At 36.2% G+C, this 72,089-nt stretch overlaps 1 protein-coding gene across 1 annotated transcript; it reads left to right on the top strand.

Moving 5' to 3' along the window:
- Positions 1–31,915: 31,915 nt before the first annotated feature.
- Positions 31,916–52,101, top strand: LOC149567503 (DNAJ heat shock N-terminal domain-containing protein). Its single transcript, XM_089820713.1, has 3 exons — positions 31,916–33,951; positions 51,244–51,302; positions 51,485–52,101. The coding sequence occupies exons 1-3, from the start codon at positions 32,074–32,076 to the stop codon at positions 51,540–51,542; spliced, it is 1,995 nt and encodes a 664-aa protein (XP_089676839.1). The 5' UTR covers positions 31,916–32,073; the 3' UTR covers positions 51,543–52,101.
- Positions 52,102–72,089: the final 19,988 nt, after the last annotated feature.

The raw sequence follows: 72,089 nt of genomic DNA, 5'->3' as shown, positions 1-72,089 counted from the left end.
ATTGGAACCAAGTGGGTGTACAAAAACAAATTGGATGAGTATGGTGAAGTAACAAGGAATAAGGCAAGGTTAGTCTACAAAGCATATGCATAAGAAGAGGGAATTGACTATGGATAGACATTTTCCCCAGTTGCAAGATTGGAAGGAGTAAGAACTTTGCTTGCTTGTTCTCCCTATAAAGGATTCAAAGTTTATCAAATGGATGTTAAGTTAGCATTTCTGAATGGTATATTGGAAGAGGAGGTTTACATTGAACAACTTAAAGGCTTTGTTGATCCTAACAATAAGAACATGGTGTGTAGATTGCACAAAGCTTTATATGGTTTAAAGCAAGCTCCTGGAGCATTGTATGAAAGACTTCATAACTATCTTGTGAAGATTGGTTTTGAGAAGATTGATGGCAACAACAATTTGTACTTGAAGACAGAACGAGGTAAAGGAATTTTACTATCTAAAATATTTGTTGATGATATCATATTTGGAGGAAAAATGCATTGTGGAAGACCTTTACAAATGAAATGATGAAAAAATTTGAGATGTCAATGTTTGGAGAAATAAAGTTCTTTGTTGGATAACATGTTTATCAAATAAAATATGGTATTTACATCACTCGGTCCAAGTATGTAAAGGAAATCTTGAAAACTTTTGGTATGGAAGATTCAAGACCAATTAGTACTCCTATGGTGATAGGACATAAACTATCCAAAACTAATGATTAAGCTGGAGTAAATCAAACATTGTATAGGTCTATGATTAACAAATTGCAATATGTAGTTCATAGTGTTGGAAATATTCAAGACCAAGCTAAGTTACTAAGAGGGGAGGGGTGAATCACTAACTTCTAAAACTTTAGCAATTTCAACCTTCAATCCAACCATTCAATTAGCATTTATCTATTATATAAATTCTAATCTAATTGCATGCATAAGAAACTAGAAGCATTCATAACACTAAGACACAAAGATTTGGTGACCCAAAAACCTTCCAAATATAAAGTAAAACTAGGGTGGGATGATACCCACAACTTTAGTACTATAGTATAAAGTTAGCCTGTTAAATCTTACATTGACCACTTCTGATGATCTACCTTGTTAGGAGCAATAAAGACTACTAGGTCCACCTTGTGAAAGGATTTTCAAACATACAATCAAGTATGCACTTGGTAAAGAGATTTACAAAAGACTATTAGGTCTACCTTGTGAAAGGATTTGACTGATCCACATGTTACGATGAAGCAGTAGATGATCTTTGATTTTCAACTTGGCTTGTTGAATGAGATTCCTTTGTGTACAGATCACCTTTATGTGATAGATATGTCTTTGTTGCTCCTTATGTTGTTATGGCCTTTACAATTCATTCCTTTTACTTTTCTCTGATGTAATTTGTATTCACATCTTCATATTCTCACATTCATTACATACATCCATGCATATGATACAATGCATTTACATATATATCAATCCAATTATACAAATTACAAAGTTGTTCATCACACAAGTTACCACAAATGTTACAAAGTTAGCCCACATGAAGACATTCGAGTTCTGAAGACTGACTCAGTGAGCTTCTGATACTCAGTATCCACTATCAATACTCAACATTGTCATGCACTCAGTAGACATAGAAGCTTGGTCCATACTAATCACTTCTAAGTAGTCCTGAACTCAGTTTACAATGGTGACTCGGTAGACATTGTGAAACTCATCATATAAACCGAGTCTCTTGATTTACACTATATGACTCGATAAACATTCTCACCTTGAGCTCAGTATAAACAGAGTCTCTTGGTTAACATTAGAAAGCTTGGTTAACATTGGACTCTCATCACATACATTGTGAACTCGGTGAACACTACACCACTCAATAACCACTAATAAACTCAGCATCAATTGAAATGCACAATTTACACTGCTAGTCTTTACATTAATTGAATCTTCTCGATAACCACTGGGATGTGTCTAAAGGACTCAGTAGCAACTGTAGAACTCGGTGAACAACTAAAATACATTGAAAAAATTGTGAATTGTACACTGATCTCAATAACTATATAGAATCTAAATAAGTGTGTGTCACTGATAACAAACTTGACTGATATGTCAACACATAATAGACCTAACATTGCACTAGGTGTTGGGATTTTTGCAAGATTTTTTGCAAATCCTAAAAAGAATCACTTAATGGTTGTTAAAAGGATTATGAGATTCTTGAAAGGTATAGAAGACTATGGTCTATACTACAAGAAAAATGATAAGTTTGAGTTGAGGGCTTATATAGATGTTGATTGGGTTGGAAACATTGATGATAGAAAAAGTACAAGTGGAGGAGCATTTTTCTTTGGAAAAAGATTGGTTACTTGGACCAACAAGAAACATACTTGTATTTCACAATCTATTGTTAGAGCTGAATATATGGTTGTTGTTGTAAATTGTAAAATGTAGTATAGATCAAATAGTTACTCAAAGGAATGAAGGAAGAAATTTTCAAACGTGTGGTCATTTACTGTGATAATACAAGTGCTATAAACATATCTAAGAACCTTGTGATGCATACAAAGACAAAGCACATTGCAATCAAGTATCTTTACTTGAGAGATTTGGTTCAAGACAAAGAAGTGGCATTGGAATATGTGAGTACAAAGGAATAGATAGCTAATATATTCACAAAAGCTTTCCCTAAGGATGCACATGAATATCTTAGAGGTAAACTTGCGGTGATACCCATATCCAAAGTTACTTAAGAAGCAAGAGTAGTGCCCTACATCAACTAAGTTGAATGGAATATTTTACAACTTGATGCAGTGGATCTTACTTTAGGACCTACCTAAAGTAAGGAAGGAGTTGAAATAGAAGATTTATAGTCACATGCAAGGTGACAGAAGGAGAACCTAAATTGCTAATATCTACATAAGAAGATGTCAATTCTTTGGCATTATTGTCAAAAAGGGAGAATATATAGTGAGAGAGTTTACTACAAGTATGAGGGATTTAGTACCATAAAAGAGAGAAATCTAAAATAGTAAAAATGTGAAAGAGAAAGAGGAAGATAAAATACTAAATATCCAAAGAAGAGAGAGATTGTAGCCTATACAAAAGAAGGATAGATACTGATAGAGCGAGAGATTTCAATGCAAGGTATTAAGTTTCTTTTTAGTATTGTTGTTGGTATTGGTTTGCCATTAATGCCAAAGAGGGAGATTGTTGAAGAAGATTGTTGAAGTACAAAAATGAGGAAGATTGATGAAACCTATCATGGAAAAATTATTATTTTTTCACTGATGTCAATCCTGCTACTTGTTGGTGAGACAATTTCTAATTTGGTATGAATGTTATCATTTGATTGATTGATAAGAGAATTTGAAAAGAAAGGATAACAAGAGTACCTAGAGAAAGGTGGAGTTATATGGTGTATAAAAGAAGCACTAAGACTATAATGTCCCCATTTTTGGCAAGTATATGTAGTTGATGGAGTTAGCTCATCATAACAACCCTCATGAGGTGATAGGGTGTTTTGGGGGTCTCAGTTATGGACTTATTATTTTTAGTAAGTCTATTTTTGGCAGTGTAGTGGGTGGCTTTGGCAGTTGGTCATCACTTGTAGTAAATAAGGTTAGTAATTTCATGAGCTCTTATTTATTCATTAATTATTAAATTGAATTATTATAATAATATTTATGTTATTATAATAATGGCATTAAGAGATATTTCTAAAAAGTGTGTTGGAAAGTTTCAAGTGTTGAGTTCTTTTGGGAAACTTCCACAATGCCTGAAGTGGAGTTTTTTAGGAAACTTTTGCCTACAAAGGATTATAAATAGGAGCTCATTTCATTGGGAAAAGCATGCTTGAAAATTTATATGCTTTTTTTGCCTTTGTGGCTTTTTCTGAGTTACAATATTTTTTGGCCTGTGCTAAAGTATAAGGGTTGAGCCTGAGATTCTAAGAAGTTCTTAGCAATTGTGTTGAAGTATAAAATTGGCCAACATCTTCTAGCATAAATTATGTGGCTAAGGAGAATAATCTTGATTGTCATATTTTCTTAATTGATTGATTGGTTGAGGGTTTCTGTAAAGTTTTGTGGATTGCTCTAAGTTTTGTTGGAATTTATTGCTGAGGAGATTTGTTGAAGAAATTTTATAGAAATTGATTGGTCTACACCTTCCATACAAAGGCTGGTGTTTGGACATCCATTGGCTTCTTTAACTCATATATGGTCCATATGTCATCAATTGGAAGTTAGGTGAATACAATATAGGGCCTATGATCCCTATTCTAGCTGTGATTCAATACCCAGGCCAAGGATTTCCATTTGAGGATGGGTGTTTCACATTCCCACCCACAATCTGAATTTTGAGGATGTCAATGCAATTATAGACCTAGAAGGTTTATTATTAAGGCCTGTGTTGAAGTTTAAAGGTTGTGGAAACAATTCTAAAAGGGTTCTGATTTTTCATAAGCCATGCATTTTGCATTTTGGTGTCCTGCATTTCACTTTGGCAGTTAGATCAGATTGCAATTAAATTAGGTTCACTATGAATATATTTATATATCAATATTAGTTTTCTATCTTAGTTCAACCATCATCAATGATGTAAGTAATAACTATATTTGGTTTCTTGAAAAGTGTGACAATTACAATAGAGTTAGTCTCAACATTGAAACTCGTGCTTTCATAGATACTACACCAGTCAAGATTTCAGCTAGTAATTAATTTTAATATTTACATTTGAATGTATTCAATTTGCAAAAAATTATATATGCCCAAACTCAAAATCAAGTACATTCCAAGTATTGATCAATTATGTGCCAATGGTTTGACAAAATGCCAAACATCTTATTTGTGAGGAATAATTGGTGAAAATTAGAGAAAATTGTTGTTTGATGAAGCTATAATTGGTTGAGGTTATTATAGATACTGATAGAGGGAGATATTTCAATACAAGGTATTAAGTTTCTTTTTGGTATTGTTGTTGGTATTGGTTTTCCATCAATGACAAAGAGAGAGATTATTGACATATAAAAATGAGGAAGATTGATGAAACCTATCATGGAACAATCATTATTTTGTCATTGATGTCAAACCTACTACTTGTTGGTGAGACAATTTATAATTTGGTCTAAATGTTATCAGTTGATTGATTAATGAAGAGGATTTGAAAAGAAAGGATAACAAGAGTACCTAGAGAAAGGTTGAGTTATATGGTGTATAAAAGAAGCACTAAGACCAAGTAAGACTTTGATGAAATAGTGTATTTCTTATCCACTTAAGGCTATAATGAAAGGATACTTGAGAAAAGACAAGAAGAAGGCTAAGTAAAGAAATGTGTCTACCAAGCCTGACAAAGAAAACAACGAAAGTCAAGAAAATTAGTGCAGGCTGAGCAAAAAGTTAGTTGAAGATGAGTGAAGTAAGCTTAAGGGGCTTTCTAATGAATGGTTCATAAGGCACAACACTTGGTGAAGGTTTTGCAAATGGGGTTGCAAGCGTTGGGTTTAACTATGGAGGAAACTCTGTAGTTAAGCGTGCTAAGGCTGGAGTAGTACTGGGATGGGTGACCTCCCGGGAAGTCCCGGTGCTTCACCCCTGTGAGCATCACCTAGATCCAATGAGTGCTAAGTGTTCCATTTATTCTCATGAGAGATGGATTCATGTTGAATCACTACTCATGAAACATGGGTCATCGAGTTTGACTCAAAATCACACAGTTAAATCCTGATATTCATATCACAAGTTTAGTATGTGTCGAGCAAAGATAAATTTAGTAGGTGTCGAGTGAAGAATGTTTAGTGTGTGTCAAGCATCAGTGAAGACTTAGTGTATGCCAAGAAATTTAGTGTTGACCGAGCATCAAAAGATAATGATTGTCGAGAAAGCAACATGTTATTGTCAAGTGCCAGTAAAATGAGTTTGATCAAAGATTTGATGAATTTGAGCCGAAAAACTTGATTCTTTGAATTGTGTGAAGTATGTGGAAGATAAGTATGATGAGCTAGTGGCACAAAATTAAGGATAAACTATTTGAAGACAAATTTGAAGAGGATTGTAAAGGAAGTTTCTAGAAGGGAATAAAATGGAAAAGAGGGTAGATTCAATGAATATGACCTAACCCTAAGATGGATGATTTTGGTTAAGTAGAAAAGATCTAAATTCTCTATTTAAGGAGATAATAGGCCTGAAGCAAAGTGTCATAGTGCAAACCAAAGATAGACAAGAAGCCTTGAGGGGTTGCTTCGGGGTCACATTTAAAAATGTGCATTGTAACCTTTAACAAGGTTGGCTCCTCACATAGCTCACTTTAGAAGAGTGAAAATTGGTAGCATGTTACTAGTGGGTTTTCTCAAATTGGGTTTCCATGTAAAATCTTTGTGTCAAATTGTATGAATGCTTTTGTGGTATTTCATGTTTACATTTTTGCAAAATTCATTTGACCCAGGACAGTAATGTACTATGGTTTGAGGTATTGGATGATCAATGCATGAACAAGTATTTGTTAAGTATTGAAAAGCTTTATCTGTACATTTGGAACTTGGATAATTGATTCACCCCCCTCTTAGTTATTCTAAAACATTCCAACAACATATTCTTATTGGGTAGGTTTTTGAACGATCAAAGAGTAGAGGGATCTTAAAGTTTGTCAAGAATTAGGAGGAGCTTTGCAAGTGGTTGTTTTGAGGATGTATTTTTGGCCCCTTGAAACTTTAAACCTAACTTTTTGGCATCTTCGAAACAATATTTTTGGACTTATTTATGTTTTATGGATTTCATTTATTTTTGTTCCCCTAATGTTCCTTTTTGTGTTTTGTTGACCTATCTATGCTATTGTGTGCCCTTGTTTTTTTCTTCATTTGTGTGTGCCTTAAATTTTCTTTAGTGAATGTCATCTAGTGTTCGACCTTTCTAGTTCTCCCATACATTTAATCCTTTATAGCACTTAAAGAGACTATGAAACTATAAAAAAAATGGGGAACAGGAAGGTATTAATGTCAACTTGGTTGTAGAAAATATTTCTAACATTCCTACAATAGAGAAACTTTCCTATAAAATAATTATTGTTGATATTTCTATCCCAGTATGCCCACCTATGGCTTCCTTCAATGGAAAAATCTCTAGAGATACAAATTTGGAACCAAGATGATAGTGGGTGCCAAAACCAATGGATGTGGACTAGCAGTCGAGTGCAATTTTGAAGATGCAAGTCCCAGAGGAGGAGAAGAGGGCAAGGCTCACCCTACTAGTTTGAAAACTCTCTCCCTCTCTTCAAATAATGATGCAGTAAGAGAAATAAAGAATGAGTATTCTAGATTGGAAAGTGTTGCTACTTTCTTTGTGTTTATGGATTACAATTTTCTTCTTGTACATAAATTTTTAGATGATTGGATGAATAATGTGCAGGGGTGTAAATTAGGAATTCATGCAAGTTTTAGTTGAATGATTCAAAGGGGATTGTTTGTTATATTTATTAAAAAACCATGCTATGCAGGAAAAGACCCCCAAGAAGAGATTTTGGGATGTAGGATAGGCCTTGTTTAGGGCCTTCCCATGGAAGCCTAAAGGATATTTTGAGAAAGTCTTGGCTAGGTCCTCCCCCAACCGATTGAAGGTCAAAAATCTCCAACCTGAATTCTAGCTTTTTATCACACATCTTCTTAAACCTATTAGATTGTTTTTACAAGTTGAAGAGACTAGAGCGACTCTCCCTCATTTCAATGCAAGAGTTTTTATTTCTCTTCAACCAAAAATTGGTATACCTAATCGAATTCAAGTGAAGTTGGAAGTGAATTATTCACTTGGGGAATTTTTCTACTTGGAAATCTTGCAACCTATTTTCATTGCAAGCTTAATGACCATAATAAAAAAAGATTAACCAACCCTTAAAGATATTCAAAAATATTTTATTGTTAATATCAAGACAAAAAAATCTCATGTTGAGTCAACTTTACAACCACCTAAGGTTAATGCATGCCTTGGTAATCAAGATTTTTCTAGGGTGTCTCCTTCAAAGAACACACTTGAAGTTTTGATGTTTATTTCTCTTGTCAACCCCCCTCTATGAAGAAGAGTATGATGTTATCCAAGAATGGTCTACTTATGTTTGTAATCCCTATACCCCTTCTTGTTGTTCCCTTGAGACCCGTCTAGACTGATAGCTCCTATGCCCAAGAAGAACACTCAACAAAATGCCCTTGAAACCATTAATGCTAGGGATGAGAGTATTAACAATGCTAATGTAGCATGTCTAGAACAAGTTGAGTCCCCACTTGAATCCTCCCCTATTGCAAATATATTGAAGGTTTTATCCTTCCTAGTGAGGAGGGTGGGAAGTTCCAATATGTGGTTAAGAGGAAAGGAAAACCTCAAACAAATCTTCTATTTCCAAAGGAGAGACAAATACAGTTAAACACAAGACCCTACAAGTGCCTGAATATTTTAACAGGTTGTATAAAAATCATAAACCCACCTCTTAATGATGAAAATCAATATTCATAGTTAGCATATAAGGGGCATGGAAATGTTCGATAGGAAATATCTAGTGAGAAAATGGTGTAATTCCCTTAAGAATAAGTATATTATTTGTCTATAAGAGATCAAAGTGGTTGATATGCAAGTTGCTTAATTATTAGACTTGTCTGGGATAAGGATAAGATCTTATAATCGAACCATGATAAGGGAATATGGTGTATTCCCACTCTTGTTGGGCCCAATCTTAGTCAGTTTATTATTTGTAATGTCTCTTCCCCTTGTCACAAAGTTCTGTGGGTTTTACTAAAGATTCAAGATGATAAAGTGGGTATCTATAATGTCTATGCCTCCAATGATTAAAGGGAGAGGGATGGACTTTGGGAATAACTCTATGTTCATCTTTCTAAGGCACAATAGGTTTTCACCAATGACTTAAACATGGTGGAACATCCTGCAGATAAATGTGGGGGGAATTCTCACACTTGGAAAGAGAATGGGTTTTTTTAAGGTCCATATTCTAAAGAAATATTAATCTTATTGATCCCCTAGAAGGTAAGAAGGAATCTTAGAATATTTGGTTCATTTGGTGTAGCAATCAACCAGGGAAGAAAAGGGTGTATTCCAGACTTGACAAGGTGTATTTCAATTCTTCCTTTTTCTTTGTCCTTGTGGAATCCCTTATAGTGGTGCTCCCAGCCTCTATCTCCAATTAGTATCCTATCTCTCTATTCTTTTCTCTTTCTTTTGGTAATTCTTTCAATCTTCTAACTAGACCTAGTACCTCTTTTAAGCTTAATGTTTCTCTCCTTGAGGATGAAGATACTTTAGAATCCATTAGATGTACCACTTATTTATCCAAGTTTTGTAGTAGAAATTGTACCTCTTAGGAGAAATGAATCAATTTGATTTAGGCTTGGAAGAAAGTGTTTCAAATTGTGGGGAACAAGTATGCTCTGGAAAGGGCAATGAATGAGTATGCATTATTTTCTAAATTAAAATAATTGAATGACATCTCTAGGAAAAAGGATTTGATAGTGAATTAGAAAGTGTGTTGATTAGAACCATAAATGATCTCAAGAAAATTTAGATATATAAGATGCAAGGTCATAAGAGGGCTAGAATTAATTGGCTTAGTGAGGGAGATAAAGGATCCAAATATTTCTTCTATTTTATTAGGGCCAAACAAGCCAAGGAGAGGATTGAAGATATTTAGGATGATAGTTGTAATACCTCTCCTTTGCTATCATCGTAGAATTAGTTGTTAAAGTTCTACATGACTTTTCTATAGATGTGTTAGCCCTTATTTGAATTATGAAATGCAATAATTTTATATGTTGAGTAATTGATTAGGTCAGGTTGTAACAATTTTCTACTTATAGTGATGATGCTTTAATTGCTCTTAGTAAATGAAGTTACTTTATGATGATGTCATATGGTGTGTCTTAGAAAGATATGTATTATGTCCTCATGATGATTGGATATTCATGTAAGAATATGATGTTATTTATATTTAGGATTTAATATTATAGTTACCCCATACTTTTGTGTATATGGTGTGTGTGTGTGTGTGTGTGTGTGTTTTACATTTATGTTTGATGTGTCTGATATGGTTGAGGGAGGGAGTTGAGGGAGGGAGTTGTAGTCACCTGGTAGTTGGAATCTACATGATGTACCTCTACCTTCTATTGCTTATTTATCTTAGATACATATGCACATGTGCATGATCATCTTTTATACATATTTGCAAGTACCAAGCATCGACTTCCTTCAATTTTCAAGATGAGCATGCCCTATCAGACAATATAGCATTATTATGAAATTTGTGCAACACACACAATCTCAACAATCTCCCACTTTTTAAATACATTGCATAGGGTCAATCTGTAGCCAAATAAATTAACAAGGAAATAATCCCTCCAAGAACATCCACCATCATGGATAAAAGTACCTCATACTTGCATGTGTATGTTGTGTGTGTATATTTTACATTTATGTTTAATGTGTTTGATATGGTTAAGGGAGGGAGTCATAATCACCTATTAGTTGGGATCTACACAATATACACTACCCACAATACATGTTTAGCTTAGGTATATATGCACATGTACATGATCATCTTTTATACAGATTTGTAGGTACTGAGCATTGACTTCCGTAAATTGTAGGTATAGAAGTTGAGTAAAACATGAGTTTGACTGAGTGACAAGTTACTAGGTCAACGAAGATGTTAAGCACTACCGAGTAGAAGATTAAGGAACTTAAGTATCAACTGAACAAGATAGTACTAGCCGAGTGATGGTAATGACCAAGCAAGATGAAGGTAAACTGAAGTAATGACCAAGGATAGTAATGGCTGAGAAAGCTAGTGTAAGTTGAACGAGATAGATCAGTAGTGACCAAGCTACCTAGTGATGACCAAGTTGAAGAACATAGTGATGACTAAGTGTCAACATCTTAGTAATTTGTGAAAGAATTAAGATTGGAGTTGATATAGTTGAATTTGCGAAATAATCAAAATGTGTTGAAGATAAGGATTGATAAGCTGACGTATTTAATGCATGAATTGAGTTTGTTAAGAAAACTAAGGAAAAGATACAATGATGAGTTTCCAAAAATTTCAAGGAAGAAGAAGGAACAAATGATGGACACCTTCAATGAATCTGATCAAACCATAAGATCTATGGTTTTGTTTAAATGAAAAAAGATCAAATTTGTCTATTTAAGGAGGCATATGAGATGTTTTACAATGGTTGTTGGACTGGCAAATTTGTAAAGAATAAAGTTATAGAGGAATAGTGATAAGTTGGTGAAAAGGGGATTGCTTGAAGAGTTACCAAGAAGATCAAAGATCAGGGATCAGAGATGGAGAATGTGATGAAGTTCACTCCATGAATTAGGAATGAGCCAAATGAAGATCTCAACATGCAAAGTGAGTTGTATTTTATTAGATCAACCTACCTATTACTTTACAACCATTGTGGTAGTAAAATTCTTTAATCAAGGCTGACCTAATGGTCATATTATAAATCCTTTAATCAAGGTGACATTTTGATAGGATATTTTAAAGACCTTTAACAAGGCCACTCCTAAAAAGGATTACACCTAACAATGTGTTTTATAACCTTTAACAAGGTTGCCTCTTAACTAAGCTGACTTTAGAAGAGTGAAAAAGTGGTAGCATGTTACTTGGTGGTTTTTCCCAAATTGGGGTTCCATGTTAAATCCTGGTGTCATACATGTGCAAATGTTGTTTTCATGTTTCATGTTATTTATTGTTATACGTTTCTGCAATTCAACTAACACCAATCAAAAAGCTAAGTGTTGATATGAATAAGTTGGATTACTAATGATTTTCTATTTTGGCCTAGTGGATTTATGAGTTCGAATGAGTTATTTGTAGTTAAAAGTTGAGTTGGTACATCTGGACCTAAGGATAATTAATTCCACATCCCCCTATTATTCAAATAATTCTAACACATTATAGGTATGGAATGCTTCACATAGCCATGTATCAACTATGGACCAAGCAAATCCTATACCATTAATTATAATGTTGATAATGAAGTGCATTCTTTCTTGGAAAGTTGTCACTGTTGTTCTTGTGGGGAGACCATTTCTTTGATTATTATTGAAAGGATAATGACTTATTGATGCTTATATATTAAACACTACAATACATATCTGTAGTGTCTGCCCCTAGTTTACATTTTTCCTATCATTGTTGAACATTTTTAGGCCAGTTTTATGTTTGATGATTAGTAGTATTATTTTGAGATTATCAGATATTGTTTCAGATTCAATTGATATATGATGAGATTACTCGGTACTCTATACTTCATGTGTGCATGATGATTATTATAGCATTTTCAATTATTGATGATGATTAGTTAGATGGATTATCATATGTTTTTTCTTATGGATACTTACCCCATACTGCATGTGTATGGTGTGCATGTTTGTTTTCTTTATGTATGGTGTTTCTAATGTGGTTAACGAAGGGAGTCGTAGTCACCTGCTAGTTGGGATCTACACGATGCACCACTTCCTACCATTGTCTATTTAGCTTAGAATATTATGTTTGTACATGCATGAATTTTATGCAAGTTGCGGGTACCGAGTATCAACTTCCCTAAATTGCCAGGATGAGTGTACCCTATCACATTATCTCAATGGTAAGAGAGGGTAGATAAATTCTTAAGTCCAAATCCTAAACCTTTAAGCCATTTGTCCCAAAAAAAAGGACAAGTATCTGAGTTGACTACCCTCCGAATGCATCGAATGACGTTAATTCGTGATTATAACCCTTTAGTTTGATTTTGTATGTGTTTTTCTATGATGGGTTTTCGTATTTTACTTTATGAGTCTTTGGTAAATTTTCTATTAATTAAGTCTAATTAAAATATTAAATTGATAATTTAATTTAATGGAAAATTATTATGATATTTTAATATTTAATTATATTTAATTAATTTGGAAATTAATTAAGTAAAAAAAGAACTAAATTTGAAGATAAAAGTTATAAGAATAAATTTAGAATATGATAATATTAATTTAATTTAATAATAATATATATTTAGAGTTCATTTTCAATAAATGCTAAATAATATTATTATTTAAGTTAAATATTTTATCAATTAAACATTAGAAAATAAATTAAGAAGTGGAAAAGAAATTAATTTATTAAAAGTTTCATGATTGCATGATGTGTGCATGAGATTAAATTTAATAAATTAATTTAAAAAGAAGTCAAGTGAAAATTAAATAAAGTTATTTAATAATTCAATAAACGTGCATGGGGAAGAGAAAAAGAAAAGAAAAACAAAAGTTAATTTAGAGTTGTAGTCTGGTGAGCAAGGAGTTCTCTCGGGTGAATGCACAATTAGTGCCCGATTTTAGGGAGAGAAATCCATATCACAACTTGGGGGTTCATTTTTGAAGGACCGCGAATTTTGGAGAAAGAAGAAATTTTCAGAAGGGAGAAGGTTTCGAGAGGAGGAATTTTTCTCTACAATTTTCTGGCCATAGCGAATTAGCATCAATGTCTAGGTAGACGCTTGTGATTTTTGCATATTTTAAATATGCTCTTTTATTTCCTGTCTTCATCATGTTTGTTAAATTGTTGTCTGGATAATTCTTGTGACGAATATATCATGTTAAGAGTTTCTGGTACTTTTGTTAATTCTTCTATACATGGGATGTCTTTAATTAATCAATATAATCTTTCTTTCAATAGATTTTAGAATGGAAATTAATTCGAGAGGGGTTTGAATTTAAATGAAAAATCTTCTTTAAAAAATAAAATGGTGGGTATGTGGTATTTCTCCATCAGATTAATTCTGGGTTTTGATTAAAAAAATTACGTTTTAAATAAATTTGTTTTATTAAATTTTGTTATTTACAAAATTATAATAAAATAAATTAATATTTATTAAAAAGGGGAAAACATTTAAATAAAATACATTTTATTAAAAAATAATAATTAAAAATTATTATAAAAAAGGGGGAGGGAATTACACCGTACCCCCTCTGTCACCACCTCTGCGGCCATTACTTGTCATCGCAGGTATTGCGATGACAGAGGTACTCTATACCCTGTTGCCATAGGCCCTACGACAGTAGGGTACTGCTCATAGAGGTTGTGACCCTTTATATAAGCTGACAAGCTTAAAACATGTTTCAATGTTTTTTTTAAAAAAGTTTTAAATTTATTAAAAATAATTAATTTGATTTTAAATATTATTTATTATAAATTTTTTAAATATTTTTTTTATTAATAAAATTTATTAAAAGTTTTAGTTTATAATAATTAATTAAATGGTATTGAAATAGTTATTAATTAATTTAAAATAAATTTATAATAATTAATTAAATGTTATTTAAATATATATTAGTTTATTTAAAATAAAATAAAATTTAATTTATTATGAGCTTTAGTTAGTAAGATAGGAGATTTTTTAAATTTGTTGAAGATTATTTAAATTCTGACTTTGATAGAATTACTATTATTTTATCGGAAATCAATGAGAATCTTACCTTAGGAAACTCAAACAAATATAATATTTACCCTTAGTAAATTTTAGAAAAATTTGATTCAAGTATTATGGGGGTAAAACTTTATTTTTATTCAAACAAATATACGGGTTAACTATAGGGTAAAAGGAGAATCTTCTTACTTGAAAACATACTTGAAATAAAAACTAAAAACCTTATATTTAACTTAACCATGTGCTTTCAAGACAAACCAAAAATATGCAAACTTAAGTCTTGTTTTCTGTGTGATATGTTTGGAGTTTGGGGTTGGGTAGATTGTTGATCAGTTCTATGACATCTACCAAAGATTTGGGAGTTTTGTGAGTGTGAAAGTATGCTAACTAGATCTTGATTATGTTTACAGAACCATGATAATGTGTTGATATGCTCAATGTTGAGTGTGTTTATATTGTTGATTATTGTTTTCAGTGCCTTTATGGGATGATGAGATTTATGCTATGAGATATCTGACTTAAACCATTTCTGAGTCGTTGATCAGTATTATTGGGATACTTTCTGGTTGCTCATTGAGAACCGATGGGTATTGTGATTTATCTTTTGATGCTTTCTAGTCACTTGTTTAGGACTAAGGTCATTTTACTATGATTATTTGATTTGTAATTTCTTGAGCTTAGGGTAGGTTATCTATATGTAATGTCGGGAAGTGGCTTGCAATGGGGGTGGGGGCCCTAAGTGGCTACCAAGGTAACCCATTGTAAGTTGTTTAATAAGTGAAAATACTACACTAAATGAGAGTAAAATGAACCTAATAAGTGTCTTTGTATGTTCTCACCCATGCCTCAAGTACTAGTACAGACTAGGATGGGAGTAGAGAGAATGCTTGGTTGTGACTTTACATCCATAGTATGCCTTGTCAGTACAAGAGGATACTAGTGGCCACATAGGGATACTAGGGGGTTGGGGTCCTGAGAGACTGCCAGGATAACTCTAGTGTGATTTGTGCGATGACACTTGCCAACTTACATAGTAGGTTTCCTATGTGTATTGTGTGCCTCTGGGTATAGATGTCGACCAATCTTGGAACCCTTGAGTTAGAATACTTTTAGGATTTTCTAGACTTAGACAATACTTTTGATATTTGGTTTGATATCATGTTTGGGACTTGAGACTATCTCCTTAGCGTGGTGGGAGTGGGCCATTTAGGTTCCATGCACTTGGGTGGCAGTGCTTTTTTACTCTTACCATTGAGATCCGTTCGTGGTCACCATGGTTGGAGCATTCTTTGTCTGCATTTCCTTTCATTCTATCTACATATCATTATGATGGATGGTTATATTTTATGATGGATGTTTGTACCTTTTATGATGGATGGTTATATCATGTATGTTGGATGAATTCATTTATTTTCTTCCACTTTGTATCATGGATCTGAGGAGGATGATGTATTTCTATTTCTATATATGTATATTCTTTTAGCCTTTCATACCCTGTGACATGTACAATGCATGATTGAGCATTCCGAATTTCATTTGTCGAGAGGCATTCAGAATAAATGTATATTATTTAAATGGACATTGGACTTTTTAATTATTCTTTCATATGGATGTGGTATTGGATGGACTTAGTATTAATTAAATTTAAATGTGATTCAACGTCATGGGATCCTTAAGGAATGTAACTTGTTATGTATGCTTTTAGTTGATTGTATGTTATTGCTTCCACTACTATGTGTTTGATGTGTATGTTATTCTTCTTATTTAAAAAAAAATGTTGGGAAACTTAGTAGAACTTTAGGTTATTTCTTTTGGATCCCTTGGTGGGGTGTTTCATTTGGTATCAGAGCCCAAGTTTCTACATTGGGAGCTCTAGGTATATTGGAATGCCACAAGTATTATCTAGTTGAACAAAAATGAAAACTTTAGACTGTTGTGTATATCCTTTTCAAACTGAAACTTGAACTAGTTGAACTGAAATAGAACTTAAACTTTTAGTTGTATATTTTTCATACTTCAACACTTAGACTTCAAAACTAAAATTATACGTAAACCTAAATATAGGAAAACTAGAAATTGAAACTTATTCTAGTTTCAAAACCATGTGTCTTTTATATAAATGCTTACAGTAGTATGCTTTATGGTTGTTTTAATATCTTGCATCTTGGATATTATTGTAGGATGGTATCTGGGATGAGATCTTATGTTAGATGCCATAGCCTTGGCCATGGTAGAGGATGAGGCAGAGCTATTAATGTATATGAGTATGTCCATGAAGGCCCCATTCAGGAAGAGAATAGGGAAGAGCATATCAATGAGCATCAGGAAGAGAGCCATAGAGAGCAGCATGTTGACTCTGAGGAGGTGGATTTGATGTAAATGATGCGGACCATCATTGGTCACCTACCTCATGTTCATGATTAGAATAGAGCACATTAGGTAGGACATGAGCATAGACCTAGGTCTAGGAACCCTTAGAGGGATCATCATAGATCCATAGTATCTGCTTAAATGAAGGACCTTATGAGGTCCAAGGTTAAGCCCTTTAATGGGAATGTTTTAGGATATGTAGCCGAGCAGTAGCTTATTGCTCTTGATAGGGTTTTTGCTATGGAGGACTTTGACAATAATGTTAAAGCAAGGCTTTCTATTACTAACCTGGAAAACTTTGGAGCCACTTGGTGGACTTTAGAGGAAAAGAAGCTGGGCATAGACATGAATAGTGTTACATGGGAGATATTATTGGAGAACTTTCATGAGTGATTCCTACCGCAGGAATGGAAGTAGCATAGAGCAGATGAGTTCCATAACCTAAGAAAATACATTATGATCATTGTAGAGTATGAACATGCAAGTTTTATGAGCTCATGCCCTTTTTGGGATTTAGTGGCAACCTAGCACAATTGGCACAACATTTCATCAAAGGCTTGAACAACCATATAGTTGGGGGTGTTAAGGTGTTTGAGCCTGAAACCCTCAAAGATGTGGTACATCAAGCCATCCTTGTAGAGCAGAGTGTCAACCTTGGACATGGGGGTTTTGTGGGAGTGCCTACAACATCAAGATCTAAGGGCAACCACAACTCAAGTGGAAACAGGAAGCCTCCTTTTCCTAAGGGAAATCAAAACCAGCAGTAGCCTTAGCAATCACAATAGCAGAAGGGATCATACCCTTAGGCACAAAGTGGTGATGGTAGTTCTAACTCTAAAAATAATCACAATGCATAGTGCAATAAGTGAAACTAGTACACTCAGCCTGCATAGAGTAGCCAATCTTTTGCTAGTAGGAATAGCCAACAGTGGTCGAATGCACCACCTATAGGGAGAGGATCTGGCAGAGGTGCAGGATGTTATACATGTGGGTAGATTGGACACATTGTAGCTCACTATCCATAGTGAACACCTCAGTATTCAGGTCCTAAGCTAACAACATCTGAGCCCATAGTCAAAGATGCAAGTAGAGCTCATAGGGTTTTTGCAGCAGTAGATCACCATCAAGGGATCGTGGTTGAGACTATGGGAGCTATCTGAGGTACACCTCTCTCTATATTGTTTGATTTAGGTGCCACAGATTCTTTTATTTCACCATCATTAGTTGCTAAGTGTAAGCTGGAAGCGGTTAAGCAAGATTAGGGTTGGCAAGTGGAACTAGCCTCAGGTGCTAAGGTTTACATAGATTCCATAGTTCATAAGTGTGAGCTTGGCATAGGAGGGTTTGTGACATCAGTTGACCTTCAGGTTATTCCTCTTAGCTCCTATGATGTGGTCTTAGGTATGGATTGGCTTGGCTCTCATAAAGCTAGTATAGACTGCAAGAAAAAGACCATTGTGTGTTAGGATGACCAAGGGAAGAATGTGGAGATTATGGGGATACTGAGACCTATATCTCTACGGATGATATTCACTATGCAATTAAAGTGAAGCTTTCGTAAGGGATGTCAAGTATTTGTTGTTATGGTAAGTGAGCTAGATGAAGATCCTGCGAGAAAGACTTTGGACCACCCTATTCTACAAGAGTATGCAGATGTCTTTCCGAGTGAGATTCTAGGCATGCCCCCAAAGAGAGATATTGATTTCAACATTGACCTCACTCCAAGAGCAGAGACTATCTCTAGAGCTCCTTATCATATGACCACTCAGGAGTTGAGTGAGTTGCACCTACAGCTAGAGGAACTTTTGGCCAAGGGTAGTATCTGACCTAGTGTATCACCATGGGGAGCTCCAGTGCTCTTTGTGAAGAAGAAGGATGGTTCTTTGTGCCTTTGTATTGATTATAGATAGTTGAACAAGGTGACAATAAAGAACAGGTATCCTCTACCAAGGATAAAAAAATTATTTGATTAGATCAAGGGAGCTATAGTGTTCTCCAAGATTGACCTTAAGTCAGGATACCATGAAATTTGCATCAAGGAAGCTGACATTCATAAGACCACCTTCTGAACCCGCTATGGGCACTATGAGTTCACAGTGGTAGCTTTTGGGCTGATGAATTAATTTGATGAATGGATCTAGACTAATTGCAATATTGAATGCTTAAATAAAATCAAATTAGCAGAACTCTTAATACATTCATACATAAATAAATTAAGCATCAAAACTTAAGGTGATAAAGAGAATTGAGAGAGAAGAAGATAGAAAGTGCACACAAAGTTTGATTTCAGAGTTCAACACAAACATGACTACATCTCCAGGGCTCCAATAGAGTACGACCGATCCAATTAATCTCCAAAATCAGTTACAAAAATGCACCAACCATTCCTTCGAGCACTTTGACATCAACAAAACTCTGATGTACAAGAATGGCTCAAAAATCTCCTTACAAGACCTCTCTATTCCTTCGAAAACTTCACCAAGACCAATTTCTCTCAAAAAAAATTTACTTCTAGTAGTTAGCCAAAACATTCTTCAAAAAAAAATTCCTCTATCTCACACCCCCCATTCTACCCTTTTTATACAAAAAAATTACTCGAATTGGTTCATATCCAATTGATTTTCAAAATCTCCCAATATCCCCTTTACATAGAAAATATGATTTGAAAATTCCCCCTTATTTACATAGGAATATTCTCCTGTTAAAATAATCCATCCAATTTTACATAAAATATTCACGAATGGCCTCTTGTAATTTTATTCCATAATTCGTTTCGAGATTGATTAAGAGATATGAATAATTCACCTTTGAATATAAACGGGCTTGATTTTGTTAAGGATTTAATCATTAATTATAGGGGGTGAATTGGTTGGGAATTTATTTTTTTCTTTAAAAATAATGTTTACATTCCCCTTAAAAAGAGGATCTCCCAACCACATGTATTTTTAAATATTAAAGGGGTTTTATCCCATTTAAATAGGGGTAAATTTGTTTTGTTTTAAATTAAGACCCCACTTACTTTTTCTCACGTAGGCCTTAAATTAAGGTTTTTAAATGGGAGAAGTGGTAGGCTTTTATATTTTATATTTTTATTTTTTTGAATTGCCACAATGATGTCATGATGATGTCATCACTATTATATTTTGCCTTCAAAATTCAAACGGCCATAACTTCTTCATATGAGCTCCATTTTTTATGAAACCATCACCATTGGGAAGCTCTTGACAAAATATTTGATTTGAAATCCATTATGGACCACTTTTGAGATGGTCTGATTTCACCTCTTATTTAGCCCTTTCGTCTGCCTGTTGACCAAAACTTTGACCGAGTGTAACTTCTCCATTCAGACTCTATTTTTGTCTGTTCAAATTGTGTTGGAATTAGGACACTGAGATCTTTCTCATGGTGCAGGTTTTGGAGAGAAATGAGACACTTCAATTTTCACTAAAAATATCCACCGGATCAGGCCTCCCTACTGAAGACCTTTTGGACCTCCAAAAGTGACATTTACTCTGACATAAAGTGAGGACTTGGCCTCCTCACTTGTCCTGTATCATCTGTACATCTAAATACTTGGCTCACAAGCACAATGAAGATTGCAACAACATTGTTGATCATAAACATTATTCTATCACTTCCATAAGCATCTACATCAATTGTCATAGCCACTAACCAACAAACATTGACTAGCATCAAGCTAAACAATAATGCAGAAATGAAAGAGAATAAATCAACAAGATATCGATCCTTCATAATAGGAACATTTTTACCCAAGGAACCATCAGTGCTTTTAGTCATCATTCCCTCATGTTGTACTGTGGGTGCATCCTGCAACATCTGACCCTGGTTAGCTACTCCAAGTTCAAGTGTAGAACCACCTGTACTGACAGACATAAGAGTTAACTCTTTACTTGCATTAATTACCCCCTTTAACTGCCCTGTGTTTGCAAAAGAATGATTAGTCTTAATCCTGTGAGAATGTACAATATACTGAATGCCATCTTTAAACAAGTGATAATGATTCTTTTCCCTGTAGAAAATTGCTTTTTGATCATAAAGATAAGGGCTACCAAGCACTATCCCACAGATATCTAGTGGAACAACATCAAACTATACTTCATCCACAAACTTACTAGTGATTGCGAATCTTAAGGTGCATTGTCTTGTTACTTACAACTTATCATTTTCACAAATCTAGCCTAGTGGATAAGGTTTCTTATGTAATGTAGTATCACAAGTTTCTTACAATACTTTCAAAAATCAAGTTCACTTGAGAACCACTATCTATGAGTGCATCAATCTTAGTGTTCTTAGCAACAACCCTTAAATGAAACAACTCATTCCTTTTCTTATCTTCAGGGAAATCATTAACTTTAGATGAAGAAGAGCAACTATGAATAGAAACACCAGAGATAGGAGCTTTACCTTTTACACCTATGGCTGTTATCTTAGTCTCATCATCTGAATCTAAACCAAGATCCATAACAACATTTGTGGCTTTCTCCTTACCTTTTTGTTTCTGATTCTATCTTTGAGCCCACTTAGGCTTCAATTCGGGATGCAACTTCCAATAATGTTCTTCATCATGACCCTTCCTGTCACAATGAGTGAAAGAAAGTTTCTCATCCTTCTTAACTGTAGTTGCCTTCTTTCCTTTCTCTATCTCTACATTCTTAGAAGATTTCTTTACATCATTATCAAACTTATCAATAAAAGATCCTTTACCCCTTGATTGTAAGTGCGTAGCTTGAACTGACACTTCATCCAAATTACAAGGGTTTAATACCAAAATAGAATGTCTAAGGTAGGAATGTAGACCTCCTATGTACTTCAACGAAGTATCCTAGGTGTACAAAGGAACATTCAAAGCAATAGCCCTTTTCCTAAATTCATGGGTGTACTCTTGGACAGTTTGACCTTTCCCTTGCCTAAACATTTGCCAATCCATCATTAACTGTTGCATATGTCCTAGGGGATAAAACTGCTTCTTAAGAGCATTAACAAACTCTGCCCAAGTTAAACTGACTCTAACATGCCGTGAAACTTCTACCTTAGTCTTACTCTCCCACCAGGTTAAAGCTATACCTCCTAATCAAAGAGTAGCTAATTGAATCCTATCAACATCATCTAATAGGTTTTGGACTCTATAGTAGACTTCTACTTGCCAAATCCAATCATCCAATTTTTCAGCATTAAGCTCACCAACTTAGGCAAGTCAAATTTTACATCCAGTTTGATCTTAGGCTTATACCCATTCTTGAAAGGATTAGAAGAAGTAGAATGAGGAGAAGATGGAGAAGAAGGAGAAGAGGGAGGAGAAGAAGAAGAGGGTGGATTTGGTTTCTTGTCACCATCTCCATGATGTTTCCCTTTCTTGTCTTTACGTTATTTTCACTCTTGTCTCTCTCGAAAAAGAATGTCCACCTTAGCCTTCATCTCGAGGAATGCTCTTCGAAATTCTTGCTCATTGATCTCATTAGGAACCTCCATTCCAGAAATAGACATCTTCGAAAATGTTCTACACTTCCCAATCTTAGGATTAAATTCTTCAAGCTTGCTTTCACCCTTCTGAATCTTGGATCTTGTTAGCATTCAAAAAAAACAATTGCAATAATTGTCAACTGGGCTCTGATACCACTTGATATGATGAACAGATCTAGACTAATTGCAATATTGAATGTTTAAATAAAATCAAATTAGCAGAAGTCTTAATACATTCATACATAAATAAATTAAGCATCAAAACTTAAGGTGATAAACAAAATTGAGAGAGAAGAAGATAGAAAGTGCAAACAAAGTTTGATTTTGGAGTTCGCCACAAACGTGACTATGTCTGCGGGTCGGCTCCAATAGAGTATGACCGATCCAATTAATCTCCAAAATCAGTTACAAAAATGCACCAACCATTCCTTCGAGCACTTTGACAGCAACAAAACTCTGACGTACAAAAATGGCTCAAAAATCTCCTTACAAGACCTCTCTATTCCTTCGAAAACTTCACCAAGACCAATTTCTCTCAAAAAAAAATTGCTTCTAGTAGTTAGACAAAATATTCTTCAAAAAAAAATCCTCTATCTCACACCGCCCATTCTACCCTTTTTATACAAAAAAATTACTCAAATTGGTTCATAACCAATTGATTTTCAAAATCTCCCAATATCCCCTTTACATAGAAAATATGATTTGAAAATTCCCCCTTATTTACATAGGAATATTCTCCTGTTAAAATAATCCATCCAATTTTATATAAAATCTTCATGAATGGCCTCTTGTAATTTTATTCCATAATCCGTTTCGGGATTGATTAAGAGATATGAATAATTCACCTTTGAATATAAACGGGCTTGATTTTGTTAAGGATTTAATCCTTAATTATTGGGGGTGAATTGGTTGGGAATTTGTTTTTTTCTTAAAAAATAATGTTTACATTCCTCCTAAAAAGAGGATCTCCCAACCACATGTATTTTTAAATATTAAAGGGGTTTTATCCCATTTAAATAGGGGTAAATTTGTTTTGTTTTAAATTTAGACCCCACCTACTTTTTCTTACGTAGGCCTTAAATTAAGGTTTTTAAATGGGAGGAGTGGTAGGCTTTTATATTTTATATTTTTATTTTTTTGAATTGCCACAATGATGTCATCACTATTATATTTTGCCTCCAAAATTCAAATGGCCATAACTTCTTCATATGAGCTCCATTTTTTATGAAACCACCGCCATTGGGAAGCTCTCGACAAAATCTTTGATTTGAAATCCATTATGGACCACTTCTGAGATGGTTTGATTTCACCTCTTATTTAGCCCTCTGGTTTGCCTATTGACCAGAACTTTGACTGAGCGTAACTTCTCCATTCGAACTCTGTTTTTGTTTGTTCAAGTTGCATTGGAATCAGGACACTGAGATCTTTCTCATGGTGCAGATTTTGGAGAGAAATGAGACACTTCAATTTTCACTAAAAATATCCACCGGATCATGAATGCTCCATTAGTTTTCATGTGTTTGATGAATGGAGTGTTCTGTTCCTATCTTGATAGATTTGTACTTATGTTCATTGATGATATACTGATATATTCTAAGTCCCAAAAGGAGCATGAGGAACATCTACATTTGGTTTTGTAGTGCTTGAGAGATAATCAACTTTATGCCAATGTGGCGAAGTGTGATTTCTTTCAATCAGAGATACAGTACTTAGGGAGCATCATATCAAGTGAGGGTATCTCTATGGACCCCACGAAGATGTAGGCAATAGTAGATTGGCCTACACCTACTACTGTGTTAGAAATTCGTAGTTTTTAATGGGTCTAGCTAGTTATTATCACAGATTCGTCCAAAACTTCTCTAGAATAGCACATCCTATCACTTCCCTTTAGAGGAAAGGAAATAAGTTTTTATGGATGGAGAAATGCAAGTAAGCAGTTCGAAAGCTCAAGGAGCTTTTGACCAGTGCACTGATCTTAGCAGTACCTAATCCAACAAGTGATTTCATGGTGTTTATAGATGCTTCCCTTGAGGGAATTGGGGTAGTATTGATCTAGGGTGGATAGGTGATTGCCTTCGAATCACGCAAACTCAAGGATCACAAGCTAGATTATCCTACACATGATCTTGAGTTAGCATTATTAGTTCATGCCTTGATGAGATGGAGACATTTCTTGCTGGGGCACAGATTTGAACTTCATAGTGATCATCATAGTCTCTAGTACGTTTTCACACAGCCTAATCTGAATAATTGACAAAGGCGATGGATGGAGTTTCTATGTGAGTATGACTTCGAGGTGAAGTACATTTAGGGGAAAGAGAACATGGTAGTAGATGCTTTGAGTTGTAGGAGACATGTGATATCATCTATGACTCTTAGTGTAGATTTGAGGAGCCAAATACTCAGGCACTCCCTACCAATACTTGGTATCAGGAGGTGTGCAGAGAGATAGATTTAGGGATATTGTTGGAGGGTAAGTTTTTAGACTATGTTCTTGAGTTAGATGGCCTTTTGAGACATTCAGGAAGGATATATGCATTGCTACTAGATGAGCTCTGTACATTGATCCTATTAGAGGCCCATTGTTCACCTTACTCAACACATCCATGTGTCAAGAAGATGCATGCAGACTTGCGACACTTATTCTATTGGATAGGGATGAAGCGTGACATCATTGATTTTGTGGCTAGGTGCCTTGAGTGTCAGAGAGTTAAAGCAAAATGCCAGCATCTAGCTAGACTTTTATAGCCAAATCTCATTCCTTCATAGAAGTGGGACATCATCTCTATGGAGTTCATAGTAGGATTACCTATGTCTGCTCGTCGTCATGATGCTATCATGGTCATTATTAATTGGTTGACTAAGGCGGGAAATTTTTCACTGATAAGGTATTCCTACCTTGTAGCTTCTATAGCTAATGTCTTCACACGCAACATCATGAGACTACATGGTATTCCTCGAAAGATCATTTTAGATAGGGATTCTATATTCACTTCTGCATTTTGGACATCATTGCAGCATGATCTTGGAGTGCAGTTGAATTTTAGTTTAGCATATCACCCAAAGATAGATGGCTAGATAGAGAGAGTGAATAAGGTTTTCAAAGATATGTTGAGGATGTATGTGATGGATAGGCAGACTCATTGGGAGGACTATCTCTACCTAGTGGAGTTTTCTTACAACAATAGATACCATAGTTTTGTTGGCATGGCACCTTTCCAGGCTTTATATGGTCATCCTTGTCATACAAATTTGAGTTGGGATAGCCTTGAGGATCACATTCTATTGGGTCTTGAGATGCTTCAAGATATGGAGCAACAGGTAGTGCATATATGAGAGCACTTGAATACGACACAAGATAGATAAAAAAAGTATGTCGATGCACATAGGACAAATAAATAGTCTGTTGTGGGAGAGAAGGTTTTCTTAAGAGTGTGTCTGTAGAAGAGTTTGATCCATTATGGAAAGGGTTCGAAGCTAGCACCTTGCTTTATGGGACCATTTGAGATACTTGAGAGGATTGGTCTAGTTGCCTATCATCTTGCTTTACTGCCCAACCTATCTCACATTCATGATGTTTTCCATGTTTCAATAATTAGGTAGTATATTCCTAATGTGGTACATGATTTTGATTAGAATGCGTTGCAGGTGGAGGACAGGTAGCTGGTTTTCGAGTTGGTTCTCATTCTGGAGCAGCAGGAGTTGACCCTCAGGGGTCAAACCATAGAGCAGGTAAGGGTCCAATGGGACTCCACTAATGACTCTTCAGCTACATGGGAGGATGCATCTAGATTATGGGATTTATATCCCTACTTGTTTATAGGCTTCCATGAGTAAGCCTAATTCTAGGGGGGTTGGATGTAGTGCCTACCCCTAGTTTACATTTTTCCTCATTTACATTTTTACTATTATTCTCGAAGACTTTTAGGCCAGTTTTATGTTTGATGATTAGTAGTATTATTTTGAGATTATTAGATATTGTTTTAGATTCAGTTGATATATGATGAGATTACTTGGTACTCTATACTTCATGTGTGCATGATGATTATTATAGTATTTTCAGTTACTAATAATGATTAGTTAGATAGATTATCATATGTGTTTTCTTATGGATACTTACCCTATACTACATGTGTATAGTGTGCGTGTTTGTTTTATTTATATATGGTGTTTCTAATGTGGTTAAGGAAGGGAGTCGTAGTCACCTGCTAGTCAAGATCTACATGATGCACTACTTCCTGCCATTGCTTGTTTAGCTTAGAATATTGTGTTTGTATATGCATGGATTTTATGCAGGTTGTAGGTACTGGGTATTGACTTCCATGAATTGCCAGGATGAGTGTACCCTATCACATTATCTCAATGATAAGAGAGGGGAGATAAATTCTTAAGTCCAAATCCTAAACCTTTAAGCCATTTGTCCAAAAAAAATTAAGACAAGTATCTAAGTTGACTACCCTCTAAATGCATTGGATGATGTTAATTCGTGATTATAACCCTTCAATTTAATTTTGTATGTATTTTTCTACGATGGGTTTCCATATTTTACTTTATGAATCTTTAGTAAATTTTCTATTAATTAAGTCTAATTAAAAGATTAAATTAATGATTTAATTTAATGAAAAATTATTATGATATTTTAATATTTAATTAATTTGAAAATTAATTAAATAAAAAAAGGAACTAAATTTGAAGGTAAAAGTTATAAGAATAAATTTAGAACGTGATAATATTTATTTAATTTAATAATAATAATATATATTTAAAGTTCATTTTTAATAAATGGTAAATAATATTATTATTTAAGTTAATAAATATTTTATCAATTAAATGTTCAAAAATAAATTAAGAAGTGTAAAAGAAATTAATTTATTAAAAGTTTCATGATTGGATGATGCATGCATGGGATTAAATTTAATAAATTAATTTAAAGAGAAGTCAAGTGAAAATTAAATAAAGTTATTTAATAATTCAATAAACATGCATGAGGAAGAGAAAAAGAAATGATAAAGAAAAGTTAATTTAGAGTTGAAGTCTGGTGAGCAAGGAGTTGTCTCGGGTGAATGCACAATTAGTGCACGATTTTAGGGAAAGAACTCCATATCACAACTTGGGGGTTCATTTTCGAAGGACCGCAAATTTTGGAGAAAGAAGAAATTTTCAGAAGGGGGAATGTTCTGAGAGGAGGAATTTTTCTATACAGTTTTCTAAGCGTAGCAAATTAGCATCAGTGTCTGGGTAGACGCTTGTGATTTTCACATTTTTAAAATACTCACTTTTCTTTCTTGTCTTCATCGTGTTTGTTAAATGGTTGTCTAGATAATTCTTGTGATGAATGTATCATGTTAAGAGTTTCTGGTACTTATGTTAATTCTTCTGTACATGGGCTGTCTTTAATTGATCAATATAATCTTTCTTTCAATATATTTGAGAAAGGAAATTAAACCAAGAAGGGTTTGAATTTAAATGGAAAATCTTTTTAAAAATTAAAAATAAAATTGGTGGGTACGTTGCATTTCTCCATCAAACTAATTTTGGGTTTTGATTAAATAAAAAGTTTTTATTAAATTCTTTTATTTACAAAATTATAATAAAATAAATTAATATTTATTAAAAAGGGGAAAACATTTAAATAAAATGCCTTTTATAAAAAATATTTTTAAAATATATTATAAAAAAGGGGGAGGGAATTACCTCGTACCCCCTTGTTGCCACCTCTGTGACCAGTACTTGTCGTCATAGGTACTGCAATGACAGAGGTACTCTGTACCTTGTTGCCGTAGGCCCTACGACAGCAGGGTACTACGCACAAAGGTCGCGACCCTTTATATAAGCCAACAGGCTTAAAATGTGTTTCAATAATTTTTTAAAAAGTTTTAAATTTATTAAAATTAATATGTTTAAGGATTTTAAATATTATTTATTATAAATTTTTTAATATTATTTTTATTAATAAAATTTATTAAAAGTTTTAATTTATAATAATTAATTAAATGTTATTTTAATAGATATTAGTTTATTTAAAATAGGCAAAAGCCTACAATGCAATGGTAACTTGCAATCCTCTTATGTGGGAGGTCTTGGGTTCAAATCTACCTTCGCTTAACATATAATAATAATTAATTCGAACAAATAATAATAAAAAATCTAGGCTTTGGCCGTTTATCTAAAATAAAATAAAATTTAATTTATTATGAGCATTAGTTAGTAAGATAGGAGATTTTTTTAAATTTGTTGAAGATTATTTAAATTCTGACTCTAATAGAATTATTATTATTTTATCAAAAATCAATGAGAATCTTACCTTAGCAAACTCAAACAAATATAATATTTACCCTTGGTAAATTTTAGAAAAAAATTGATTCAAGTATTATGGGGGTAAAATCTTATTTTTATTCAAACAAATATACGAGTTAACTATAGGATAAAAGGAGAATCTTCTTACTTGAAACGAAAACTAAAAACCTTATATTTAACTTAACCATTTGCTTTTAAGACAAACCAAAAACATGCAAACTCACGACTTATTTTTTGTGTGATGTCTATGTTTGGGGTTTGGGGTTGACTAGATTGTTGACCAGTTATAAGACGTCTACCAGAGGCTTGGGAGTTCTGTGAGTGTGAAAGTATGCTGACTCGATCTTGATTATGTTTTCTGAACCATGGTAATGTGTTGATATGCTCTATGTTGAGTATGTTTCTATTGCTGATTACTATTTTTAGAGCCTTTGTGGGATGGCGAGATTTATGCTATGAGATATCTGACTTAACCATTTTTGAGTCATTGATTAGTATTATTGGGATACTTTCGGTTGCTCGTTGAGAACTGATGGGCATTGTGATTTATCTTTTGATGCTTTCTAGCCACTTGTTTAGGATTGAGGTGATTTTATTATGATCTTTTGATTTGTGATTTTATGAGCTTAGGGTAGGTTATCTATATGTAATGTTGGGAAGTGGCTTGCAATGGGGGTAGGGGCCCTAAGTGGCTGCTAGGGTAACCCATTGTAAGTTGTTTAATAAGTGAAAACACTACACTAAATGAGAGTAAAATGAACCTAATAAGAGTCTTTATATGTTGTTGCCCATGCCTTGAGTGCTAGTACAATCTAGGATGGGAGCAGAGAGAATGCTTGGTTGCGACCTTGCATCTGTAGTATGCCTTGTTAGTACGAGAGGATACTAGTGGCCGCATAGAGATCACTAGGGGGCTGGGGTCCTGAGAGACTGCCAGGGTAACTCTAGCGTGATTCATGCGATGACACTTGCCCGCTTACATAGTAGGTTTCCTACATGTCTTGTGTGCCTCTGGGTATAGATGTCAACCTATCTTGGAACCCTTGAGTTAGAATACTTTTAGGATTTCCCAGACTTAGAGAGTACTTTTGATATTTGGTTTGATATCCTGTTTGGGACTTGAGACTATCTTCTTAGCATGGTGGGAGTGGGTCATTTAAGTTCCACTCAGTTGGGTGGTAGTGCTTTTTTACTCTCACTATTGAGATCCATTTGTAGTCACTATGGTTAGAGCATTCTTTGTCTGTATTTCCTTTCATTCTATCTATGTATGATTATGATGGGTGGTTATATTTTATGGTGGATGTTTGTACCTTTTATGATGGATGGTTATATCATGTATGGTAGATGACTTAATTTATTTTCTTGTACTTTGTATCATAGGTCCAAGGAGGATGATGTATTTCTATTTCTATTTATGTATATTCTTTTAGCCTTTCATACCTTGTGACATGTACAGTGGATGATTGAGCATTCCAAATTTTATTTGCCAAGAAGCATTCAGAACAAATGCATATTATTTAAATGGACATTGGACTTTTTAATTATTCTTTCATATGGATGTGGTATTGGATGGACTTAGTATTAATTAAATTTAAATGTGATTCAATGTCATGGGATCCTTAAGGAATGTAACATGTTATGTATGCTTTTAGTTGATTGTATGTTATTGCTTCCATTACTATGTGTTTGATGTGTATGTTATTCTTCTTGTTTAAAATAAAAAAAAAAGTTCGCAAACTTAGTAAAACTTTAGGTTAATTCTTTTGGATCCCTTGGTGGGGTGTTACAATATTCATGTAAGAACAAATAATGGTGATTGTCCATTTCGTTCCAACCTCATGAGCGTGGACATTACGCTTGTTATAATGTGTAAATTTTCCCATTCCTATAATTCCTTTAACAATTATTAGCATTGATGTTTATAAAACACTAACATGTAGATGTAAATAACTAGCTCATATGGCTTTTGTTGTTTAATCAACAAGCCATTTTGGGTGTGATGATTTAGAACACAGTGGGCCTACATTTTTTTTGGTGATCAAAGTGTATAAAAGTAGTAGATGTTATTTGACGTATTGGATTGAAGTGGTGCCCTGAGAAATCATAATTCCCACTTGATTCTTCTATTGTAAATGGATTGTTATCCATAAGTCTTATAAATATATTTTGTTATATGTCTCTTTAATTGACATGTTTTAGTGCTCTCTAGACTATTTAGTCATAATATTGACAAAGTTTTAAATTGTCCCATCTAACAAATAGTTTTTATTTTCTATTAAATTATAAAATGGTAAAACTCCTTTATCTTGTAATCTCATCCAACTAGTGCCAGGAGGAACAAAATAAATATTTTTAAGAGGTTCAACATGGATGAAAATTATTCAATTCATAGGCATCAAGACCTCTATCAACGATTCTTTACCATTGAATTCACATATGGATCATTATTTTATTTGGAAGACTAGATATGGATGATACCTCATGATATCACGTGAAACAAAGTGCACAATCACACACTTACAATTAATCCTCCATACAAATAAGTTATACTCTTATATTTTACACTCTCTACTCCATTATATCTTTCTACCAATTGAACTCATGTACAACATAAACATATACATAACTTTACAAAAATGTTCATTAATTGACTTTTCAAATCTCTTTAACACACCCATTAACACCAAAATGCTACTTTTAGAGTTAAATTCATTCCTCTAATATAACTATCTAAACACCTCTATCTTACTAGCACTTGACTTGCCTAATTATTATTAATTTTCAATTTAAATAAAATGTAATTAAAAAATGAAAGTTATTTTAAAATAGAATAAGAAATATTTTTTATTTAGATATATCTAATTTATTACATATAAATAAAATGATTGTAAAAAAATTGTCACCTTTATTTTTAAATATATTATTATTAAATTAAATTATTGACTTTTCAAATCTCTTTAGCATATTCATTTACACCAAAATGCTATTCTTAGAATTAAATTCATTCTTCTAATATAAATATTTAAATACCTCTATCTTTCTAACACTTGACTTGCCTAAATTAAACACCTCTATCTTACTAACACTTGACTTACCTAAATTATAATTAATTTTCAATTTAAGTAAAATGCAATTAATTAATTTTTATTCTAAATAGAATAAGAAATATTATTTATTTATGTATATCTAATTTACTATATATAAATAAAATGATTGTGTTAAAAAATCCTCACCAATTTTTTAAAATATTGTTAAATTAAATTATTATATTTATTATTAAATATTATTATTTGTCAAATGAACAACCTTGAAGACACTTCCCTCCCCCCTTGGAACTATTTTTGAGAAAAATCGGTTTCTTCTCTGTTTTCTAAGTCTGGCACTGTGCATTGTGAGCGATTCGAGCAAAAATTTAAGGTGGTTGCCAAGTAAAGTCCCTTATTTCTCTTCCTCACGTGAGAAGAGGCAACGGTTTAACCAGGGATGGCAACAGACGCTTCACAAAGATGTCTCTACGAAATCCTCGGAATTGAGCGCAGCTGCTCTTCGGAGGAAATTCGGGCGGCGTACAGGAAACTTGCGCTGAAACTCCACCCGGACAAGCACAAGGGAGATGAAGCTGCGACGGCAAGGTTTCAGGAGCTGCAGCGCGCCTACGAAGTGCTCTCTGATCCACGAGAGCGATCCTGGTACGATAACCACCGATCTCAAATCCTTTTCTCCTCCTCCTCCCACTCCTCCTCCAATACAAGCTTCTCCGATTTCGATATCAATCTCTGGCCCTATTTCAGTACTTGTGCTTATTCGGGATTTGGGGATACCGGCAAGGGCTTCTTTAGGGTTTATGGACAACTGTTTGAGAAATTGTTCCAGCAAGAGATTGCGTTTGCGCATGCAATGGGGGCTCCTGCGGTACCCGAGGCCCCCCTCATGGGAAATCTTGACAACCCTTATGCTCAAGTATCCGCCTTTTATAGTTATTGGCTAGGTTTTTGCACTGTCAAGGACTTCTCTTGGGTTGATGAGTACAGGGCTTCCGCAGGGCCAAACCGCAAGGTCAGGCGGCTCATGGAAGAAGAAAACAAGAAACTCAGGAAGAAGGCCAAGAGGGAGTATAATGAAACCGTGCGCGAGCTTGCTGAATTTGTGAAGAAGAGGGACAAGAGGGTTCTTGATAGACAACTTCAGAAGAAGAAAGAGCAGGACGAGAAGCGTGCACTAGCCATCCTTCGGCGGAAGCAGTTGGAGAAGGATAAGTTGGATAAGGTTGCGAGGTATCAAGAGCAGGAGTGGACTACCATTGGTGAGAGTGACAATGAGGCTGATGAAGAGGATTGGGGTGATGTTAAGAAGGCCTCTGGCAATCAGGAATTATACTGCATTGTGTGCAATAAGAGATTTAAGTCTGACAAGCAGTGGAAGAATCACGAACAATCAAAAAAGCATAAGGATAGACTTGTGGAATTGAGGGATTCTTTTGTGGAGGAAGATAATTTGGTTGATGAAATTGGAATTAGGGCGGAAGCCGATGCCCTTGGTCTGGACACTAGCTCTGACGGTCAAACTGAGAAAGAATTTAGTGCCAAAGCACAAGTAGATGACCTTCGAATCAAAATGGATAATTTAGAGGTGGACAGACATAATTCAGGGGATTCCGAAGAAGATGACCGAAGTAACATAGGGGAGCGCAGGCTCTCTTTTGGCAGTGAACATAACGCTGATCTACGTGATGCCAGTGATATTTCGAGCTACCATAGCTTTGTTGAGGAGGAAATTGCAAACGGTAGTGATGTAGAGGATGGAATAGATGGTTATCAATTGGATGACGAAGATGGTGTTCTAGCAGCAATGCTAAAAACACATAGGAACAAACAGAAATCCAATAAGGTGCATTCCAGTCCAGTACAGATAGAAAAGCATGAGAGCAATTGCAATTATAATGAAAATGCTGAAGAAACTGATGTCAGACAACCTACTGGATTTGAACCAAACAGTTCAAATTTTGCTCAAAGAGATACAGATGATGGAACTGAAAATGATGTGGGAGGTTCTCCAATGCCGCCTCAGCAACAAGGATCAAAAAAGACTACAAGACGAAAGAAGAAACAGGGTGTAGCTAGCATAAGGAATCCTATAACAGGTACCACAGACAGTGTAGAGTCAAGGTCAGAGGATAAGGAGCTTTATCAACAACAGGAAGTTGAAAGGGTGCCTAATATTGATGCAAATAGGCAGGCATATGTACTTGAAGAGAATAAGAAGGCCAATCCTAAAAGTTCTGCAAAGCAGTCTGCTGAACATAAATCAGCAACATCAACTGCATCAGATAAGAAAGGAAGTTCAAAGGGCAAGAAAGGAAAGGTAAAAGTTTCTCAGTGCTTCCCACCTTTCTGTAGAAAATTAATAATTTATTTGGAATCTAGATACACAATGTTTTGTAAGTGTTCTGATTTTGCCTTCTCTTCCTTTCATAATGATTTATGGTAATTAGATATGAAAGTACTTTGCACACTTATTTTAAAAAATAGAGAAGCTGGCATCGGTCTATGCTTTGTGCATGTTATGCATGTCCGGGTAGATGGGAAAAGTAGTATTCTCTATATTTCATATCTGAAGAACATGTTTTTTGTATCTTCAATCATAAGTCTGTCTTCTGCGCTATGCCAGTCATAGGCTAATGAACTTTTTTTTGGATAGTTTTCAAGAGAGACAGGCCAAGATGCCTTCATCATATGATTGAATTAAGATTTGTTTGTAAGTGAGAACTGAAATGATGCAGAGCAAATTCTCTCTGATATTTCCTCCAAACAGTTGCCAAGCTGTTCATAGCTTCAGGGAAAACAAATAAATTTCCACATAAAGAGATATTTTTTGAGTTGCTACTTATATTATTAGACTATTTTAGTATCCTAATTTCTTGCTATATTTAGCTCGTTCTTCTAGAAGCTTAGTTAATGTTCATCTATGCTTACTTTTAGTTTTCATTAGTGTTTGTAAAACTCTATTAAATTGTATGTATTGTTAATAAAATTATATCATCTTAAAAAGTTTCATAGTATCAAAGCAGGAGCCAGTCTGGGTACTTCTCCCTTACGGGAGGGTTTTAATCAGAGTTCCAGGACTCTTCGCGAGTTGTGCGAGTAGTCTGAGTCGTCGAGCTGAGCAGACCTTGCATCTTAGTTCATGTCAAGGAATATATATGTATATGTATTTATGTATATGATTATAAAATTATATAGTTTGAAGGGTTTTTTCATTTTGCTGAGTCATTGCTGAGTTATAGCTGATTAACAAGTTGAGTCGGCCTTGCTAAGTTTGAGCCAAGTCCGAGTCTAGGAACATCCACCCTGCAAACCTAAGCACCCCACCCAAAACATTACCCTACCAAATTCTATTACCACCCATGAAGATTTTTCACCTGTAAAAATGAAGCTAACTTGCCATCCATGCATCCTTCTACAAGATTCTCATGCTGGCTATTTTTAGTTGGTCAAATATGCTTTTATAACTAGTTGCATCATACAGACCTTGTCAATGGGGTTTATTGAATTCCTCCTCACTCTTTGGTTATTTGTTCTAAGCTACATTATTGGATTCACACCCTGGACCCTTGAACCGGGTCCAGGTGTGAATCAGGTTTGGATTCATGGACTAGTCTGTGCTAGATTCGTCTAAGGTTCTTGTTTGGACCTGTGTGTCTGTCTGGATCAAAACCACTGCAGATCCAGACAGACCTGCAGGTCTGGACACGTACCCTGGGCGAAATCAACATAGACACGGGGGATCCCATGTGGATCCCCAGGGACCCACGGCCCAAAGTGAAATAAAGTGGGCGCAAACTCACTTAAAAATGATTTTGTATTATTGTTTGCTCCAAACCATGAAATGACCCTAATATGGAGCCTCCAAACACATTTCATTTCCAAACTTTAATGAAGTATATTTTGAATTTTCATTTTGTAATTTAGTAATTCAATGTGATGATTTTCTTTAGAATCATGAGCATAGATCAATGATCAAGTATTTAAATTTTTACTGTTTATCTTTGAGTCTTGACATTTGGCATTGATCAATGTTCAAGCATGATAGATTCATGCTATGAAATGATTCAGTTTTACAATTATGTATATTTCTCTTATTTTTTTGTATATACAATGCATATACATATACATACACATGAACCAGTACAAACCATAATGGATTTCTTTTCATGAATCCATGAACCCGGTTCTCATACCCAAATCTGTCCTCAAACCTGAATTGATAACCTAGGTTCTGAGTCCATTTGGATTTTCTTGATCTTGTGGAACTGGTGTGCCTTGAGTCTTTAAAGACTGGCCGCCTTTGTGATCTGTTGCTGTTTGTGCCTTTATGTTAGAAATTTCCCACATCAATATGGTATAGCCTTGTAATTCCAGAGTCATAGATATTCTTACATTGTAACTTTTGTGTTGTAGATGCTCTTACACATCTTACACATCATAGCTTGTACTGAAATGTTTTTACTACCCATAATTTGATCAATAGCATATCACATTGGGCTTAGAAATGTGCAAAGGCTCCCTTTAGTGATGCAATACTGTGTTCCCCTAATCCAAGATGTGTGGGGCCAAAAATTCATAAGGGGGCCTCTTTTGGTCTTTAGATGGCATAGTCTTTTGTATCTCACCTGTCAGGTTCCTCTTTCTGATTAGTTGTTAAATATTATTATATTGCCCTTCCTTTTTTGACAATCTATATGTACTACACTTAATCTTTGTAAAGACTTTTAAGTTCATTGTTTAATACACAAATCTCTCCTTTGTACTGGTTAGTTATGCATCTTAAAGAGTGTCCTTCAACATGAAATTCTATATTGTTGCACTTGCATATAGTTCTCATTGGTTGAACCAGCTCCAACAGGGCAACACTTCTAGGACACAAAAAAGTTCAGAAATTGATAAGGGGATCCAATTGATCTGTTTCCTTGCTTGCCTCATCATAGAATATAAATTTTTGTGGAGGTTTGTAATGTTCTTTCTTGTAGATGCCATAGTTTTTTCCCCAAGTTACAAATTCAAAATAGAACAATAAGTTGAATAGAAGTAGTAACGTGATGTATTTAGTTGAGATCCTGAAATATTTTGGGAAATCATTAGAAGACAATCCATAAATTAGATCTTTGTTGGAGATATTAAACCACTTATTGCATTGGGGATTAGGAGCCGAGACAATAAATTAACCACAATATATATTCAGTTTATTGATGGAGCCCAACAATAGGAGAGGCAGGATAAGGTTGTCTTAGGGTGCCTTAACAATTTTCTCGCCTAGGCCCGAGAGCGGATTACTTGGCCTTGTGGCTCTTGCCATCCCAATGAGGAGGTGTTCTTATTGAGGTATTAATAATCCATTAACCTTCTACACTAGACCCAAGAGCAGATTATTATCTCTCTTGGCCTTATGTGGCTCTTGCCATCTAGATGAGGGCTTGTATGTAGTGAGAGATCCATAATCCATCAACACTCTACATTAAACTCAAAAACTATTATTATATCTCTTGCTGTGTCATGTGGCTCTCGCCATTCAGATGAGGGGTTGTATCTAATGAGAGATCCATAATCCATTAACCCTCTACACTAAACCCAAGAGCTGATTATTATCCCTGTTGGTGTGATGTGGCTCTTGTCATCTAGATGAGAGGGTGTATCCAATGAGATATCCATAATCCATTAACCTTCTAATGTAGGCCCAAGAGCTGATTATTATCCCTCTTGGCCTCATCTGGCTCTTGCCATTTAGATGAGGGGGTATATCTAGAGAGAGATCCATAATCCATTAACCCTCTGCGTTAGACTTGAGCCGATTATTATCCCTCTTGGCCTCATGTGGCTTGTATTATCCATATGAGGGGCTGTATTTAGTGAATGATCTATAATCCATTAAACCTCTACACTAGACCCAACAACCGATTATTATTCCTCTTGGTCTCATGTGGCTCTTGCCATCCAAATGAGGGGGTGTATTTAGTAAGAGATCCATAATCCATTAATCCTCTACCCTAGGCCCAAGAGCTGATGGTCATCACTCTTGGTGTGATGTGGCTTTTGCCATCCATATGAGGAGGTGTACCTACTAAGCACACATATCATGCCTACCACAATCGCACACGAATGCCAGTGTTTGCAATAAATGGAAACTTCTGATCTGATTGATCTGTGTGCCTGATTACTGATATCTCATGAACTAATCTGCCCTCTATGAGGGCTAGTTGCTGATTGAATTGATTTGCTTGATCAATGATGTGAGGTTTTGGGTGGTTCAGTGTCTTATCCACTACATATGTTAATGCCTTTTATGAGAGTGAACATATTTTGCTTTGTTGCTTCTTCAGCAGGGGACATGCCTATTCAATCACTGTCCTTTGGTTGACTTAATCACATTGTTTATCAACTTGATTGTATTTTCAAATAATACTCAACTCTTGGGGTGGGTAAATTGTCAGATCGTCACTCCTATCTTAATTACTATAATTGATGCATCCTTCATGCTGTTGTAATTGATGCATCCTTCTTGCTTCTTCGACATCCTGGTTTGTCTTAGTTCAATTGATGATTTAAATATCTATTCTGTCTCTCTCAAATTAATTAGTCTGATCCTCAATTCTCTTTCTAATGTAATTCTGCTCTTTAGATCGGAATGATATGTTATGGATGGATTCATGAGTGGTCATTGATAAGCTTCCCTTTGAATGCGTGGAATGAAATATCCTTTTTACTGTAATGGTGGAAGGGTCATCAACTTAAAGAGTTGTCACCACTTTTTATTGTTGCTTTTGAGAATAATACATTATTCCCCAAGTTGATCTTCTTGGATGCCCTCCTCAAATGAAAGCTTCTCTCCATTATATCTTCCAATTTGGGGAGAGTCTCACCTCTTCATCACGTCTGCCCTTTTTCTATGGTCACAACCTTTCATAAACACCACCCTTCAAAAGAGTCGCAACCCTTATCATTTCTGCCATTTGAGAAAGTCATAACCTTTCATAATTACCACCCTTTGGAAGAGTCACAGACTTACAAGTCTTCATCATTTGTGCCCTTCGAGGAGAGTCATGACTTACAACCCTTTACACCTTTCATCAGTGCTGCCCCTTCATCATTTGTGCCCTTTGAGAGAGTCGCAGCTTGCAAACCTTTACACCATTCATCATTTTGAAACAGCCACTTCCTTATTTTTTTCCTATTCCTTTTTTTCTTGCATTAGTCCTCCTTTAATTCGTATGCTACCCTCTTTCTTCCTTATAATCTCTTTAAACTGAACTTGTCCCTTCTATATCTTATTGTGAGGGAGTCACAATTTTTCATCGCAAATCTTTTGGCCTTACATAAAACTCAATTAACTTGTAATTTTATCATATCATATTATTTAAAAAAAATATTTTATCATTATTTACTATTAAATACTATCTCAGAAAGTGAACATTACAAGGTTGCTTGTGCATTTGAGTTGTACATTTGGGCATCTAACACTGTTGCGATTCATGATTGTGACTCATGAGCACACTTCTAACCATCAATTGTTTTTGGAATCTCTATGAGGCTTTCATCTTGAAGCTTTCACACATTTCTATTTGCTAGCACTTTGTTTTTTAAGGAATTTGTTGAACAGTTCTTCAATAGTCCAAGATTTTAGGTGAAAATCTTGGAAATTTGCTCTCTGAAGCACGCATTCATACCTGGTATTCTTCATGCTGGTTTGTGTTGCAGAAAGCACAGTCATTTGCTTTGCTTTAGCATCTCATTCACCTGAAGTCTCCATGTCGCTGAATCCAAAATCTGGAGTGGTCTCTGCTCCTATGGTTCATGTTCTATGTAATTAGCCGACAGGCTACATTCCAGGAGCTTTGCACAAAAACATGTCTGACACCAAAACTACTTACCATAAAACCACTCATTATGTCACAGACCATAAAACTATTCATTGATTTGGTAAATTACTAAATGGTGATGCAAAACTACTAATCTGTTGTGACGTTTTGGAAAACATGCAGAGAAATTGGGTGGATTGAAGGACCAACTATTATAAGCTTTGGACTAAATGCAAATCATTGAATTTTGATTTGGTTTGATTTACTAAAGCAAGGATTCAATTGGATTCTGATTTCGAAATTGAATCAAATCTGATTGAAATCATGTTAATTCCAGCAAAGATCCAAAATTTTTTTAGACCTCACTTTCCCTCCCACCGCCCTAAATAAGTGAATAAAATCAAGACCATTGGGCCAAATCAAGAATTCTGTGCTACACATTGCACCACTCTAGAAAAGTTTCAGTCAGCTGTGGTCTGTCAGTTTACTTCGACATACAATTCAAGGGTGAGTGCTCCAAAACTGAACACACTAGACTCTCAAGTGGCTTTTGTGTTGTTAGAGCTTCTCGTACTGTGAACTCGATTGTTTCTGTCGGGACAGTGATATTCAGTCCTCTTTCACATTCCATGTCTCTCAGAATACCTTCAATTCGCCCATGTTTCTCTCCTGCTTTGTATTAGTCATGCTTTTGCTGTAACTGTTGTTATGCCCTTCATTGGAGTCAAAATTGTTATCTTACAAGTTTTCCCTACTTGTGGGGTAATACCATTTGGGATCCAGGTGAGTGCGATTTTCTTTCACAGGAGGATTGAAGAAACCACCTTCCCTCACCTCCACAATACAAGATATCACAATAACAAGTAGAATTGAAATTAAAATTTCAACATGGAGAGCTATTGTGAGAAAGTACTTAGCAATGATGAGAGGATGAGGTGTAAAGGACATATTTATAGCTTAATATTCTTCCCTTAGGCCTCTGTTGGATGACTCTGGTTTTGGTTGCTTGCACCATTTAACTATTAGTGAACCTTCACATGTTGGAGTCCTATAAACCCCTACCTGTTATTTTCTTGCCATATTGCCCTAGCATTCTTGCACATTCAACTGCTTCTCTTTCTTAGCTTTGTGCTATTTCCTTTCAAAAACTGGTTCTCTTCGTTTACCTTACTAGATTTCTGCTCTTCCCACTCTGTATGGTCAGTCTTTTACAACTTCTGCTTCAAACTGTTAGCATGTGAAATTGGCTTTGCGTGCTCATGCTCTCCCACGTTAAAAAACCATCCCACCTGGCTTAATTCCTTCTCAATGAAAGGGGAAAAATAATAAAATATTAGATTATTTTAGATAACAAAATATTATATTATATTATTTTAATTAATAAAATTTGATTGTTTTAAATAGATTTGAGGGTAAATTGTATACAATTTTAAACTAGTGACGAACGTAAAATTTATTATAGAAATATTTTGAAGGTGTTAAATCGTATAAATAATTTGTTTGTGATCTAATTTGTTTCGTTATCTAAAACAAATAAGTGTTGATAAGTAGGAAAATAATATGTGCTTTCTTTAGGTTACATTCTGTATCACAGAAGTGAAACACACAATTCTAAAAATAGGAAGGTTGCATGGGACGGGTACTTGGGTACATAGGATACAGGTATGGGTACGGGTACGGGTATGGATATTATTCAAAATAGGGGGCAGGGGTACTAATGTACATCAATTTTTTGATATAAAATTTAATATTTATAAAAAATCTGAAATATGAGTCATTGTTAGAATCTGAAAAGATTAATAACCCAGAAAACTAGTGCAAAGAATAAATAGCTAAACTATGAATATGCAAATGATACAAAATCAAAATAGCAACCCAGAGTTAGTCTCCAAGGAGTAATACAAATGCTAGAAGCAAAAGATCATCCAAAATAGCATTAAGAGGATGCAAAAACAAGCCAAGTAGCATGCTTATATAGGCTAGGAAGAGGGAGGAGGTGGCAACACCGACCAATGAGGAGCAACCATCTATCAGACTAAAGATAGCAAAGTATCTTCCCAAGATAGCTAATGGATGCTCACATGTAGGAAGGTGACACCTCGCAACCATTCACCTAATAAGACATGCTTTATTAACTTAAGTGAGATTATTAAAAGTGTAGAAAAAGCCTAGCAATATAGGAAAAATAAATAACCTGCTAGGAAATAAAAAACTACACTAACACCCCCCCATAAACAAAGCTTAGGTGGATGTAGAAATGGGTCCCGGCAAGTCAAGCCTGATGAGGTACCCATGTACATAAGATTTCCCAAAAGAGAGAGAAAAGAGAACCCCCAAAAAAAGTTAGGACTCCGAGTGAGAGGAAGAGGCTCCCCCAAAAGATGAAGCATCCCGCACCCCTAGCAAAGCTCGCAAATGAAGGAACTTGCTCGCAATGAAGGGTTTGGTGAAGATATCAACAACCTGCTTAGAAGTCGTACAATAGCGAAGGTCAATGATGTGACCATGGATGAGCTCCTGGATATAGTGCACGTGGACCTCTATGTGTTTGGTCTGGTGATGATGAATTGGATTCCATGAGATCTGAATGGCACTCTGGTTGTCACAAAATATGACTGATGGCCGTCTAATCTGGATACCAAACTCAATGAGAAGATGTTAAAGCCAAATGGCCTCAGTGGCGACATTTACAGCCCCCCAATACTCAGCTTCAATAGAAGATAGAGCAATAGCAAACTGCTTTTTGTTTGACCAACAAACAGGACTTGAACCAAGTGAGAAGCTGTACCTTGAAGTAGACTTGCGATCCTGAGAATCGCCTGCCCAATCTGAATCTGTGTAGCCCACCAAATCAAGCTTAATACTTGCTACGTAGTGAATCCCACAACTGTGAGAACCTTGAATGCAATCAAGGATCCGGTTGTCTGCTTTCCAACGCAGTGCATGGGGCTCTTGCATGAATCGAGAGACCATGCCTACAACATATGAGATGTCAGGTCTCGTATGAGTCAGATAAATGAGACTCCCAACAAGTTGGTGGTACAAAGTGCCATCAACAAGTGGAGAAGAACACTGAGCCTCAAGTTTGACTCCAAAAAGGAAGGGAGTTGGAGCAGGCTTACAATGAACCATATGAAACCTCGAGAGTAAATCTAGAGCATACTTGGATTGTGTGATGGTGATCCTGGAAGGAGATTGAAAGATCTCAATCCCGAGAAAGCAATGCAACAAGCCCGAGTCAGTCATCAAAAAACTGTCCTGAAGGGCCACTTTGACAGCCTTAATGGTGGGTGAAGAACTTCCTGTGATCAGCAAGTCATCAACATACAAAACCAAAAATAGAAGTGAATCACCATGTTGCAAAATGTAGACATTAAGATCAGAATGGCATCGAGTGAACCCAACTGATAGAAGGAAGGAGTCCATCTTGGCATACTAGGCCGAGGAGCCTGTTTGAGGCGATAGAGAGACTTCCAAAGACGGCACACAAGTGAAGAATCCTGAAGGAAGCCCTGTGGCTGCTCGATGTAGATCTCTTCATGAAGGTCACCGTGAAGAAAAGCACTCTTCACATCCATCTAATGTACTTCCCAACGATTAGCTGCAGCAATGGAAAGAACAATTTGAATGGAATTCATTTGGGCAACTGGCGCAAAAGTCTCAAACTAGTCAATCCGAGGAACCTGGGAGAATCCTTTGTCGACCAAGCGAGCCTTGTGTTTGTCAACTGACCCATCTGTTGCAAATTTTGTCGGATAGATCCACTTACATCGAACAAGTTTTCTTCCCTTAGGAAGAGGGACAAGATCCCAAGTGTGGTTCCTCATCAAGGAACTATACTCTTCCTACATAGCTGTATCCCACTCAGGAATACCAGAAGCCTCATGAAAGGACTGTGGATTTGAGGCAGTAGCAATGAAGACATGTGGAGCATCTTGGAATTGTGAACGAGTTTGCCTGTTGTCTAATGAATCCCCAACCCAATCACCTGCGGACTGCAAGGTTTGTCTAGCCCAAAGTGGACCGAAAGATGGAGTATTTGGAGGGGAATCATTAACCTTTGAATGATGACTAGGAGAGGAAGGAGGGTTCTCTGAATCACTCTCTGCATCAGAAGTAGAGGTAGAAGACTGTTTAGGTGAATCTGACTGATCAGAAGATCTGTCATGTATTCCAAGTGACTTCAATGTCAAAGTAGAAGGAGTTGGAGATGTGATAGAAAGTGAGCTTGAAGATCCCTCCTCAAACTGAACACTCCTCTCAATGGTGTGAACTCTTCACACCATTAGGATAACCTACAAATATGCAAGGTCTGCTTTGTGGATCCAAGGCCTTACGTTTCTTTGCAAGAATGTGGGCCCATGCAGGGGAGCCAAAAACTCGAAAGTGCTTAACTGATGGTTTCCGACCGCTCCAAGCTTCAAAAGGAGTAACTCCCTTCAAGGCTCGGTGAGGAACACGGTTCTGGATATAACAAGCACAATTAATGGCTTCTGCCCAATACTGTGGTGCAAGAGATCTAGAGTGAATCATACAGTTTGCCATTTCCTTCAAGGATCTATTCTTTCGTTCTGCAACACCATTCTGCTAAGGATTGTATGGAACTTAATGTTGTAAATCAATCCCCTCTAAAGTGCAAAATCTTTCAAACCGATGGTTGACATACTCACCACCATTATCTGTGCGCAAAACTTTGATGGCTTTCCCGGATTGCTTTTCTACAAAATTTTTGAAGTCCTGAAAATGATCAAATACCTCTAACTTCTGTTTGAGAAAGTACACCCAAGTATATCGAGAAAGGTCATCAATGAATGTGAGGACATATCAGGCTCTGCTGAAAGAAGGATGTTGAAATGGACCAGCCAAATCACTGCGAACTATCTCTAGTCTCTGTGAAGCTCTCCATGCCTTACTTTTGTCAAACTTTTCCTTAGGATGCTTACCAAGAATGCAACCTTGGCAAACATCGCCTGAGAACTGAACCGAAGGCAATCCTGTGACCATGCTTTGCTGGTTGAGCTGATGCAAATAGTGGAAGTTAAGATGGCCAAACCGCTCATGCCATAATTTACTCACATCATTAGAGTGAGTGAACAAAAAGACGAAGGAGGATCAGGAACAAAGTGAGAAAATAGATAGAGTCGTGAGTGATGATTTGCTCCCCCAACTGCAACTATAGAATCACTATGCAACTCACGTATCTCCATTGAATCAGGAGTGAACTCAACCCACTTGCCTGAACCTGTGTGAGTGATTTGGTATACTGATAGGAGATTAGTTGATAATGAGGGTACACAAAGAACATCATGGAATGTGCCATCCCCCACATCAACAGACCCTCTCTCACGCACCTCAACAGGAGTGTCATCACCCATCAAAATAGAAGGCATAGTACACGGCTCCAAGGATGCAAGTTCTTCCTTAGATGAAGCCATGTGGTGCGAAGCACCCGAATCAAGAACCCAAGTGGATGGTGAGGAAGCAACTGCAACAAGAGCCTTTCCCTTTCCTTTCCCCTTGCTGTTTTCTTTTGCCTTGTTAGACCCTTCATTAGAACTTTGTTTGATAGACTCAGGAACACTAATATTATTCTTCTCAAGAATGTATGTCAAGTGATCAAATTGTTTCTTCAAACATTTATGTTCATCATGACCGGGTCTTTTACAATAGGCACATTTGAACTTTTCTTTCTTAGGCTTATCGCCCTTGGAAGATGGGGTATCAATAGTTGCTTTTGAAGCAACCGGTATCTGATCCTTCTTTTCCTTGCTATTATTTTGTTTCTCATCCTTGCTATTGTTGTTACTACTTTGTCCTTTTTTTTCTTTTGTGCCTTGGTTGGCAGCCAAGGCATGTGACTTAGAGGACTTAAGAGTGCCCATCTGGATTAGCTTGTCCTGTTCTCGAGTGAGATTGATAGCAAAATCATCTAAAGATGGCATGGTGAATTGAGTACCAAGTGCACCCTTAGTAGCATAAAAGGTTGAGACAAACATAGAATATTCTGAACCTAGCTTAGAAAGAATACTAAGAATCAATTGTTCATCTTTCTTTTCAATTCTACATTGTTTTAACTGTAGCCTTAGTGATTTCAATTTGGTGAAGAAATCCTAGATTGTGTTGAAATTGCCTGGACTTAAACTAATTAGTTCATTTTCCAACATATGACCCCTCATTGAATCTTGTGTGCCAAATAGTGTTTTTAGCTTTGTCCATATTTCATTTGGTGTATCCAAAGACTCAATGTGAAATAGCAAGTCAGGAGAAATAGAAAAACACAATGTTCCATATGCCTCATCACATTTGTTAAACCACTTAGGCTTATCTTCATCTTTATCAAGTTCAATTTCAAGTCCCATAGTTATCCTATTTGATCTAGCTTTCCTTAAGTGAATTGTCATACTTGATTTCCACTCGAAATAATAGGCATATTTGTTTGATCCATAATGAAGAAATGCAGAGAAGAAATGCTAAAACGAAGAGAACTCAGCCACGACAATGCCCCTCCTCCTTTTTACTCAATCAAAGAACCCCCCCGAAGGAAATATGATTTTGCACTTTATTTTAGTGCATTTACAACTACCACTAGAAAGAAATACTTAGTGATCTTGATTTCAATGCATTACAAACCCTCATGAAGAGCATATGCTGAAAGTGAAACTTAGGCACAATAATCAAAGAAACAAATAGCACCACTGCAATCTACTCGAAAAATCATGCACTTTCAAAAAAGAATCGCCTCGATAGGAGGTTGTATGAGAAAGTTATGATCCTTCGAAGTTTCCAAAACAAAAACTGTGCATAGTCACGGCCGAGAATCTGCAATTTCTGAAAAATTTATACATGAAAATAAAAAAAAAACTCCACTAGTGGATAGAGCACAAAAAAATAGCCAAGGTCGTAACAAGAATCGTCGAAATTGGAGTCTCGTATGAGCAAGAACGAGGCATTTGAAAACTACGTTCAAATCTACGATTGCCAACGGAGAGGGGTATGGCTATAGCTTTCCGCGCTCGACTTTGCAAAATATATAGATTGCATGCAAAATTTAAAAAATATTTAGATGGTTTTTTGGGGTTGCAAACAAAACCCAGAAAGCGTTTTTCTTGCTAATGTATAGAAGATGTAGCTGTAGTGTAAATTAGACGCCTTCAACAACAAAAAATGGCCCCAACAACCAAAAAAGACCCCAGCAACCAAAAGACTTCATGAAAAGATTGAATCAGCTACATAAGTCAATAAATGGCATGTTGGAACCTGCAATATTGATTGAAAACACCAAATATGCAAGTTGGTTGCCAGATTTGAGATTGAAATTCTAGTTTTGCAACTTGTATGACGATGTCTGATCTCGATGAAATGAAAGCTAAATCTGACTTTCTCAAGCCTGTTGGACGCGTTGGAACAACCAGAAATGTCGGCAGTATAACCAGAAATTTTACAATCACTCAGAGATTAAAATTGTTTTTGTCAAACTTTTCTGATTCTCAAGATCATCCGAAGATGCGAGAGAAGAGGATACTAGGTTTTTCAAAAACTTACAATAAGATTTATTAGCCTCCCCCTGAATCTCTCAAATAAGGAAACTAAAATCTACTCTTGCACGTAGAAAAACTTTGATACCATGTTAGAATCTGAAAAGATTAATAACCCACAAAACTAGTGCAAAGAATAAATATCTAAACTATGAATGCAAATGATACAAAATCAAAATAACAACACAGAGTTAGTCTCCAAGAGATTAATGCAAATGCTAGAAGCAAAATAGCATTAAGAGGATGCAAAAACAAGAGATGCAAATACAAGTCAGGTAGCATGCTTATATAGGCTAGGAAGAGGGAGGAGGTGGCAACATCGATCAATGAGGAGCAACCATCTATCAGACTAAAGATAGCAAAGTATCTTCTCAAGATGGCTAATGGATGCTCACAAGTAGGAAGGTGACACCTCGCAACCATTCATCTAATAAGACATGCTTTATTAACCTAAGCGAGATTATTAAAAGTGTAGGAAAAACCTAGCAATATAGGAAAAATAAATAACCTACTAGAAAATAAAAAACTACACTAACAGTCATAACAATGGTTTTACAAAACAAGAACAGTGATAAAGGTTGCAGATGTAATGTATTATTTTCACTTTTCAGTTTCAAATTTACTATATGGTTGTAATAATAATATATGCTAAATGTTTAGATGCATGACAGGGAAGACAGACTTTGAACATGAACAAGAAGATCATAAATCATATAACAATGACACATTGTCAATGATAAACTTCTGACTGTTAATCAGTATTGTATCAAAGTTTCAAGCCGATTACATATTGAATTAAGCTTGATAAACAAGAAGTTGATTTGCAACCAAAAAACCAAAACAAAAATCAGAAATCTTAATCAAGATATCCACTTAGTACCCAATACTTGGGTACGTATACTTGGTACTTGCATACATGTCCTAAGGGTGTGGGTATGTGTATCCACACAACCTTGAAAATCAGCTTTAAATCTATAATTTTAAGCTCATGCAAATTATTTTTTAAAATTAATTAACTATATTTTCATGGCTACATCAATATATTATATATTTAAAAGTAGAAGTAATATTAGATATGTATAAAGTCTGTATAATTCTTAGCTATTTAATATTAAAAAATAATATGTATGGGATACACATATTTATAGTAAATTAGATCTATTTTTGAGTTATCAGGTAACACCTCATGTTGGTCAATTAAAAAATGCAAGTTTGACATTCATAAGCTGCTCCAACAAATGCTTTTCCCATGTTACTAATAGTATATTTTCTCACCTATAATCCCTCTGATTTAACATTGACTAGTTGTGCATAATGATATTAGTCTGTCTTATTGTTTCATTGTGTATGGACAAGTGAAAAAAACTCTTTCTGTATTCATTTCATACAAGCAAAGGGAGCGAGTCAACTACAGATTCTTCAAAATCTCAATTGTGACAAATTTGTCCAATTAACTGTGGGCAATATGTAATACAAATATACTTAAAATGTTAAGATGATAACTATGTAATTCAAATTTGTATTAGAATGTTATATATACATTATTTTTATGTTTTTTGATGGAGGTTCAGACCGTGAGCATGATTGTCCAGAAGAAGCAGGAAGCCTGCAAGCAGACCGAGGGCCTTTACGATGTAATTTTCGCTACCCAATACGAGAGAACAAACCTATGTGCTGAAACCTTTTTCTTTAAGAGCAAGGACTGAGGGGTATTCATTCCACCATGTTTGCTTGAGACATAATCACAGCCTCATCCCTTATGATGTTAGAGTCTTGTGCTTAGCAAGACTTGAGCCCTGATGAGATCATTTGGAGTCATTTAACTTATTTCAAATGTAACTTCGTAGCTCTTTAGTTTACATATATTTTTCTATTGACCTAACCCTTGCACCCCTTCTCGGTGCAAGTGCTGGTTGGTAATATAATGATGATCATAATTCAACTGACTGTTCTGTGTTTCTGTAATCACATACAACAGTCCTATACACACTGTCGATGTTTCTGTGCGTACAGCAATGTATGTTTAACGAAACATCCCTCTATGTCTTGTACATCGGCATTTTGTAGGCAATGTTATGGATGACATTCAGAGCTCGAGTGCATCAGACACTTTGGTCTCCAAGAGACCACACTTTTGTAGATGTCGAGCTTAAAAGGCACCTTATATGATGTAAAAAGGGAGTAGACATATGAGTAGATGTAGAGACTAAAATGCACCTTATTTTCAGTTAATTATCAATACCACTAGCAACAGTGATGCAAAACATAACTTAAGTGATGGCTGCTATCTATTTGTTGTTGTGAATGTGGACCTGCAAGAGGTGTTAGTTTGGTAATTCATACCTCCTCTATAAGAATATTTTGTTGCCCATGGTGTGCTCTTCCAACTTATTGTATGCATAGAGGATTCCAATTTTGAGGAAGATGTCTTTGGTCTACTTTTAGCTGTATCACTTTATTAGATGTTGAAGTTGCCTTTCCCTTCCAATATTGGGAAGTGAGAAGGACGAGCTTGTACTTCCTTTTGAGGAGTTTGTATGGATCAATGCCTTCGAAAACACATTCTCAGAAGTAATTGTTGAAGAGGTAGAGGAATGCACCCTTGGAAACTCATGTTGCCAAATGACTGCTCTCCTTAGATTCTGGGGACAACAACACAAGTTCCATTTGCAGTTACCTACTCAAATTTTATTTTAATGGTTTTCAGGGACCATGTGCACTTGAAGCCAAATTTGGGTGGTTCCCTGCTTCTTTGATGCGAGTGGAAGCTAAAGGATGATGCATTTCGGGATATTTGGCAATTTTCTGTGTTTTTTCTGATTGACAAATTGTTAATGGTTGGTGATGCCCAATGTTCAAGATTCAAACGATAATTTGAATTTGGTGGAGCACTTCTGGTTTTTAATTAGAGTTTCTAGGCTAATGCTTTACTGTCCGGTAATTAGAAGAGGCAGCTACTTTCGTTGCTTTTCAATGGATGTATACTGAGCAACATTGATGTGTAACCATTCCTCATTTTGCTAATAAGATGTTTGAGCATCATGCACATTGCGATGTGCTTGTTTTTTGGCTCTCCGTGCATGATTTTGTTGGTCCCTTCGCAGTGAAGTCTCCCTTTTACAGTTTTGTGATTCCTCTTCTTGGTAGTTCCTTCTTTTGCCCTTGGGTATTAGGAGTTGCTCACGAGTGGCTATATCATTAATTTAGACTATGTATGTGTTGGTGCAACTGTAATGGGTTAATTAATGTTCTCAAAAGTGTTATATTTTTGCACAGAATCCTAGACATCAGTTTTTCATGGTAAATTGTTTAAAGATTTTTTATGCTATCCAACATTGTGCACTGGCTCTCTTTTTGGCTCTTGTCATTGAATTGAAGGGTAAAAATAGATCCGTGCAAGTGGTCTCCTTGGAGTTATATCCTCCAAGTGGATATCTTTCAGATTAGAAGTGCATTGGCTTTTGATTCTTCTAATCAAACACATCGCTACATCCACGTGCACTACCACAACTACATCCCTTTTGTGTATTTGTACAAGTTGTTGGCTTCCACAAGCAATCATCTTCTTAACACATCTTAACTTGCCTGTGTCTTTTTGTGGGTAGAGATTTTTTGGTGGTTCCAAGCTTCAGAAGGTTTAGTTTTCCCACTTGGCTTCTTTGAGAAGGCTATTCTTTGGTTGGCCTGGTCATGGCATCAACATGTTTTGCTTCTCGTTTGAGCGCTTTTTGTGAGTGCATCCCATTTGATACCATCTCTAAATTTTTCTTGCCCACTTTGCTTCTGTTCTATTTGTGCATGAGTTCATTAGATGTCTTCAGCTTGCCTGTGCTTCTTCAGGCACCACGAAGGGTGTTTCTTTCTATTGGCTTTGGTCCTTGGGCCCTTGCTCAAAGAATATTAGATGGGTATTGGGCTGAATCGGTTGATTGACCATGCCTCTTTTTTACACTCCATAGATGAAGTTATCTGATTCTTGATTTGGTGCTTGCTAGCATGTTTTTTTGGTAAGTTGTCATTAATGGAGTGAAATCGTTACACTACATATAGGTTCATCGTCAGATAGAATTCATATCAACAATAAAACACATTGTGAAAACAAATGGAGGCTAGAATATGAATATAAGTACTTAACATGGACTCGGCTGGATTGCATTCAATAAATTCCTTGTTAAATTGCAAAGTGGTCATCTAGCTTTATTTTTGAATTTTTCTGGCCTTTTTAAGACTTGTTTCTGATATCCTAGAGATCGTATTATTTATTTGCAGGCTGTGGCAAAATTTAGTGGACACAAATGTGAAACATGCGGAGAGGAATTTGATTCAAGGTAAACGGTTGTACACAGTTCATAGCTCTCTGAATGTTGTCAATGATTTAGTGAAGAAGTCATCTGCAGTGAATTTGTTTTTCTTGTCTACTCATCAATTTGTTAGACTGCAGCTATATTGTTTAAGATACAGTTTGGATGGGTAAACTTATTCATGTCTGTAATTTGATTTGTGAATGCAGGAATCAAATATTTGTTCATCTGAGTGAAACTGGTCATGCCAGGTTGAAAAGTAGATGAGTTGGAGATATTGTTGAACTATTTATGTTAATGGCTTTGATCTATTTCTTGTTATGATTTCTTTTCCCACTATAGAATGCAAGAGGAAGGGGAAGAAAGTTTGGAGTGCATTTTTAATCCATGTTATCACATTGCTTAAGCAAAGCTGTTTCTTTTGAAGACATTGGTTCTTGCCTTGATTGGAACCACTTTTAGTGCTGTTATAATTGTTAAATGTAGCAATTATATCATTCCCTATATCATAAGAAAGTAACCTGAGTTTTGATCTGTGTACATTCCCAGCATAAACACGAAAATGTGTTTGCGTTAGCTGGGTTAATATATAGAGTAGCTGGTCTGTCAAAGTTTGGCTATGATTTTTTTTCACATACACATCATGCAGTTTTGGGACCAGTGTAATAAACTTTAATTCTTATCCTGAAATTCAGGACTTGTACAATCACAAAGAAGAAGAAAGTCACAAAATGTAACGCTGTTTTGTTTAACAATGTCATGCGAAGTTTGCTGGACAATCACTTAGATGCGTACCATATGATATAAATTTTTTATGTTTCTGTTCTCTCTTACCTGTCAAAATTTCCTGAAATTGTCGCATTTATTTATACACTTGATTTTTTTTATGCCTGTAAATATCTCTCGTGCAGGGCCATACTCCAAAGTATTCATTTAGATGTCAGATGGAAGTGAATTTCTGACTTACGGATTTCTGATTGATTTATTTATTATGTTTATTTTCTGGTGGAATTATTCTGCTTTCCCTTATGCACGCTTGAATGTTCACTGTAGTGCAGAAACGGAAATGTAGGTAAAACTGTATTTAAAGTCATGCAGTTTCTAGTCCATGAACACTAGTAGATATCTGGATTACACCGTGTGCAGATTTTATTTTCATCAATGTTTCACATTATACTATATGATCTGTCGTCAGCATGAATATTAGAGAGCAGAGTGATCATGTAATATGATCTGAAATGTTGATGGAAAAATGTAATGTCCCCTTTCCAACATTCATAGCATGATGTTGTCGTTAGCCTATTTCCCCACAGTCCCGTAGGCTAACTAGGACATTAAAGGGGCTTAGAGGCCATTTGGCCTAGACAGTTTTAGTTGCAGGTCTTTCTGAGGGGTTCTGAGGCAACTTTGGGCATACTTACTATTTATAGTAAGTCATCTTGGACATGGCCGGACATTCAGTCACAGTGGTATGTCGATGGTAATTGTTTAAAATCGACAGGAAGACTTATTTATCATTGATAAGATTTGTTATGCATTGATAAAGCCATTTTATAAAGTTAAATTTAAATATTTAACTTTATTAATGCATAGACTATAGTTTGTGGGAAATATTTAAATTAAAAAAGTTTTTTTTATTTTTATAACACATTGGAGACATAAGGTACATAAAGGAAGTTATGTTTTATCCTACATTGAGAAAACGAAGGATTGAGCTCTTGTGAGAACACTATAAAAGAAATGGAAGAGCTTTTTTTTTGTATGTTTGGATGAAGATTAATGTTATGTTGTTGGATATCTGATTATCGGGCTTGGAGGACGGAATCCCTCTTTGCTAGCATTCTCTTCGCTGTTGGAAGACATAGTCAGGAGGATCAAGGGTGTTTTCACTTCAGGAAACACACTGGATTTCATTTGGGGCGTTTGCATAAAGAAATTTACAAGGGTTTGAGGTGCAGATCTGAAGTTAGTTATTGCTATAGTGCCGCATGAACAGTATTTTGCTATAGTCGGCATGAACAGTATTTTGCTACAGGACGGCGTGAACAGTGTTGGTATCAAGTTTACTTGTTTTTTCGGCTGATTAGAAGTTTGGAGGGCTGGCCGACTACATCTGCAAAATACTATGGCAACTAATTCTAGGGTTCTTCTGTCAAATTTTGATATTTTGCATAATAATTGTTGAATACAAGTCTGAATAGTTGTTGCAGCCTTTAAGACAGCTGTAAGTGCACATCTACATTTAAAAATCACCCTTTATTAGCATATTGAAAGAGTTTGCAGATTTTTCATATACTATTGAATGTGTGCCAAGTGTTTGTGAAAATGTTATGATGTGTATTATGCATTTTAATGTCACTTCATAGTTGTTCGTAAATCTACTCATTGGAAAGCAATTTATTGAGGAAATCAGCTTTATGAGTTTGCATACAAAGTGTTTGACAATATTCCTTAAGTTAAATTTCTGCAAGTCAAAGTTCAAATCAGGGGAGGATATTACAGTGGTATCAGAGCTATAAGTCCTGCCATCCTGTGGAGGTCTTATAAGAAATTTGGAACTGGCGGATAGAGGGGAAAGTGTTTGATGAAATGTCAAAACACTAAAATTAGAGCATTTATGTTTGAGCATGCGACAGGGGCCTTATAATTTCCGCAATACCAGAGCAAGACAAAGTAGGAGTTCAGACTTGCAAAGCAAACAGTCTAGTTCATCCGTACAGGGGAGTATAGAATCCAGTCATACAGACACAACGGAGGTATTCTTTGATCAAGATAGCAATATGGGTGACCGAGATGACAGGAATACAAGATTAGGTGGAGGCGGGAATGTCGGTCTAGAGCCTGGAGAGGAAAGATTCTTACAGTTATTAGAGACCTTGGCACAGGGCCAGCGGGTAGCAGAACAAAGGGCACAGGAACAGAATCAGAGATTGGATCTTATGATGCAGATGATGGCTCGTCAAATGGGGTTGAATGCTAACATGGGTGGAGGAAATAATCAGAATGGTAACAATCAGAATGGAAATGATCAGGATGAGACACATAATGGAGATGAACAAGTTGGGAACAATTTCGGTCATGCACCCCAGCGAGCTAGGACAGTGAGTTCAAAGCCCATGATTCCTACATTTCCTCCTAGAGCTCCAGAGCAGCTCGTACCAGAGCCCCAGATTACTGATATACAGGACCAGTTGAGGAGAGATTGGGAAGCCGGAGGGCCAGATTTTACTGCTGCAATTACCTTTAGGGAGTATATGGATGTGCGGATGAAACATATGCCACGTGGACATGACAGGAACTAGAGCTATGAGCTACGGAAGAAAGTAGGGAGACTTGAGTTACCATATTATGATGGCTCAGGGAAGTCTACAGCAAGAGCTTGGGTTCAAAAGCTTGACACATACTTTCAATTGAACCCTATGCCCGAGGAAGAAGCTATTAAGTATGCAGCAATTCATTTGGATGGGTTAGCACACGAGTGGTGGTATCATGGTATGGTCACTATGGGACATGCACACATTACCTCATATGTGGAGTTTACAGAGAGGTTGATTGAACGTTTTGACAGGAAGGAACCATAACTCCATTTCAAGGAGTTAGCTCAGCTTAAACAGTGGGGATCATTGGAAACATACATTTCAGAGTTTCAGAAACTTGCAGTGTTAGTAACAGATGTATCTGAACGGAGGATACTAGTTCTATTTATGGATGGGTTAGCTGATCCGTTGAGAGGGTGGATTAAAGCTCTCAACCCTCCCACTTTGCAAGAAGCCATTAAGAAAGCTCGTGACATGGATTCCTCTTCATCTTCAAAAAATAAATTCCAGGCAAAGAGTTTCCCTTCAAGGAAAGATAAGGACAAGAAACCTTTTCATAAAGAGGTTCAGCCAACTAAGGAGGAAAGTAAGAGGTTGGACAATGAGACACTTAATGATCTCAGGAAGAAGAAGCTTTGTTTTCATTGCAAGGAGCCTTGGGATTTGTCACATAAGTGTCCATTGAAAGCAAAAGCTAAGCAGATGGAGTACTTTTCAGCCGAAGAGTCAGTAGATGGAGATTTAGAACAGTCATCCGAATCAGATGGAGATGATGATAGTTCTTCACAGGAAGAAGCACGCGGTGATAGCATGATAGCTCAGTTGTCAAGTATACAGGAGGCCGTCACTTTCAGAGTTAGGGGAACCTTGGATGGACAGAGAGTTGTGGCACTCATTGATACAGGGGCGACACATAACTTCATTGATGAGAAGTTTGTGACACGCAGAGGGCTACATACAGAGGAGCATAGGGGGTTTAAGGTGATGGTTGCCGATGGCTTCAAAATTGAATGTACCAAGAAAATCTCCAACTTGCAGCTTCGTTTGGGAGATTATGACATGACAGGAGATTTCTTTGTGGTCAACATTGGTGATCAGGATATGGTGCTTGGGATGAACTGGATGAAGTCTCTGGTAGAGTTTACATTTAACCTTGAGAAAATGGAAATGAGGTTTGAGGCAAATGGTAAGAAGATAGTGCTCAGAGGTTTGTCAGATGGGAGACTTCGAGTGGTGTCACTCAAGCGGATGCAGAGTTTCTTTAGACATGATCAGGTGCAGTGGGCAGCAGAGTTTAGAGTAATGTCTGAGATGACAGAGCAGCATAAACTAGAGTATCCACCTGATGTACAAAAAATAATAACCAAACATACTAAGGTGTTTGGTGAGATACCTCCAGGGAGACCCACGGATAGGGGAATCGAGCATGTTATTGAATTAGAGGAAGGGGCTAAGCCAGTTATCATCACACCTTACCGCCATCCGAAGAGATATAAGGATGAAATAGAAAAGACAATTAAGGAGTTGATTGACATGGGGCACATACGGCCAAGCAAAAGTCCTTTCGCTTCTTCAGTAGTATTGGTGAAGAAGAAGGATGGTACAATGAGGATGTGCATCGATTATAGGGAGCTAAACAAGAAGAACCGATACCCTATCCCGCGCATCGATGAGCTTATTGATGAATTGCATGGTGCATGCTACTTCTCCAAGATTGATTTGAGATCCGGCTACCATCAGATATGGGTTAGAGAGGTGGATGTGGAGAAGACAACTTTTAGATGCCACTATGGACATTTTGAGTTCTTAGTCATGCCCTTTGGGTTGACAAATGCCCCTGCCACTTTCCAGTCCTGTATGAATAGTGTTCAGAGATCAGTTGAGGAAGTTTGTGTTGATATTTTTTGATGATATACTGATATACAATCGTACTTGGGAGGAACATTTGAAGCATATTGATACAGTGCTCAATATTCTAGAGAGGGAGTCATTATATGCCAAGATGAGTAAATGTGAGTTTGGGATGACAGAGTTGCTCTATCTAGGGCATATTATTAGTGCAGGAAGTGTTCGGGTTGACTCAGACAAGATCAGGGCCATTCTGGATTGGCCACCACCGAGGAACACTTCACAACTCAAGGGATTTCTTGGGCTTTGTGGGTTCTACCGCAAATTTGTGAAGGGATTTTCACAGATAGCAGTACCACTTACAGATTTGACACGGAAAGATAGTTTCAAGTGGTCAGAGAGGGCTCAAGATTGTTTTGACAGGTTTAAGGAGCTGATGAGTACATGTCTTGTTTTAGCCATTCCAGATTTCACCAGGCCTTTTGAGTTGTAGTGTGATGCCTCGGGAGAGGGCATAGGAGCTGTTCTCATGCAAGACAAACATCCCATCGCATATGAGAGTAGAAAATTACGAGGTGTGGAGAGAACCTACAACATCTACGACAAAGAGATGCTAGCAATCATGCACGTGCTAGCTAAGTTCAGGCAGTACTTAGTGGGAAGCCGATTCACAGTAAAAACAGATCATAATAGCTTGAAACATTTCCTTGGACAGAAGGACCTTAATGACAGGCAACAGAAATGGGTGAGTAAATTACAGGCCTATGATTTCGACATAGCCTATGTCAAAGAGAAGAAAAATATTGTTGCAGATGCTTTATCTAGAAGGCCTCATTTGCTTGCTGTTGGGATAGTCATGGATGATTGGAGAGAGATGATCTTGGTAGAATATGCTAAGGATAGTTGGGCATCTAGCATTATTGAGGGAGCTATTCAAGATAGTCGATACACTGTCGTAAATGATCTGATAATCTACAAGGAAATGATTTATTTAGTACCCGGGTCTGCTATGAAGCAGAAGATTTTGAGGGCATTTCATGATTCACCAATGACAGGACATCCCGAATTCTTTAAGACATATCGGCAGGTGAGAGAGCGCTTCACTTGGAAATGACTCAAATCAGAGGTGCTTCAGTTTGTTAGGGAATGCCCTATGTGTCAGCAGAACAAACAAGAACATTCTTTTCTGGGTGGTTTACTACAGCCCTTACCCATACCAGAGAAGAAGTGGGATAACATTTCCATGGATTTTATCACAGGCCTCCCCAAGGCACAGGGTCGGGATTGTATCTTTGTTGTGGTAGACAGATTGACGAAATTTGCACATTTCTTTGCAATTTCGTCTACATATTCAGCAGCACAAACAATAGAACTATTTTTTCGAGAGGTATTCAGACTACATGAGATACCATGGAGCATAGTCAATGACAGAGACAGCAGATTTATGAGCCACTTTTGGCAGGAGTTGTTCAGATTATGTGGAACAGAGCTCACTCCGAGTACCAACTACCACCCCCAAACTGATGGGCAGACAGAGATAGTGAACAAATGGGTTGAGGGGTACCTTCGAAACTACATTGCAGGAGAGCAGAAGGCTTGAGTGAAGTGGCTACATCTAGGGGAGTACTGCTATAATACCTCTTTCCATATGTCTATTCAAATGTCCCCTTTTATGGCACTGTACGGGTATGATGCTCCTAATTTTTTGGATTTGTTATTTGGGGACAGCAGGGTGCCTAAGGCCAAGGATACTTTACAGGAGTGTCAGGACATTATGCGATCCTTGAAGGAAAATTTGCAAAAGGCACAAAATCAGCAGAAGCAATATGCTGATCAGCATAGGGTTGAGAGGTCTTTTGAGGTGGGAGATATGGTGTACCTCATGTTGCAGCCGTATAGACAGTCTTCTCTCAAGAAGAGTGGAGCAGAGAAATTGAAACCACGCTACTATGGACCGTTCAAAGTAATCAGGAGAGTGGGCGAAGTAGCTTATGAGTTGGAGTTGCCTGCAGACAGTAAAGTGCATAATGTGTTCCATGTGTCACGTCTTAAAAAGGCATTGGGTCACAATGTGGTGCCTTCAGTAGTATTGCCACCTCTTGATGATGAGGGAAAGCTTATCTTGGTTCCCGAGGCCATACTTGACTCCAGGGAGAGGGTGCTTCGCAGGAGGACTATCAAGGAGTATCTAGTGAAGTGGAGGAACCTACCTGTTGAGGATGCTACTTGGGAAAATGAGTAGATATTGCAACATCCAGAGTTGAAATTGCTTGAGGACAAGCAATTTTGGGAAGGGCGGACTGTAATGTCCCCTTTCCAGCAGTCATAGCATGATGTTGTCGTTAGCCTATTTCCCCACAGTCCCCTAGGCTAACTAGGACATTAAAGGGGCTTAGAGGCCATTTGGCCTAGACAGTTTCAGTTGCAGGTCTTTCTGAGGGGTTCTGAGGCAACTTTGGGCATACTTACTATTTATAGTAAGTCATCTTGGACATGGCCGAACATTCAGTCACAGTGGTATGTCGATGGTAATTGTTTAAAATCGACAGAAAGACTTATTTATCATTGATAAGATTTGTTATGCATTGATAAAGCCATTTTATAAAGTTAAATTTAAATATTTAACTTTATTAATGCATAGACTATAGTTTGTGGGAAATATTTAAATTAAAAGAGTTCTTTTTATTTTTATAACACATTGGAGACATAAGGTACATAAAGGGAGTTATGTTTTATCCCACATTGAGAAAACGAAGGATTGAGCTCTTGTGAGAACACTATAAAAGAAATGGAAGAGCTTTTTTTTTGTATGCTTGGATGAAGATTAATGTTATGTTGCTGGATATCTGATTATCGGGCTTGGAGGATGGAATCCCTCTTTGCTAGCATTCTCTTCGCTGTTGGAAGACATAGTCAGGAGGATCAAGGGTGTTTTCACTTCAGGAAACACACTGGGTTTCATTTGGGGCGTTTGCATAAAGAAATTTACAAGGGTTTGAGGTGCAGATCTGAAGTTAGTTATTGCTATAGTGCTGCATGAACAGTATTTTGCTACAGTCGGCATGAACAGTATTTTGCTACAGTACGGTGTGAACAGTTTTGGTATCAAGTTTACTTGTTTTTCCAACTGATTAGAAGTTTGGAGGGCTGGCCGACTACATCTGCAAAATACTACGGCAACTAATTCCAGGTTTCTTCTGTCAAATTTTGATATTTTGCATAATAATTGTTGAATACAAGTCTGAATAGTTGTTGCAGCCTTTAAGGCAGCTGTAAGTGCACATCTACATTTAAAAATCACCCTTTATTAGCAGATTGAAAGAGTTTGCAGATTTTTCATATACTATTGAATGTGTGCCAAGTGTTTGTGAAAATGTTATGATGTGTAGTATGCATTTTAATGTCACTTCATAGTTGTTCGTAAATCTACTCATTGGAAAGCAATTTATTGAGGAAATCAGCTTTATGAGTTTGCATACAAAGTGTTTGACAATATTCCTCAAGTTAAATTTTTGCAAGTCAAAGTTCAAATCAGGGGAGGATATTACAAAAAAATCTTATAATCTAGAAATCTACCAAAAAACTGTATTTATTATCAGGACATAAGAAGTTCACAATGCTTACATACTCGAACTTGGGGTACAAATCATACTCATTTTGGTCTATTTACAATGATGTGGAAGCTCTTAATTTATCCACCCTACTGTAAATGACGATGATAAACATAGTGTGGATAATAATTAGGCCAATATTTTTTTTTATTGTAGACCAGAAGTAAAAGAAAATATGCTATATCATATCACTTCTAGAGAGGGTATACATGTGGGTTTGAGACAAATTATTATTTTCATTTTTATTTTGAAAACGTAGAACATAACAATATTTTTGAACTTTCCTGAAATTTGGGGGACACCTCAGGTGCAACCGAATGGTCCTCTTTAGCTATGGATGTAGAGGGGTGCTTCTCATTAACATTGGATAACATGAAACTGGCACATATTTCCGTAGTTATTAATTTACTCACGAGTGTAATGATTAAAGTAATTCATGCCTTAATTGTTGATGACAAAGTAAATTTTGACTGAAACATATGTAGTGTAAGTTGAAGGATTATTATATTTGTGTTTAGATACTTGGGAAATAAACCTCTAATCGAAGCATACATTTAATTTTGTTTTGAACTATCACGCCTACCTTCATGAAGGCTGTGTTGAAATATTTGAAACGTGAACGGTTGTCCTAGGAGCCTTGCATCCACTTGCCACTAATAGTTTGCAAGAGCAACAAACAAAACATTAAATGCGGGTAAGTGAGTTTGAAATCCAAAATGAGAGGGAAAGCTTTTGATGATAAGCAAGAGATGGAGAGAGGAGGAGAAGACAAAGGAGAAGAAAGCAAATATAGGAAGAAGATTAGTAAGTCAGAGCAAAGGAGGAAAATTCAAAACAAAGATTAGAGGATAGAAGGAAGGTTCAGTTTTAGTGTTTGCAGCAACACGTGTTGAATTTCTTTGTCATTCTGTAAGTTCATTTTGGTTTGTCCTGAGAAGCAGTGATTGCTCCAGGTGTTATTGTATGCAGTCTTTAGTGTTGTAAGTTTAAGATTAGTTTTATTAGTTTGAAGTATTTTGTAGTTTTTGGTTGAAGCCAAATGCTCCCATATTTTGTAATAGTTTTAACCTGGTTGAATATAAAACAAGAAAGCAGGAATCCTAATTGATCCAGTTATGTTGGGTCATTGTTGTCTTCTTTCTATTTGTTATTGCATGATGTTTAGTATTTGAGAAGTTCATACTTGCAAGTTTTGTTGTTACCTTCTTTGTGTTTTAATGGTGGAAAAGCTCAGACTGTAAGTCTATAGATAACTCACTCTGTTCACTTCTTAACTGAGCTTTTCCTCTATCAACTTGGTTTGTGTAAGATTTGTTGTCTTTATCAAGTCCACCAAGCTTCTATTTGTCTTCCTTACTGAGTTCACTTGGTTCCTTCGTCAATTGAGTCCACTCGGTCTTGGTGTCGGTTGAGTGTTGAGCCAGTCAAGCTCCACCTTGCTTTAGTGACCAAGCTCACTCAGCATACACAGTGTCAACACCTGTTGCTTTTGAGCTCACTCGGCTCCTTCGTGTGCTGAGTCACTTGGCACCAATTGCCTATCACTCGACACCTTGTGTTGAGCATAATTGTCACTCGACACCACCTTGTGTTGAGTGAATTTTTAAGTTTGTGAAGTTGAATTCTATAGGAGATGTAGGAAAGATATGGCAGCAACCACCATCCTTCAATGGAGAGAATTATGATACATGGGAAAAGAAGATGAAAACCATAATGGTTGCTAATGATTTGTGGGAGTTTGTGATCAATAGGTTCAATGATGTTACCGTCTTAGCATTGATTGCTGCCCTCACAAACTCACATAAGACTCAGTTGACAGAGTCAAGAAGAAAGATGTGAAAGCATTAAGTCTGATTGAAGCAGCAATGATAGAGATTGTTTTTCTTAAGATTGCAGTAACAAATTACTCAAAGGAAGCATGGGATATCCTTGGGACAAACTTCAAGGGCACTGATAAGGTTAGAGTAGTAAAGCTACAGATAATTAGAAGGGACTTTGAGAACCCTCAGATGAAGGACAATGAAGTTATTGTAGAGTTCATCTCACGAATCTCCACTTTGATAAACCATCTCAAATCAAATGGAGAAGAGTATGAAGAGCAAATGATTGTGGAAAAGATATTGAGGAGTTTACTTTAGAGCTATGACAACCTTGTGATGACCATTGAGGAAGCAAATGACCTCACCATATTGACTATGGATGAGTTGATGAGAACTCATCAAACCCATGAGCGACAGATCAACAGATCAACAACTTCCTAAGCAATCTTTCAAGGCTCAAGAAAATTCAAGAGGCAGAGGGAGAGGAAGAAATGACTCTGGTAGAGGCTCAAGAAATAGAGATCGTGGAAGGAATGGTCAAAAGAATGTTGGTGCAGAAAGCTTGGGATGAGCAAGCAACCAAGAGAGAGCAAGCACCTCTCAAAACAACTTTAGAGGAGGTAAGAATAATTACAACTCCAATAAGAGCAATGTAGAATGCTACTACTGTCATAAGTTTGGTCATTATACAAATGAATGCTGGAAGAAGCAGGGTGATCAGTCAAAACAAAATGCAAATGTGGATGATGTGAACATGAGAAATGTAAATAATCCCACAACCTTCATCATGTGTAACATTGGCAAAGAAGGCAACCTTGAGGTATGGTACTTAGACAATGGTTGTAGCAACCACATGAGTGGTAATGAAAGTTTATTTTCTTTTATTGATAGGACTTTCAGGTTTAAAATTAAGATGTGAAATAATGAAACCATTCTCCATAGTGGGTAAAGGATCTATCATGGTCCGCACCAAGCAAGGTGAGAAGAGGGAGATACAGATTGAATATTTTGCCCTCGAGATGAAGCACAATTTGATGAGTGTTGGACAACTCATTCAAAATGGTTACAAAGTGCTGATGGAAAATGACAAGTGTGTCATTCATGAGAAGGATGAGAGTAATAGATTACTTCCAACAATTCAAATGACAAAGACCCAGATGTTTCCTTTGAAGAATGAGACATGTTTCTTTTCTCAAGTTAGTGCAACACCTACCAAGCATGCATGCACAACAATACATCAACAATCAACTCTTAGAAGTGTGATTGAAGACCCCTCCAAGCTTTGGCATCTCAAGTATGGACATCTTGGCTTTGCTAGTTTAAATTTGTTGTCCAAGAAAAAAATGATAGATGTTTTGCCAAGCATAGTAGATTCATGTGACAAGTGTGAGGCTTTGGGTAAGCAACATAGGCTTCTCTTTAATTCTGAAAAATTCTAGAAGGGCTAGAGCACCATTAAAATTGGCGCATTTTGACTTAGTAGGCTTTATGCAAACTACTTCTATTGGGGGGAGTACTTATTTTATGATATTCATAGATGATTTCAGTCGAGGACGTGGGTGTATTCTTTGAAAAAAAAATCTAAAGCATTTGATAAATTTGTTGAATTTAAAGCCCTGATTGAAAATGAATGTGGATACTATATAAAGGTCCTTAGGTCAGATAGAGGAGGGGAGTATACCTCCAATTTGTTTGTAAATTTTTGCAAGAAGAATGACATTAAGGAAGAGCTTACAACTAGTTATACTCTGCAACAAAATGGAGTGGCCGAGAAAATAACAAGACCATTGTTGAGATGGCAAGAAGCATGATGAAAGCAAAGAGACTCCCAACTGAATATTGGGGAGAGGTTGTAGCAATATCAACATATTTGATTAACAAGTGTCCTACAGAGTCAGTTCATGACAAGATTATTCTTGAGGCATAGTCAAAGAATAGATGGACAGTTGAGGACTTGAAACTGTTCGGATGTGTAGTATATGCACATGTGCCTAAGGAACAAAGGAAAAAACTAGATGACAAAGGTGTGAAGTGTATCTTCATAGGGTACAACTCAAAATCAAAGGCTTATAAGTTGTATGATCCAATCACCAAGAAGATCATCATTTCAAGAGATGTGTTTCTTGAAAATCAGTCATGGGATGGCTTGGTTGACGAATCTTCAAGAACTTCAAGCAAAGTGCCGAGTATTGATGAGGAAGAAGATGACATTGGTGATCAACAAGATGATGGAGCAACAAATATGGATTGCAGACAAAAGAAAAAGGGCAAGCAACCTCTTACATGCCGAGTGACAACTCCAAGCAGTTCAAGAGAGCCTTGAGCTAGTATGCAAAATAGTAGCAGCAACAATACTGAGAATTTAGACCCCACTATCACTTCTCTATTGCCAATAAAGACTAAGAGTCTAAGGGAGATATACCCAGATGAAAGGTATGAGAAAGATTATGATGAGAGTGTTAATTTTGCATTATTTTCTCATAGTGATCCAATTTACTTTGAAGGAGCTATGAAAGAAGAGAAATGGTGTAATGCCATGGATGAGGAAATAGATGCTATTGAAAGAAATAAAACATGAGAGTTAACTACTTTGCCTCTTAAGAAATAAGTAATTGGAGTGACATGGGTTTATAAGACCAAGTGCAATGCTGAAGGAAAAATAGATAGGCATAAGACACGTTTAGTGGTCAAGGGGTACAAGCAACAATGTGATAGAGATTATGATGAGACATATGTCTTAGTTGCAAGAATAGAAATTGTGTGCATTGTCATAGCAATTGTAGCCCAACAAAAATGAAATGTATATCAAATGGATGTGAAGTCCGCCTTCTTGAATGATGTATTGAAAGAAGAAGTATATGTGGAGCAGCCACTTGGTTATGAACTCTAGGGTGAAGAACACAAGGTGTATAGATTGAAGAGAGCTCTATATAAACTGAAGCAAGCTCTAAGGGCATGGTACACCAAAATTGACTCATGCTTGATGAGCAATGACTTTAGCAAAAGCGATGGTGAGCCCACTCTCTACATCAAGGCAACAAATGGTAAGGTATTGATTGTTCTCTTGTATGTAGATGACTTAATCTTCACTAGAAATGATAACTTTCTAATTGGTGAGTCCAAAGAGGCCATGAAGAATAAATTTGAGATGATAGACCTAAGTCTTTTGAAGTATTTTCTAGGCATAGAAATAAAAAAAATGCATGATGACAACTTCATCTCTCAAGAAAAGTATGCTAACTAGATCTTGGAGAGATTCAAAAAGCAGAACAACAAGGCAACCCCCACACTAACAACAATAGGTCTAAACTTGAGCAAGGCAGATTGCAACAAGAATGTGAATCCAACATTATACAAGAGCATGGTTGGAAGTTTAATGTATTTGACAACAATTCGGCCTAACATGATGCATGCAATAAGTCTGATTTCCAGATTTATGGAAGCACCAAAGGATTCCCATTGGCAAGTGGGAAAGAGGATCCTAAGGTATGTGAAGTATTTTGTAATTTCTGGTTGAAGCCAAATGCTCCTAGATTTTGTAATAGTTTTAACCTAGTTGAATAGAAAGCAAGGAAGCAGGCATTCTAATCGAATCTAGTTGTGTTGGTTCATTGTTGTCTCCCTTCTATTCGCTATTGCACGGTACTTAGTATTTGAGAAATTCATACTTGTAACTTTTGTTGTTACCTTCCCTGTGTTTTAATGGTGGAAAAGCTTAGACTATAAGTCTATAGATAACTCACTCAGTTCACTCCTTAACTGAGCTCTTCCTCTGTCAACTCAGTTTGTGTAAGACTTGTTGTCTCTATTGAGTCCACCAAGCTTCTATTTGTTGTCCTTACTGAGTTCACTCGATTGCTTCGTCAAATGAGTCCACTCATTCTTGGTGTTGGTTGAGTGTTGAGCCTACCAATCTCCGCCTTCCTTTGGTGACCGAGTTTACTCGAAATACATTGTGCTGAGAAAAACTGTCACTCGACACCTCCTTGTGCCATGCAAATTTTTAAGTTTGTGAAGTTGAATTCTTTACAGGCTGGCTGTATTCATCTGCAAAAATGGCTGTAGCACGCTGCACAAAGGCAAAAATGTTTGTGACGAATTCTGTTTGTGACAATTCACAACCCTAACCTAATCCTTACTCTAACCCTAACATTTGCCCAAAAATTACATCCTAATCCTAACCATGACATAAGCTTAACTGTAACCGTAACCCTAATAATAATGATTATATAACGCCTTGCCCTAACTATAAAACCCTAAACCCTCTTCACAACCCTAACCTAATCCTTACTCTAACCCTAACGTTCACCCAAAAATTACACTCTAAATCATATCCCAAACTCTAGACCCAATCATAATCCTAACCATTTTATTAACCTAAACTCTTATGTAAGCCTAACCTTAAATATTAATCATAATCAAAACCCTAACCCTAACCTTGATATAAACCTTAAACACAATCATATGCAAAAGTCTAACTCCTAACCTTGATATAAACCTTAAACACAATCATCTGCAAAAGTCTAACTCCTAACCTTAACCATAATGATAACAAAAGCAAAATCAATGATCCAAACCAACCCTAGTTAAGATTCTTATTATAATCCTACTTTAAATAAATCTAAATGCAAACTCTAACCCTAATCAAAACCCTAACTCTAACCATGTTACCAATTGTCATATAAATCCCAGCCAATGTAAGATGTTTATTATTTAAACAAATTACATACATATCTAATAATAAACAATAAACCTATTTTTCTTAAGAAAATAAAGAGAAAATGATTTGAAGTATTAACATTCATCCAATTTTTTTTTTTTTTAAAGCAAACATGGCAAGCCACTATAATATTTATTAATTTGATTCAACGAGGTGAACTCGGAAAGAATCAGTGAAGAAAACCCAACATCGTCCCTAAAGTTTACATGTATGTATATATTAAAAGCAGATAATTACAAAAGGTTATCACCCATCTTAAGAAAACCCACTCTAAGCTTCTGCATAATACATATACAATAAGTTTGGCAGAAAATAAACTTAGAGCCTCAACATTAGAGATATCTCCAATTGAAAAGAGTTAATTGCCGAGATGAACCATTGCTTTGGAATTCTGCCCAAACTGAAAGAACACAAACAAAAGAGCCAGAGACCAAAAAAGAGAATTCCATAGCCAAATCATGAAACTGAGTTGTGTACGAGCCAATCTAAATCAGAGTTAGGCACACCAATTGAATCCCAACGATTCTGTTCCAATGGTTGAGGAGTTACTGCCAATGCATTCTGAGTGGGGGTTGAAACATTAGGATCCGACTACAAATTAATCATGGCCATTCCAACTGACAAGATTCTTTCCACCACCCGCTCACCCAAAAACCATGGATCAGAAGGCAAAGATTGTTTCAAATAATTGATATTACAGTTATCTATAGAATTCTTCATCGCCTCAAGAACAATATAATATTCATGCTTTTGCAGGATTTGAAAATGTGAAAATAGACCACCTACTAAAGCCATACCATTCCATAAATCATATTTCAACATGGCCATTTCCAATTTATAATCCAGTAAAAAAATGTGGCAGAATTACCTTACGAGCCAAGCCTTGAAGTAACTACGGAGATTGTAGAAGATCCATGGCATTAGATAGGAAAATAGATATGACTTGGGAGGGATATAAAAACACAAGTGTCAAGGGATAGAGAAGCTCCTCACCAATGATGCACCGAATGGCTGAACTGACCGAGTGTGAGTTCATAGTGAACATTTGATTCAACACCTCATTCGTTATATGCCTAGGAAGCACAACTTCATCTAAGGTCGGCTGTAGCCAATTTTTTTTTTTTTTTTGGCATGACTAAACGATGTTGCATATGACATGTTTCGCAAGCCAGATCAATATCCCACCCAGAATTCATATTTGAACACAATCTCAGCTTATAGATTGAATTTGCCTAATTTAGCATTAGCAGATTTTTTTTAGAGATGAAGCGATGAGACATTAAATAATCAAATTGGAACTTGTCATTTAATCTCCCTAGTGACGTCCTAATCCTGCCTGTAAATAGTACTACAAACATTGCTCCTTAAATATTTGGATTTGTTCACATGAAGCAATCGACCAACATGACATCAAAATTGAATATCATCAGATAATAAAAGATTTGGATCCTGCAAATTTTACTTTGAAGGACATGTTAGTGTAAATGCTTTGAATAAAAGCATGTGACATTAAATTTTGCATACGACACCAACTTAAAAGCAGGGTAACTCAGCATCTAATAAGCATAACTCGTCATTAGAGACACTAAAAAAAAACTTAGCATCTGAATTAAAGACTTAGTTTCTTGGCACTCAGTAACTCGACACTAATTACTTTCATGCCTACTCGGCATCTGAAATGATCCTGTATACTCGACATTACTGAAGGACTTGGCACCTAAACCCCGAAGAACTCAACACAGCTAAAGAACTCTGCAACAGTTATTAGATTGCCAACTTGGCACCTGAAAGGATCCTGTATACTCGACACTACTAAAGAACTCGAAACCTGAAGCCTGAAGAACTCGGCATAGCTAAAGAACTCAGCACCAGTTATCAAATTGCCAACTCGTCACCTGAAAGGATCCTGAATACTCGACATTACTGAAGAACTCGGCACCTGAAGCCTAAAGAACTAGGCGCAACTAAAGAATTCGACACCAGTTATCAAAATGCCAACTCGACACCTGAAAGGATCCTGTAAACTCAACACTACTGAAGAACTCAGCGCCTGAAGCCTGAAGAACTCGGCACAGCAAAAGAACTCGGCACCAGTTATCAAAATGCCAACTCGGCACCTGAAAGGAACCTGTATACACAGTACTATTGAAGAACTCGACACCTGAAGCTTGAACTCGATACAACTAAAGAATTTGACTGAGCTCGACTCACAATGAAAAATACTAGGGAGCTTAGCTCCTAAAGGATGATGCAAATCTCGGCACATGAGACAAAAATACTTGGCATCTTAAGATAACTTGCTAATCTCAAAAATTACTACTATCAACTGTTGCCATGTCATCGTGAATAAGATTTTTTAAAACCTTATGTTGCTTAATAAAAGGTAGAGAATGAAAAGTAGAGGCATTAACCCCATCACATCCCAAATTTGATAAAAAATCTGCAACTTTATTTCCTTCACGATAAGTATGCGAAAGACAAACTTCCCAACATTCATCAAGGAGTCTCCATATTTGATTGAGAACATACTTTAGTTTCTAGGAAATAATGCGTCTATGAATACAAGCATCAATGATAACTAAAGAATCCCCTTCAATATGTAACCTATTAAGACAACCTTGTTTAGCTAATAAAAGCCCAACCAACAAAGCATGAGCCTCAGCAATATTGTTTGTGTCAATAGGTAGAGGAGATAATCTGATTGCTACAACCTTACCAAAAGAATCTCAAATACAAACCCCAACACCCGAAGGACCAGGATTTCCTCTAGAAGCACCATCAAAATTCAACTTCCAAAAACTAGAAGATGGAGGTCTCCAACTGTTCTTCTTGAATAAGGTTTGAGCTGGTGAAATACTAATTTTCTACCCATTAGGAATAAATAATAATTTTCATTCCTGGACAAGTTGTGAATCCCAATGAGTCACAATCAGATTAAATTTAATCCTTTTCAAGCTGGAATTAGTCACTTCTGAGATAGATCTTTCAATACCATTTAAGACAACTTCTAATGGAAGGGATTGTTTTCTAAAAATACGCTTATTTCTTTCGCACCAAATAGCCCAGACTACCAAAGCTGGAACACATTTCCATAGGTTTGCAAACAATGATTTTTGATAAAGAATTGGCCAGGCTTGAAATAGATCCCAAAGCTTGTTAAGCAAGGGGGTAGAGTACTTAAGCTTGCTCAAAATAAAGCACCAACATTGATAAGAAAATGAACAAGAGACAAACAAATGATCCACAGTTTTGTCCCGTTCCTTACAAAGAACACATTAAAAAGGCTTAGCAATTTGTAATCTATTCAATCTGTCACTAGTTAAAATCCTGTGTTTTAATGCCAGCGATGCGAAACAACTTGCTTTAGGTAGAACTGCCGAATTCCAACAAAATGAAAAAGCTCTGGACGTAGGTTTATTCAAATCATTTTGTTGTAGAATATTGTATCCCTCTTTCACTAAATACTTACCATCCTTAGCTGGAGCCCAAAAAATCCAATCTTGGACATCAGAGAAGTAGACTGATCTTGAATTCAGAACATTTTGAAATTGGTTAATTTCCTGAAAAGAAAGAGGCAACTTACTTGGGTCTCTCCAAACTGTTTTATTTGAGAATTCAGAAACATATTCCACATATTGATTCAACTGGGTCCCCCAATGGGTTTCCGCAACATGAATAATATTCAAAGAAAACCCACTTTTAGATAAGGGAGTTAGACCATTCCAAGAATCATTCCAAAAATTAATATTAAGTCCATTGTGGACTTCCCAGGAAATATAGTCAGCTATGATTTTGCGCAAAGCTATCATAAAGTCCCAAACAACCGAACCTTTTGGAGGATTAGAAATTGTTAAAACTCTAGAAGGATCATTGTTATCCTGATATTTTTGCTGCATAATTTTACACCACGTGGACTGAGACTTAGAATACATGTGCCAAATCAATTTCCCACCAAATGCCTCATTTCTGAATGAAAGATCATGGATTCCTACCCCTCTGACATTAGGAGTGTGTGACATATCTTGCAAGGAGACAAGTGGAATCTTTCGATAATCATCCAGGTTACTCGACCAGAGGAAACCTTTGATCAATTTTTAAATTGCAACTAGTACTTTGGATGGAATCTTAAGGACAACAATAAAATAGTTAGGGATAGCAGCTAAAACTAATTTAATCAACAAAATTCTTCCCGCTTGTGACAACCATCTAACTTTCCAAGATGTAATTCGACTCTGGATACGCTGAATAACTGCAGACCAATACGAAAATTTATTTGAGCCCATGAAAAAAGGAATGCCCAAATATACTGAAGGTAAGGAATCTTCTGAAAAACCCAAGATCTGTTTATCTTTATCAAAAACCAATTTGATAGTATTGAAAAAGTAAATCTTGGATTTCTGAGCATTAACCATCTGACCAGACACTGCTGAATACAAGTCAAGTGTATACAAAATCTGCCGAGCTTCCTGAACATTTGACAATCCAAACAAAAGAGTATCATCCGCAAAAAGAGAATGTTTAATGGATATGTTTATACCTGAAATGAGAACTCCTTTCCATTTATTAAGCAAGTGTTGATGAGAGATGGACCTACTGAAAGCTTCAGCCATAATAATAAACAGAACTAGAGATAAAGGGTCCCCTTGTCAAATCCCTTGAGTAGAAGGAAAGAAACCCTCAGGCTTCTTATTAATGATCAATGAAAACCAAGCCCTCGGAATACAAGCCTTAATCAATTTGCACCAATTTTTTGAAAAACCCAATTTGGCAAGTACTTGCAGTAAAAATTTCCAATAGACTCTATCATATGCTTTCATCATGTCCAGTTTTATGACAAAAATTGAAGTCTTGTTTAAATTAATAAAATGAAGAACTTTATGAGCCACAAGAGCCCCTTCCATGGTTTCCCTTCCCGGAACAAATCCACCTTGCTCTGGGGAAATAATATGTGGAATAAGATGTTGAATCCTAAGATATATGACTTTGGTAATAATCTTATAGGATAAGTTGCATAAAGAGATTGGTCTAAAATTCATAAAAGTTTGGGGATCCCTCAGTTTTGGAATGATAGAAATATTTGTAGTATTAAAATATTTCAGCATGGATTTAGACCTTCTAGATTCTTCCACAGCCGCCCACAGATCCCAACCAATTATATTCCAACAACTTTGATACAATAGAGCAGAAAAACCATCTGGCTGAGGAGCTTTGTCAGGCGGAAAAGAAAAGACAACTTTGCGAATTTCTTGAATAGTAAAAGGAGCCATTAGAATATCATTTTCCTGTTCTGAAACCACTATTGGGATGGAATCAAGGAGTTCATCAATTTGTGATGTAGTAGGGGAAGGGAAAACATCAGGAGCAAGAAGATTCTTGAAAAATTTAATGCCGTCATTCCTGATAAGATTTTCATTAGTTAGGAGGGCACCAGAGGCATCTTTGATATGAAAAATTGTATTGTTAGTTCTTTTTTGTTTGGCTGAATTGTGAAAGAACTT

The sequence above is a fragment of the Cupressus sempervirens genome, chromosome 3 (genome assembly GCF_028749045.1).
Source record: "Cupressus sempervirens isolate cs-2001-9-10 chromosome 3, ASM2874904v1, whole genome shotgun sequence".
NCBI lineage: Eukaryota > Viridiplantae > Streptophyta > Pinopsida > Cupressales > Cupressaceae > Cupressus > Cupressus sempervirens.
Note: the sequence above shows the minus strand (reverse complement) of the source record. Positions and strands in the feature narration are given on the sequence as shown.

Coding starts and splice junctions, on each gene's coding strand:
- LOC149567503 (XM_089820713.1), top strand. CDS start 32,074: ATGGCAACAGACGCTTCACAAAGATGTCTCTACGAAATCCTCGGAATT. Junction 33,952..51,243: donor CAAAGGGCAAGAAAGGAAAG/GTAAAAGTTTCT, acceptor ATTTATTTGCAG/GCTGTGGCAAAATTTAGTGG. Junction 51,303..51,484: donor GGAGAGGAATTTGATTCAAG/GTAAACGGTTGT, acceptor TTGTGAATGCAG/GAATCAAATATTTGTTCATC.